Raw genomic sequence first — 72,089 nt, 5'->3', positions numbered from 1 at the left:
TAATTAAAACTTGATAGTGTATTACTTTGCTTTTGCTTTGAATGTCTTCATAAGTTTTTCTCCTTTTTCATTTAATATAAATCAAACTAATTTTAGTTTTTCAAAAAGTAACATAAAATATGACAAAAAAAAGCTATCCAATATTTCACTCCTTTAATTTTAATTTCTTTATCGTATTTTAATTTGACAGAAAATTTAGTAAAAATACTTTTTAAATTAAAAATATGTCAAATATATTAATTTCTTTTTTAACATAATGATATTAAACATATCAACATGAAAAGTTGAAATTAAAGAGTTGCAAAAAAAAATGATTGTATGGATATAAATTTATTGTTGGAATCTTTTATATTCCTTTAAATAAAAGAAGTTTTAATGCTCAAGTGACAAATATGAATTGAACACAAAAGTAAGTCAAAATCTTTTTCTTATAGTATAGATGTAGATATTTATTATAATATCAGATAGTAATATTCGATTTTGGACGTGTAAATTAACTACTTTTGATTCTTCTATAGTGGGGATGGAAATAAAATTATTAATAAGAAATAATAATATTAAATATTAATTGCATATTTATTTTTTGATCCATCTTTAAAATGATAGTCACACATTTTTTTTCACGAAATTACACTAATTTTAAAACTTGATACATTGTGTTACTTTGGATTTGATTTCATTATCTTCCTAATCATTATATTTTTTTCATTTAATGCTAAGTTTTAGTTTGTTTGTTTTTTTTTTTTAAAAAAAAAACAATATGACAACAAGTGCATCCAAAATTTTGTCCTTCTAATTTTCATTTGTTTGTCATAATTTAATTAAACGCAAATATAAAAAAAAATTAAAATTTATACATTAAATTACATCTCAAATATACCACAATGCCATCTAACATATATCAATATGAAAAATTGAAATTAAAAAGTAATAAAAAAAGATATTTTTTTCAAAGGGAAATTGAAATAGAGGGAATAATAGTAGCCACAAAGAGATATGTTATTTTAAGGGAAAAGGGTCAAAAGTACCCCTCAACTTTGGTTTATTAGTTAATTATACTCTTGTCGTCAAAATAAAGTTATTTTTAGTCTTACTATTAATAAACTTATCATATTTGCCCCTCTATAGACGGAAATTTCCAAATCAACAAAAATTGACCCGATTTCTTAAAAACTGACCCGTTACCCATTCCTGACATATCTTCTTTCTTTTTTAACAAATCTCTAATTTTAATTGTTTTTCTTTTTTAACAAATCTGTAATTTTAATTATCTTTCATATTATATGCTTAAGATCATAAAATTACTTATTTCTTTTTTTTCTTCATATATTTGACATATTTTAAATTTAATATTATAAAATTAATATTTAAAATTTTAAAATTTTATATTAAATTAAAGTAAGATAAACAAATCGAAACGGCAATTGACGTGTTTTGCAAAAGTTGGGACCAAGTGACCCACTTTTGCCCCCCCCCCACCCCCACACAAACCCATCCCCTAAGGGGCTCAGCCGTAATTTTCGTTTTTACATAGGGTATTGGGCCATATATATATATATATATATATATATTCCATTCCCATGTTCTTGACACGTATTTCACGTGCCTTTTTATTTGCAATTTTTTTTCTTAAATAACTCAACGTGTGGATTGAAAAAATAAAATAAAAAATAAATCATCCCCATACCCCACGTGTTTAATTAATTTTTCAACTACCTAGCCCATACTATATTTATCTTTCATTATTTGTTCTATAGTACCATCACTACTATACTATATACTAAAAATATAACAATAACATTTTGTTTTCTTTCAATGGATTTTGAAGATGAACAAACTTCTTCTTCATCATCTTCTTCCGATCATGATATTAAAGAAAAAAACATTGATCATTCATCGTGTTCGATGAATAATAATATACAATTCAAGAGGAGGGCAGGGAGGAAAAAGTTTAAGGAAACTCGACATCCATTATATAGAGGAGTTAGGAAGAGAAATGGAGAAAAGTGGGTGTGTGAAATACGCGAGCCAAATAAAAAAACAAGAATTTGGTTAGGTACTTTCACTACTCCTGAATTAGCAGCTAGGGCACACGATGTTGCTGCCCTAGCTCTCCGGGGAAGTAATGCTCTTCTTAACTTCCCCGGATCAGCTTGGTCTCTACCTAAAGCTAAATCTTCCTCCCCTCAAGACATTCAAATCGCGGTTCTCCAAGTTAATGAAGAATTGATTGTGTCGTCCTCACCCTCAGAAGAACCTTCATGTAAACCAAAAGATGATGAAGTGAATTCTTTAATGGAGTTTATGGATGAGGAGGCCATGTTTAATATGCCAATATTTATTGATAGCATGGCTGAGGGGATGCTTTTGACTCCACCAGCTATGAAAAGAGGCTTTAATTGGGGTGATGTTGAGGAAGATGTTGAGTTCACTTTGTGGAAAGATTGAAACTTTGATCTTATTTGTTTATACTTAATTAAGGCTTGAATCTTAATTATTTAGATTTTAGTTATTAAGTGTGCATTTGAATGTTTAGGTCTGAATATTAATCTTTTAAGATCTTAATTCGTAGTGAGTTTTTTTTTTAAAAAAAAATTCATATAAACACTTAATTGGAACCTATAACGAATTAGTTTTAATATTACTAAAACCTTGTGTTTTTAGCAATTTTGAAATGTTTGAATTCGAATAGACATAATTATTAGGATGTGAGTTAAGTTAGATTATCTAAATCTGAGTACATATTTAAATATTATTTTTAAAATCAAAACACTAAATAATTTAACAACATATAACATATCCTATGTGGTCATATAATGGAGTTTGAAGAAGGTGAATTGTATTTATGCAGACTTTATTCATATATTCGACAAGGTAGAATGGTTATTTTCTGATAAAATCCAATTTTTTAAAGCTAAACACAAGATAATGTAGATTTTATTTTCATACTATCTGAATGTATAAAATTTATTTTTATTTTTTTAAAACGATAATATTATAAATTTAAAAAAAAACACTAGTAAATCTTATACATCATTAATATTTGATAATATATATTGTGTCAATGATGATGATAATTAATGATAGTGGTTACGATGCTCACTAGAAATGATGGTTCGTGATGGTCATGGTTACAAGTAATAACTAGTGGTAATGTTGGCCGGAAATAGTAGTTAACCATTATGGTAGTTGGTGATAGCAATTGAGGTCATCACTATGATAATGATAATTAATGATGGTAGTTGGTGATAGCAATTGAGGTCATCGCTATGATAACGATAATTAATGATGGTAGTTAGTGATAGCAATTGAGGTCACTGCTATGATAACGATAATTAATGATGATATACAGTAATAGTTAAGGGTAATATAATTGTAAATAATAACGACTTAACTAGATGGTAGGTAAATGGTGATTTTGATAATGATAAATAATTAAGAAAAGTGAGGCATTAGCTAGTTGATAATGATGGACCGCGATAATAAAGATAGTTCATTCAACTATATTCAAACTCACTAGTGATAATACATAAATAATTAAATTTAGTCAGCTATGAATAATTCAAATTTAGACTTTCATTAATATTAGTTAATTCAATTAATATGGCCTACGATGTTCTTTATCCAAGAATTTCCTCAATGAAAACATTTTATTGTCACTCCATCACTATTGAATATTAGTAGTTATAATTAATATGGACTTTAAATTTTTCAAAGTTGTCAATAACTACATAAATGTAGAATCTATTGTATTCTAAAAGGAAATTGAGCTTTTCTACATCTAATAGTCTTTTGAAAGGAACCTAATGTGGATGAGACATGGCTATATATAGGAATTCAAACCCCCTTTTGCTATCAGATATTTTCTCTGTTTTAATTTACGTGATATTATTTAATCTATCATAAAATTTAAAAAATATAAAAAAATTTATCGTGTATTAATGATTTTTTAAATAAATAACTATACCACTATGAGTTTTTACACAAATAAGCACACAACACAAGTAATGTTAATAGTGAACTTAAAATATGTCATTCTTTCCGTATTGAAGATTTATATAGCCAATTTATTAATTTAGTTTGATAATATGTATTAATAATAGTTGTTTGAATGGTAAAAAGGTGAATTATCATATCGAAAAAAGAACAACAAAAAACGAATAATAATAATAATAATAATAATAATAAATAAATAAATAAAGAAGAATTAATATATCACTTCTCTTTAAACTTGTAAGTGAATTTTATTTAAATATTTAGATTTAGAATTGTTTTACTTAAGCATCGCTCAAATTTTGAAAAGACATTTGCATGTATTCTCATATATTTATTGGATAGTTAAATGAATAATTTAAAATATGTCATTTTATTTAAACACATCAATCTCAATTGAAATAGACATGAGATTCAATTGAAATAGACATGAGATGCATACAATTAAAGGAGATAATGTATTATAAATAATTAACTTATTTGCTTAATAAATACTTAAAAACACACACAAATATTTTTTCCAAAATTCAAATAAAAAAATATTTAGTATAATTAGATTCTTAATTAAAACGATTTCGTAGTTTGAATATCTATATGTGATTTATTAAGAAATGTTTAAATATTGTCAAACCTTTAAATTATTATATGGTGCACGAAATAATGTTGGTCGGTAATTTTATAAATAATCATTTGATCAATAGCTCAAAGTTCTAATTTGACCTTTGAGAACAATTTATTTATTAAATTAGCACAAATCTCACACACACTCATCTTGACATATCAATAATATTGCGTAGATTAGGGCCGTTTAAAACTGAATAAAAGTCGATAATTTGAATGAAAAAAAAAGTTATTGATTCATCAATAATAAATTATTAGTTTAGATGTTTCGATAACGGTTTTAGATTTGAAATTTTTTTTAACGTGTAATTGATACTAATTAATTATGTTTATAATATTTGGTACATAATGTTTTTGATTTAGGGTTTAATTTCATACTTGTTATTTAGAACTTTCAGTTAATTAATTAGAATGTGTCAATATTTGCTTTTGAACAAGATGCATTTTGTCAACTTATTTGCATGATACGTTTTATTTGTCACTTGTCACTATGTTTTTAAATAATTTCAATTATTTTTTTTTGTCAAATCTTATTGGTTAAACTGATAATCGAACACATAACGATCACGATAAATCGATAATTGATAAATCAACATCTTAATAATTTTATAACGATTTAACATATCTATAAAACAATAATCGATAATTAAAACTAATAAAGTGCATGTGAAAAATCGACATATACATGTATCATTAGAAGAAAGAAAAATAAAAAAACAACAATATATTTAAAAAAATTATTAGTGCCTGTGAAAAATCGACATATACATGTATCATTAGAAGAAAGAAAAATAAAAAAACAACAATATATTTAAAAAAATTCGACAGGTAAATTTTAAAATCTATAGCGCGTACACAAATTTTATACTTCTCTCGTAAAGATATAAAAATTGCTTCTGAAAAAAGTTCGATATTTTCAAAGCAATATAAAGGACACACATAACTCAAAAGTAAAGAAAATACATTAAATAATAGAGAGAAAAAAAACAGTTCATAAAATTTAAAGAGTAGAATAATAACAATAAAAAATAATTAAAGTAAATTAATAATAAGAAAAATGTATATTTTTATTAAATACCAAGTAGAAACACATGAAAGGTCTGTTACATGCAATAAAAAAGAAAAAAAAAAGAATCTTGGTTACATAGTTTGATTAATTAATATTACTTTAATTTGACTTATCTCCTTTGATAAAATAACACGACCACATTATTATACAATTCAAATAAAACTAAAACAAGTTATTCAGTCCAAACTTTTTATTATAAAAACTTATTATTTGTGTGATATGTAAACTTTTTTTATATTCCTCCTCTTAAATTAAGAATTTTTCATTGTTTGAGAGTTAATTTTCTACTTTTTCTAATGTTAAATTGTGTTAGATTTTGTTTAACATATTTTAAAATTTAAATATTTAAAAACTATATGATTAATATTTCCTTTCCTATGTCAATAAAATAAAAATATATACTTTTTAAAATATTAATAAAAGTTTATATAATTTAAATTTTGAGAAGTTAACCGTCAAGCCTTTTAGGATTATTATATGGTGCTTGAATTAGTGTTGGTCGGTGATTATTTTTAATAATAATTTGATAAAAAGCTCAAAGTTCTAATTTGGCCTTCTACTTTATCTTTGCTAGGACACATCGTTTTCATATTAATTTTTTTATAAAAAAAAAATAAAGGAGAAAAAAAAAATTTAATTAGTATCCACGTATCTCACCATTCACATAGTGACAAAAAATAAATTGCTTAAAAAACATCGAGAAACTAAAATATTTTATTGATTAATCAATATGATATAATTTTATTCCTCTATTATTTTCTCATAAGATTTATTCATTATTTAAGGATATTAATAACGTATTTTTCAAACTAGAATGATTTAAATTTAATCTCTTGAAATTACAGACTATTCGAAATGTCTATTTAAAGAAATGTAATACTCTTCATATATGTATAAGCTAGAATTTAGAATTAGAATAACCTCTAAGAATTTAGAATCGAATACAGAATCCCACTTAAAATCAAACACATCTTACAAAGTCCCATAAAATTTTCAATATCTACCCTTACCATATATACTATTAATTGATATATAAAATGTAAATTTGTAACACGTGAATTTGAGTATACTAGAGTGTATACACTTGGAAGAACATATTCTTTTAGTATATATAATATATAGAGTATGATGATTTTAATGTGTCATTTAATTTCCAACATATGTTTCATGATTAAAAAAAAAAATTGTCAAATACTAACAAGAACACATGAAAGGTACGTTGCACGTAAGGGAAATTAAAATAAAGTTGAAGAATCTTGAAGATTTTTTCTAACCTAATGTTAATAGAATTACATTGACTTGTCTCCATTGATAAAATAAGATGACGATAATATCATGTAATTCAAATAAAATTTGAACAAGCAAAACGCATGAAAGGTGGTATATTAACTTATCTTGTCATTGTTACATATGCACACTTAAGTGAAATCGAATGTCGAGATTTAATATTTATAAATTTTAAATTTTGAATTGATAACCTATACATATTAAATGATTTCTTATAACATTAATCAAAATTATTGAGTTAGATTGAATTTGTACGGAATTGCAAATATTGTTGGGCGGAAATATTTTCATCTTGTTAAGACAGTAGATATAGTTTCTTTGATTACCAAAAAAATATATAGAGATCCTTCAATTTGCAAATCAATTTTGTTTCTTTAATATGGAAATAAATTTACTCTGTGATATTAATATGTAACTATTTTATTGCCCTTCGTATATTATCATTCATTATTAGTACGTGACTAGTAGTGCATGGCAGAATTATGATTTTCATTACAGATTATTATGTGACTAGTAGCGGGTGACAGAATTATGATTTTTATTAAAGATTACTACGTGACTAGTAGCGTGTAACAATATTAGAACTTCATATACAATTATTCATCATTGTTATGTGACTAGAACTAGTAGCGCGTGATAGAATTATAATTTTCATTAAAAATTGCTACGTGACTAGTAACACATAACACCATTAGAACTTCATATACTATTAGGTCATCATTGCTATGTGACTAGCAAAAAAATATGTTTGCTACGTGAAGAGGTTTAAAATAATAATTAAAAAATATGTTGAGAGTGGGATTTGAACCCACGCCCTTTCGGACCAGAACCTTAATCTGGCGCCTTAGACCAACTCGGCCATCTCAACATTTATTTATAATTTTCAACTAAAGTAATAAACATTATTCCTCGCTTATCAATCAAAGGAGACATGTTGAGAGCAAATGGAGTTGTGGATCATAGCTAAGATCTTCATGCTTCAAACAATAAATTTTTTAGTCGTCAATTAAATTTTGATAGGAGCAAGAATTTTTAGGTTTTTAAAGTTGTATTGTTCGATGGTTTTCATGTAATGTACATTGTTTTCTTTAATTGATTAGTTAAGCTTTTGCTGTTAAGAACTTAAATTCTATAGTTTTTTTTTTAGACTTATGTCAATAAATTTAGAGTATTTGCTAAAGTCCCGTGCAACATTTGACAACTTACTAATGAATCTATCACGATCTTGTAAGCTCAAGTAAGCCTTTAAAACTAAGATCGCTAAGAGAATGAAAGGAAGACTTGGAAAATTTTGAAAAAGGGCTTATATTACTCGGAAGAAAGCTTTACAATTTGTTGGATTGCTTGTTTCAAGCTTGAATAACTTAGAATAACTTACAATTTGTTGGATTGCCTTGCAAATGAATGACACCCTTATTTATACTATCTCCTAAGGGCCTAAGTGTAAATATTATTTATATTATAAGTCCCTTCATATTTACTTTTTAGTCCCTCTCTAGAAAAGTCTACACATTCTAGAAATTTCTAAACCTTTCCAAGAAAATATCTAAGTTATTCTAGAGAATTTTAAGAAATGCTCTAGCCTTCTTGATTAATCTAGAAGGTTCTAGAGTTCTCCGCAAATCTCTCCACAACTCTAGATCCTTCCGCCCTCATTTGAATACAAAATTTAATTGTCATGTGACGGAATGTGACACTTAGCTTATTATTGATGGGGTCGTATTACCCCTAAAGATGTATCATCGCATATTTACCGTGTATACATATTGTGTGAAAGAGGCTAGGGAAATTGGGGATGATATTTGAAAAATAGAGGAAAAAACTTGGAAAAAATAAGGGTTGATATACATTTTTATTCTTAACAGTAAAACATCCACAATAATTGAAGAATGTGATGCAGTGAATGTGACTGCTTCTTCTTTAACTAAAGGTCTCAATTAAAATAGAGGAGAAAAACTTGAAAAAAATGAAGGTTGATATACTTTATTATTCTTAACGGAAAAACATCCACAATAATTGAAGAATGTGATGCAGTGAATGTGTAACGACCTGTTTAGTCGTTTTGAGCAGCAGATTTTATTTCTGGAAAAACAGGCTGAGGCGACGGACCCCACGACGGACCGTCATGGGCACGACGGACCGTCGCAGGGTCTCGTTTCAAAACACTTAGAAAAACTGAAAATTGGGTACTGAAATCGACTCTCTGAACTTCGTAACGGAATGGCAGGACGGACCGTCACAGGTGTGACGGACCGTCACAGATTCTTCAGAGAAATTGAGTCTCTGAACTCTGTGACGGGCAGCAGGACGGACCGTCGCAGGCGCGACGGGCCGTCACAGACTGCGAAATCCCAGTCTGGGTCGGATTTCTTGATACGTTTTAAGGGACGTTTTTGACTATTCTTGCCTTAATTATAAAGTTAGTGGGTTAATGTTAATAAGTCTAATTACTTGGGGGTTAAAAGAGGTAACCTTAAGTTAATTAGTGGGGCATTATTGCCATCTTTTATTCTTAATTATATGTTAATTAGGGTAAAAGGAAGAGGGTTTTGAATAAAGAAAATAGAAAGAACAAGAGAAAGAGAGAGAGAGTCGAACGAGAAAGAGGAGAAACAAAGAGAAACAAAGCTTGGAGAAAAATTTGCTTGCTTGATCACTAATCTTCGGTGGAGGTAGGTTATGGTTTCTCTTACGATATTCGTAGTAAACTCTTAATAGAGAATGATATGTATTGATAATATTGTAAACCCTGCTATGTGCTTAATTGTATGCTTGCATGAATGTAATTATATAATTGTGATTATATAAGCATGATGAAGTTATTGAATCCCAAATCTTGCAAAATCTTAATCTCTTTGTTAATAATGAGGCCTTGGTATAAAAGAAGGCGTGATGAACTAAAATAATGGGATTGATGATGCCTTGGTAAGAAAGAAGGCTTGATGAATTGATGGAAGGAGATTAGGGGATCGGGTGTCACGAACCGACACGTATAATTAGGGGATCGGGTGTCACGAACCGACACATAGTATTAGGGGATCGGGTGTCACGAACCGACACGTAGAATTAGGGGATCGGGTGTCACGAACCGACACGTAGTATTAGGGGATCGGGTGTCACGAACCGACACGTAGTATTAGGGGATCGGGTGTCACGAACCGACACGTAGTATTAGGGGATCGGGTGTCACGAACCGACACGTAGTATTAGGGGATCGGGTGTCACGAACCGACACATAGATTTAGGGGATCGGGTGTCACGAACCGACACGTAGATTGAGGGAATCGGGTGTCACGAACCGACACATAGATTTAGGGGATCGGAGTGTCACGTACCGACACAAGAGGATTAATGAATATTGAGGGAGCGGAGTGTCACGTACCGACACAAGAGAAATAAAGATAATGAATCTTGAAAGATGTTAATATACTCAATCTAATGAACATGATTCCCAAATGAGTATGGTATCGAGGCTTGAGTCCTCATGTGTGAACTTGACGGTAATTGTTAATGATATAGTATTTGTTGTTGCTACATGTTGAGTATCATAGTTGATTTTATGATATTACTCGGTATATATTGATTCCTATTTTGAGTTGGCCGATGATATCTACTCAGTACCCGTGTTTTGTACTGACCCCTACTTTTATGTTCTCTTCTTGTTTATTTGTGGAGTGCAGCAAACGTGCCATCGTCTTCAACTCAACAGTAATTCAAGCCAGTCTTACTACATCGGAAATTCAGGGTGAGCTAATGCTTCTAGCTTGGACTGGATCTTCTTCTTCAAGTCTTGATGCCTTGAACTTCCGGCATGGACTAGCTTCTTATGTATTTTTAGATTCTTAGAATTAGTAGTTTAAAGTAGATGTTCTTGTGGTGATGACTTCCAGATTTTGGGAAATAATAGTTATTGAATTGGTTTTTATTAATGAGTTTAAGTCTTCCGCATTACTTTCTGCTGATATTATATTGAAATGTTAAGGTTTAGATTGGTTGGTTCGCTCACATAGGAGGGTAAGTGTGGGTGCCAGTCGCGGCCCGGTTTGGGTCGTGACAAACTTGGTATCAGAGCATTAGGTTCGTTGGTCTCATCACACAAGAACGAGTCTAGTAGAGTCTTAAGGAACGGTAGGGGGACGCCTTTACTTTTCTTTGAAGAGGCTACAAGACTTTAGGAAAATTCCATTCGTTCATTCTTTCGTGCTATTACTTGGATCCAATTGGTATCTAGGTGATACAAATTGGTATCTGACCATCTTCACTCTATTTCACGGATGGTTAGAACTAGAGCAACGACTGCGCCAACACCAACATCGGCAAGACAAGAAGCGTCTGAGCCAGCCACTGGGGCTGTAGCTCGAGGAAGAGTAGCGGCAAGAGGCCGTGGTAGAGGTCGTGGGAGGACGTCCTCTAGAGGAAGAGGACGAGCACCTAGCCCGTTTGATACTAGGGCGGTGACTCCTCCACCGACTGAGGAAGTGGTAAGAGAGGGTGAGGAAAGGGAGAATGAACAAGTGCAAAATGAGGAATTTCCACCCCAACCTACCCCAGAGATGATCAATCAGGTTCTCGCTTATCTTAGTGGGTTGTCTGATCAGGGTCAGGCCCCTCCAGTGTTTTCTGCACCAACACCTCCGGTTTCATAGGTACAACATGCAGCCATTATGGCTCCTCGTATGGATGCCTCATTGGACATAGGCACGTTTCCACGTCTGACTACTGGGCCCATAATGACAAGTGATCAGCATGAACTTTTCAGTAAGTTCTTGAAATTGAAACCTCCAGTCTTCAAGGGTGCTGAATCTGAGGATGCTTACGATTTTCTGGTTGACTGTCATGAGCTACTACACAAGATGGGTATAGTAGAACGGTTTGGTGTTGAGTTCGTGAGTTATCAGTTTCAAGGGAATGCCAAAATGTGGTGGCGGTCACATATTGAGTGTCAACCAACGGAGGCACCACCTATGACTTGGGCCTCATTCTCTAGCTTGTTTATGGAGAAGTATATCCCCCGGACTTTGAGGGATAGGAAAATGGATGAGTTCTTGAGCCTAGAGCAAGGTAGGATGTCGGTCAATGCATATGAGGCTAAGTTTCGTGCACTATCCAGATATGCCACTCAACTTTGTTTCAGTCCACAAGAGTGGATTCGTCGTTTTGTGAAAGGGTTGAGGTCAGAGTTGCGGATTTCAGCCTTACAGGTAGCGGCTACGGCAAAATCCTTTCAAGAAATGGTTGACTTCGATGTAATTCTGGGTATGACTTGGCTTTCTCCAAATTTTGCAATCTTGGATTGTAATGCTAAAACCGTGACGTTAGCTAAGCCTGGGACAGATCTGTTAGTGTGGGAGGGTGACTACACTTCCAATCCGGTGCGTATCATCTCCTTTCTTCGTGCTAAGAAAATGGTTAGTAAAGGGTGTTTAGCTTTCTTGGCACATCTCAAGGATGACACTACCCAAGTACCCTCGATTGAGTCGGTTTCGGTGGTCCGTGAGTTTCTAGATGTGTTTCCTGCAGACCTTCCTGGCATGCCACCGGATAGAGATATTGACTTCTGCATTGATCTTGAACCGGGTACTCGCCCCATTTCTATACCCCCTTATAGAATGGCTCCCGCGGAGTTAAGAGAGTTAAAAGCACAACTTCAAGAGTTGTTGAGGAAAGGCTTCATTAGACCAAGTGCATCTCCTTGGGGTGCTCCGGTTTTGTTTGTAAAGAAGAAGGATGGGAGTTTTCGAATGTGTATAGACTACAAACAACTAAACAAGGTAACCATAAAGAACAAGTATCCTCTTCCCCGCATTGATGACTTGTTCGATCAGTTACAAGGTGCTTGTGTCTTCTCTAAGATTGACTTGAGATCCGGTTATCATCAATTGAAAATATGGGCAACGGATGTGCCAAAGACTGCTTTTCGAACGAGGTATGGGCATTACGAATTTGTAGTGATGTCTTTTGGTCTTACGAATGCCCCTACTGCGTTCATGAACTTGATGAACGGGATTTTTAAGCCATATTTGGACCTCTTCGTGATCGTATTTATTGATGATATATTGGTATACTCAAAGAGCAAGAAGGATCATGAAGAGCATTTGAGAATGGTATTGGAAATGTTGAGGGAGAAAAAGCTTTATGCCAAGTTCTCTAAGTGTGAGTTTTGGCTAGATGCGGTGTCCTTCTTGGGGCACGTGGTTTCTAAGGATGGAGTGATGGTGGATCCTTCTAAGATTGAGACAGTGAAGAATTGGGTAAGACCTACTAATGTGTCAGAAATAAGGAGCTTTGTTGGGTTAGCTAGCTACTACCGTCGATTTGTCAAGGGATTCTCTTCTATTGCTTCCCAATTGACGAACTTGACTAAGCAGAATGTTCCATTTGTATGGTCGGACGAATGTGAGGAAAGCTTTCAGAAGCTCAAGACTTTGTTGACTACCGCACCTATCCTTACCTTGCCAGTAGAGGATAAGAACTTCATTGTTTATTGTGATGCATCCTATTCGGGTTTGGATGCAGTGCTAATGCAAGAGAAGAATGTGATTGCTTATGCTTCAAGACAATTAAAAGTGCATGAACGTAACTATCCAACTCATAATTTGGAATTGGCTGCGGTAGTGTTTGCATTAAAGCAATGGAGACACTATTTATATGGGGTTAAGTGTGAGGTCTACACGGATCATCGTAGCCTTCAGTATGTCTTTACTCAGAAGGATTTGAACTTGAGGCAACGGAGATGGATGGAGCTACTAAAGGACTACGATATCACTATCTTGTATCATCCGGGAAAAGCGAATGTTGTAGCGGATGCTTTAAGTAGAAAGGCGGGAAGCATGGGAAGTCTAGCTCACTTGCAAGCTTCTAGACGCCCATTGGCTAGAGAGGTTCAGACTCTAGCTAATGACTTGATGAGATTAGAAGTAAATGAGAAGGGAGGATTGTTGGCTTCTGTGGAGGCAAGATCTTCCTTTCTTGACAAGATTAAGGGAAGACAGTCTGATGATGAGAAACTGCGCAGAATTCAAGATAAGATATTGCGAGGAGAGGCTAAGGAAGCACAAATCGATGAGGAAGGTGTTTTGAGGATCAAGGGAAGGGTATGTGTACCCCGCGTCGATGATTTGATCAACACTATTCTGACAAAGGCTCATAGTTCAAGGTATTCTATACATCCGGGTGCAACCAAGATGTATCGTGACCTAAAGCAACACTTTTGGTGGAGTAGAATGAAGCGTGATATTGTTGACTTTATTGCCAAGTGTCCAAACTGTCAACAAGTAAAGTACGAACACCAAAGGCCCGGAGGAACACTTCAGAGAATGCCCATTCCGGAATGGAAGTGGGAAAGAATTACAATGGACTTTGTGGTTGGTCTTCCAAGGACAATGGGTAAGTATGACTCTATTTGGGTGATTGTTGATAGGTTAACTAAGTCTGCTCATTTTATTCCGGTTAAGGTGACTTACAATGCCGAGAAGTTAGCCAAGATCTATATCTCAGAAATCGTTCGATTGCATGGGGTTCCACTATCCATCATATCAGATAAAGGTACGCAGTTTACTTCTAAGTTTTGGAAAACATTGCATGCGGAATTGGGTACTAGGTTGGACCTTAGTACTGCGTTCCATCCTCAGACCGATGGTCAGTCTAAGCGAACGATTCAAGTGTTGGAGGATATGCTTCGTGCGTGCGTGATAGAATTTGGTGGCCATTGGGATAGCTTCTTACCCTTAGCGGAATTTTCATACAATAATAGCTATCACTCGAGCATTGATATGGCTCCATTTGAAGCATTGTATGGTAGGAGATGTAGGTCCCCCATTGGTTGGTTTGATGCGTTCGAGGTTAGACCTTGGGGTACTGATCTTCTGAGAGATTCGATGGAGAAGGTGAAATCTATTCAAGAAAAGCTTCTAGCGGCTCAAAGTAGACAGAAGGAGTATGCAGATCGGAAGGTTAGAGACTTGGAGTTTATGGAGGGTGAACAAGTCTTGCTGAAGGTTTCGCCCATGAAAGGGGTGATGCGGTTTGGTAAAAGGGGTAAGCTAAGTCCAAGGTACATTGGTCCCTTTGAAGTACTTAAGCGAGTAGGGGAGGTGGCTTATGAGTTAGCCTTGCCTCCAGGGCTGTCCAGAGTGCATCCGGTATTCCATGTGTCGATGTTGAAAAGATACCGTTGGGATTCAGTTTTTCTTGATGAGAATTTGTCTTATGAGGAGGAACCTGTTGCCATTCTAGATAGAGAAATTCGCAAGTTGAGATCAAGGGAGATTGCATCCATCAAATTTCAATGGAAGAATCGACCCGTTGAAGAAGCCACTTGGGAGAAGGAGGCGGATATGCGAGAAAAATACCCATATCTGTTTACAGATTCAGGTACTCCTTTTCGCCCTTGTTTTCCTTCTTGTGATCGTTCGGGGACGAACGATGGGTAAATTGGTATCTATTGTAACGACCTGTTTAGTCGTTTTGAGCAGCAGATTTTATTTCTGAAAAAAACAGGCTGAGGCGACGGACCCCACGACGGACCGTCATGGGCACGACGGACCGTCGCAGGGTCTCGTTTCAAAACACTTAGAAAAACTGAAAATTGGGTACTGAAATCGACTCTCTGAACTTCGTAACGGAATGGCAGGACGGACCGTCACAGGTGTGACGGACCATCACAGATTCTTCAGAGAAATTGAGTCTCTGAACTCTGTGACGGGCAGCAGGACGGACCGTCGCAGGCGCGACGGGCTGTCACAGACTGCGAAATCCCAGTCTGGGTCGGATTTCTTGATACGTTTTAAGGGACGTTTTTGACTATTCTTGCCTTAATTATAAAGTTAGTGGGTTAATGTTAATAAGTCTAATTACTTGGGGGTTAAAAGAGGTAACCTTAAGTTAATTAGTGGGGCATTATTGCCATCTTTTATTCTTAATTATATGTTAATTAGGGTAAAAGGAAGAGGGTTTTGAATAAAGAAAATAGAAAGAACAAGAGAAAGAGAGAGAGAGTCGAACGAGAAAGAGGAGAAACGAAGAGAAACAAAGCTTGGAGAAAAATTTGCTTGCTTGATCACTAATCTTCGGTGGAGGTAGGTTATGGTTTCTCTTACGATATTCGTAGTAAACTCTTAATAGAGAATGATATGTATTGATAATATTGTAAACCCTGCTATGTGCTTAATTGTATGCTTGCATGAATGTAATTATATAATTGTGATTATATAAGCATGATGAAGTTATTGAATCCCAAATCTTGCAAAATCTTAATCTCTTTGTTAATAATGAGGCCTTGGTATAAAAGAAGGCGTGATGAACTAAAATAATGGGATTGACGATGCCTTGGTAAGAAAGAAGGCTTGATGAATTGATGGAAGGAGATTAGGGGATCGGGTGTCACGAACCGACACGTATAATTAGGGGATCGGGTGTCACGAACCGACACATAGTATTAGGGGATCGGGTGTCACGAACCGACACGTAGAATTAGGGAATCGGGTGTCACGAACCGACACGTAGTATTAGGGGATCGGGTGTCACGAACCGACACGTAGTATTAGGGGATCGGGTGTCACGAACCGACACATAGTATTAGGGGATCGGGTGTCACGAACCGACACGTAGTATTAGGGGATCGGGTGTCACGAACCGACACGTAGTATTAGGGGATCGGGTGTCACGAACCGACACATAGATTTAGGGGATCGGGTGTCACGAACCGACACGTAGATTGAGGGAATCGGGTGTCACGAACCGACACATAGATTTAGGGGATCGGAGTGTCACGTACCGACACAAGAGGATTAATGAATATTGAGGGAGCGGAGTGTCACGTACCGACACAAGAGAAATAAAGATAATGAATCTTGAAAGATGTTAATATACTCAATCTAATGAACATGATTCCCAAATGAGTATGGTATCGAGGCTTGAGTCCTCATGTGTAAACTTGACGGTAATTGTTAATGATATAGTATTTGTTGTTGCTACATGTTGAGTATCATAGTTGATTTTATGATATTAATCGATATATATTGATTCCTATTTTGAGTTGGCCGATGATATCTACTCAGTACCCGTGTTTTGTACTGACCCCTACTTTTATGTTCTCTTCTTGTTTATTTGTGGAGTGCAGCAAACGTGCTATCGTCTTCAACTCAAAAGTAATTCAAGCCAGTCTTACTATATCGGAAATTCAGGGTGAGCTAATGCTTCTAGCTTGGACTGGATCTTCTTCTTCAAGTCTTGATGCCTTGAACTTCCGGCATGGACTAGCTTCTTATGTATTTTTAGCTTCTTAGAATTAGTAGTTTAAAGTAGATGTTCTTGTGGTGATGACTTCCAGATTTTGGGAAATAATAGTTATTGAATTGATTTTATTAATGAGTTTAAGTCTTCCGCATTACTTTCTGCTGATATTATATTGAAATGTTGAGGTTTAGATTGGTTGGTTCGCTCACATAGGAGGGTAAGTGTGGGTGCCAGTCGCGGCCCGGTTTGGGTCGTGACAAAATGTGACTGTTTCTTCTTTAACTAAAGGTCTCAATTTCGGGCCCTGAATATGAAAAAATTGTTGACAGAAAGCGCTTCAATGAATGCATCCTAATAGTGCAAACCAAAACTATTCGGATTTCAACAGAAATACCAAACACCAAATAAAAAAGGGATAGTTTTAAATATACAATAAAGTAATTAATTTACATAAATAGTCATGTTTTATTTATATAAAAATGGGCAGAAAATCATAGGAAATATAGATTGACTATATAATATAGCTTTGCAATAGTTATAGAAAGTATACACTGACGATACAATATAACTTACATATACATGAGCTATACACTGAATACACATTATGATACACTCAAAAAGTTGAATATAACTTAACTATACATGAAATATACACTGAATATACATGAAGTATATACTAAATATTCAATAACAATCAACTCAAATTCACCTCTAGACAGTCCCAAATTTAAATATGAAACCCCTTCAATGTTTAGAGTCTTTTGATATATAGTCTGCTCGAAACAATTCATCTTTGAGTTACACAGATTTTTTTTTTAGAAAAAAAAAACGCATTAGGAGAGCTGAAAAAGAAACCTAAATAATGAGGGAACATGCACATATACGATAAAAGTGGGCTGGAAAAAATGAGAAAAAAACAGATAAAATTTAAGAAATATCAAATATAAATAGATATAATAAGGCTCTAAGTTATAGTTTCGATAATTGCACTCTATAACTATAGTTTCATTTGCTATAGAGGTTGGGGTTTGTATATTTCAATTGTGAATACACGAATGATAAGTATATGCAAATTCTGTATTTATACATTCAGGAATTTTTCAAAATTTCCTTTGTACATTTTGCTTACCAATATATAAACAAGGTAATTTACTACGATCTTTTTATAAATCGTAAACAAATAACTAAACACATACAAAATTTTAAATTTATACAATCAGAAACCTAACTATACAAATTCTGAATTTATACAAATCAATGAATTATATAAATTAAACAAATAGCAAAAATTTTAAAAATTATAACCACGAATTATAGGTATTATAGATTAAATATTTATTATTCCTCATAATTTTTCCAAAAAAAGTATCCAAAAAGCCCATAAAAGGCCCAGCAACAAAGGGTGCTTTAGAAAACTAAAAGTAAATCATAAACATGGAAAACCTTTATTCACCTTGCAATAGTTAGAAAAAAACAAATAATTTATTGTTTTTAGTGATTCGAATTTGTATTCTCTCTATTTCTTTTTAGTTGTTATGTTGCGTTTTCAAAATTTGATTTGACTAATTTTTAAAGTTAATTAAATTACATTCATTCGTTATTTTAAAATAAAAAATTTGATATTCAAAAACTATATAAAAAGTAGTATAAATTGTAATTTTTTCCCCTTATCAATATGTATAATGTATAAATATATCGTAAAATATTAATCAAAAATCATATCATTTAATTCTAAAATATAAATTATGACAACTAAAATGAAATCGAGGGACCCACCCAAACAATAATAATTAACCTCCATTTCATCTTTTGTATTTTCTATCTACAAAATTAGAATTATTTTGACTGAGACTTGTAAACATGCTTTGTCTCTACATGTCTCCATTTTCAAATTTCAATTTATGAAATATTTAGACACAAACACATGGAAAAACTTTTAAGCTAGTGTTAATTAATTAATATATTTTTAAGCATGTGACCTTTGATAACTAATTTGAAATTATAGATTTATGAAAATAGATTATAAAATTTGCTTCAATTCCAATTATTTATTACTTATTTAATTAAAATTACAAAATCTACTTATTCCAGTACTATAAAAAATAATAGATATCGATTTTGAGCTTTGAATATATAAAAATTTCTTGGTAGTTCAAATTTGGAGAGAGTAAGATTAGAAATCCGAACTAGTAATATCAAAAATTAAAATAATAATTCAGTAGGAGACAATCTTTGTTATTAAGACGGATAAAATAGATCATCAGTTAATCAAGTGCACCATTTAATCTTGTTAGAACTCGCATTATATTAGATCAATTTTAATAAATATATACATAAAATATTTAATTTTTTGAAAAAGACCACATATAAATTCACTTAGCACCATAATTTTGAACAGTAAATTCACATCTATATTAGAAGAAAAAAAAGGAATATTCTTTAAATGCTTATAATACATATGATCCACTTGACACATGCCAATAATGGAGGTCAGACTAAAACAAGTCAAGAAGAAAAACACCAATTTAATAATTTGGACTATTTATTATGATAAGTCACATAACAAGCAACTCATTTATTTTAGAGGACCTAAAATAAATGTCCACAAAAAAATATAAGTGGCCTACTATTTTCTTCAAATTATTGTTAATAGTCCACATACATGCACTTTTTCAAAATCATATCAAACCTTAATTCATCCTCACAAAACTCCAAGAAGAAAAATAAACTTAATGTTATGTTCATTGTGACCATACATATATTTCCAATACCTCTATCCCTAATTACTTGTCTATTTTTTTCCAGTTATCTCTAATTGCTTATTCATTTCGACAAGTCAGAAAAGGAAAATTTTTAAACCTGTTATATCCTCAATTAATTAATTTGAAAAATATAGAACTTCTTGAAAGCCTTAAATTTTTAATTCACACACTTTATAATTAATAGGATTAAAATGGTAAATTTACTATGTCTATGATTATTTTTTTAATAAATGTGTTAATTTAAAAATAGAAAAGTGATTAGAGATAGGAGAAGTAAAGCTATCAAATTAAATCAACCTATATGTAAATTAGGTAATTTTTCATACTATAGTAATTTGTAAAAATAAAACAATAACTTGTTATAAATTAATCTAATTAGATTAATATTGTAAAATTTTACTTTATTATAAATGAATATTAATTTTACTCCTAGAAAAAACAAATGAAAATGAAGAAAGGCAAGAAGTTAAAATACAAATGGCTCATGTCATTGTAATTTGCAAGTGGGTGGGGGGTGGGGGTGGGGGGGCTTTTTAAATGTATGTGAACGTTTCCTCATATCCACAAAAATAAAGATATGACTATATAACATATTTTTAAAGTTAAAAATTGTGATGCAAATGGTAAGTGTTTCTATAAAGTTGCTTCCAATAGATGGTGTTTTACTTTTTATAATGAAAGCGTATGACTATTTTGAAATAAAATTATTTATATTGTTGAAATATACTAGAAACAAAGTCTATTTGATTATATTAGACACCTGATAAACATAGAAAAAACTATAATAGTTCGTCATTTCAGTCAAATAAAAAACTACGCCAAATAATGACACATAATTTAAGTTACTATTCTTCAAAGAATTTATATTATTTGGATTAAATACGTCGTTTATGACCTCATTATTAAAAAAAAAAAGTAATTGAACATGTATAATTTTTAAAAAATGTTAATTTTTAGAGTAATTTAGAGTGAAAAAATATGAAAATAAATATTTGGAGTTTTTCGAATTTTAGAATATTTGGTATAGCAATGGTGTTGGTGGCCAAATAATTGAATGTATGGTTCATAGTATTGAGTCAAAACCTTAGCACATTACTTGGACGCATTGTAAGGATAATATACCTACACTAGTCAATACCTAAATTAACTATTCAACAAAATGCAAAATTATAAGCAGCCAAAGATGATCAATGAAATTTGTTTTAATTCTTTATAGTTGTCAGTCTCGGAGGATGATCAGTCACACTGAGATTGAGACACATGCCATTGAGTTGAAAAACATTTCACAATTGGCAAATAATGACATTATTACTGAAAATAAAAATAATTCACGGTGAAACAATGAAAGCACATTCTCACTGAAATAGTGAAATGTTTTTCCTAATTTTTCATGTGAAAATAGTTTTTTTTTTCTCACCGATTGATTGAAAATATATATGAAAATAGTTAGTAAACATTTTTAAAAGAAAAAAATAGTGATTTTAATAGTACGTTTTGAAGTAGAAGTCTCACTAATTATGCACTTATTATTTGTAATTTTTGAGAAGAAACAATGAGTAATTATTGATAATGTATTATATATTTGTAAAATTTTACCAAACCAATCAAATAGAAACTATATATATAATATAATAGTATATAGTTTTCAATTCAATAATTGGGAAATAATGGATAAACTGTAGAATCCAGTGAAAGGGGAATATTAATAAAAAAAATCAATATTAATATTGAACCTTTTTGGATAGAATCGACGTCAATTTTGAAAAAACAGTTGACAATTTTGGTATATTCTGTTCTTTTGTGCTTAAGAGGCAATTATGAACAATATATCCAATTATAGTGGAAGGTGTTTTCATAATAATAATCATAAATTTAAATAGATATTATTCTTGTATTTAGGGTCAATTTACAAAAAATTATGTCATATTTTTTATTTTTTTTATGTGTGTTTGTTCTTTAATATTGACATCTTATTACACTTGGATGGTTGTTCTGAAAAACTTTTATGAGCATATTGATATTGTGTGGGAGAGCATTACGTATACTTTCACCATTTTTAAAAGGATATTTTTACATTTAGGACCTTAAATATTTATTCATATTCGATTCTTATATCATATCAATTAAGGATAAAGGTAATACCTTCCTAGACTATGATTAAATTCCGTACGTGTGTGTGTGTGTGTGTGTGTATATATATATATATATATATATATATATATATATATATATATATATATATATACACCATTCGTTTTTTTTATTGAACATAACCCTTGAAGCAGGCAATAGTCTGTTAACGTATCTGTTTGAATAATACTTTTTCTATCCACTTTTAATTATTATGAAAAAATATATCATAAAATGTTAGTTGAAACTGCTGCTATTTTAACTCTAAAAAAAGAAGTTATGACAATTAAAAGTGGACGAAAATTGTATTATTTTTTATTAAATAATAATAGTACTACTAAAACTTTGACACATGGATATAATGGAAACTAAAGTCAGAGGCGAATTCAGAATTTAAAGATTGGGGGTGCACTACTATGAGTGACTCAAGGATAAGACTAGGAGTGACACAAGGGTACCGTTAACAACATAAGCAAAATACAACATCTTTTTTTCATATTATACTCGAACCATCTAGAAAATAAACTCTTAAACCATGTCTCTAAAACTAACCCTTGGTTGAGAAGAACTATTTTTCTTCAAAAATCTATCCATCTCAAAGCACAAGAATTAACAACAAACTATTGTAAAAAAATAGCTCATAAAGAAAAACTTACCAATAGACACAGAGATAATAGTCTTATATTTTGTTTAAAATTGTGTTAGGGAAAATTATTTGTTTTTAAATTCAATTAGAAAGGAATGAAATCAGATGACAAAAAAGGGTGGTTAAGAAATGAGGGCGCAAAAACAAGTTCTAATTTGGGATTGATTCTTTGCCACAAATTACTTTTCATATATATATATATTCTTTGGAATTACGAAGAAAGTATGAAATTTGATTGAGACGAAGAAAGAGAAAATTGGACAAGCTTTTAGACTATGGCTTAGAAGGTAAACAAGAAAGTTTTTGGATTTATTTTTTAGTGGAACTCAAGTTTAAACATAACACAAAATTTTAATGACTTTTTATTTTTAGGAAAAAGATCAACTCGATTACTTTTTATAATATATTAAGGACTATACGGTCTATGGATCATGCAAAATATATTAAAAATCAAAATAAGTTAACCTCTGTACATTAGGGACCATGTTGATAATTTTCTCAGAGAAAAAAAGACTTTAAATTTAAAATTAAAAAACATTAAGGACTATTTTGATCATTTTTTCAGAGAAAAAATCGTGTATTCAACCAATACACAATTAAATATAGGCGAAATACATAAATAAATCTCTAAATTTGTTGGGTTTTTTCCTCAGGTACTTCAACTACGTCATTTTTCAATTAAATCATTGAACCACCCATAATTTGTTTCTTTAAAACACTGTTGGTTGATTTTGATGAGCTTTTCTATTGTAAATGTCTTCTATTGTGTTCGAATTGTAATAATCTTGATTGAAGGAATGAAGACAAACCGTGCTAGTCTCATTTGTTTTCTAATGTGTTTAAATGACTTAAGTAAAAGACAATTATTCTCAAACATTTTCACTATCAATTGGGTAAATTATTTGTGGAACAACATATGTATCTTCTATCAATACCCCTCACAAATCTGGTTCCACATCAGATAACGGTGTTTGTTTAAACGGAAAAAATTATGGGAATTCAATGATTCAATAGGAAGAAATAGTTGAAGTACCTGAGGAAAAAAACCTAACAAATTTAGAAATATGTTTATGTATTTGACCTTAAATATATATTTATTTTATCAACTGTTTATACATATATATACGACTTTCACAAGCGTATATAGGTCCGCCCCTGATTGAAGTCATAATTTTGGTGAAGAGAAAACACAGCCACTAATTAGTATATCCTCTAATTATAAAATACTTCAAATTAAGTTAATTGCGTAAAAATATCTAAAGAAAAAGACAAAATAATTTGAAGGCTATTAGCTTAATTTTTTTTAAAAAAAAGGTTTGTTTAGTGGATGTGGAATTGTGGATCTACTTTAGTAGGAAGGAAAAGTCAGGTCACAATTGCATTTATATTTAATTATTATATTTTTAGTGATATTATATTGGGAATCAGCAGCTTAATTAATTTATCAAATTATTATTACATGATTGGTGAAGATATTTCTGTCATGACGAAATGCTGTGTGATTGCAGTATGACATATTATTATAATAATAATTGAAGTATGGTTTATAATAATATTATTAACGTTCCTATAAGTAATTAATAAGTTGTTTATAACGTTGTGGTAACTATCACAAGACAAAAATATATAATAGAAAGAAAAGCAAAACCATAATAACATAAAAAATTTTACCTTTACCAATAAATTACCAACTACCTACCACTAATATTATTAAACATTTTAAAACATTTTTACTATCATTAAGAAGTCATAATCCTTCGTTAACATGAAAAAATTTAAGGCATAATATATAAATATATTTTTAATTTAATTTTTAATTATTATACATTTTCTTTTTTACATTTTTCATTTTTATTAGGGCTATATGAATTCGAACCATAGACCTTTTTGATAAAACAAATCTAATTTATTATTATTTATATTTATGTCTTTAATTTTTTAATGGAAAAATATACAAGTACTCCTTTACTGCCTACGTGGCACTAGCTTGAAAAAAAAAGTCAATCAGTATTAGGCCCACAAGATAGTGTCACATAATCCGAAAAAGGGTGTAAAATTATTAATAAAATAAGTTCAGGGGTAATAGGAACTTAGTATAGTATATATATGTATCTGAGATTTCAGACATAGGTTGAGGGGATACTTGTGCATTATCCCTTTTTTAATATACATAAGTAAACACTTAAATTTATATAAAAATAAATAAATAGATACATGCATTTTAAATAATGTCATATATGACCAATTTGTGTCCTATGTGTTGTCTTAGGTGTATTATGTCACGTAAAATACATGTGTTTGTTTGTTCTATTTTATCCAAATTTAAATATTTATTTGTATATATTCATAACTGAAGAACGTAAATATAGTATAAAGCTAAATTAAAAGATGTATTTACGTTTATATATTATTTCTGTATTGACATTCTTAGCAATTAGCAACAAAAGTAAAGTGATTTCACTTATTAATTTGGGGGTGCATGAGTGTATACTTTTAGCATTTTTGTTTAATTTCTTTTTGACATTACTTATAGCCCTATTTTATTATTTTGAGCTTTTTTTTTCCCTTCAAAATATAAGCCCAAACTTCATAATAAATAATTGACATTTCTTTATTATTTGAACAAATAATAACAATAATAATATATCTATATTAAAGTTAGAGATGTCCTCATCACTTTCAATTTCTTGTCAAACTCAGTGTTTCCTATATGTAATCTTAAACTATAGAAAAGCCACCAAATGTACAAGCATGATGTATAAAACGTGCCCCAAATAACATATTCTAAAAACAAATTTCTTTTATTATTTTGCACTCGTTATCCTCTTCTCTTAGCCACTCATTACACCATAGTACCATTAGACGTGCTATTATTTATGTATTTAAATTATTGAAAACGTGATTTTAGATAGCAGGGTGTAAAGAACACGTATTAGGATAGAAGATTAGTAGGTACTGCAGGCCGTAGCGTTATCTTGCTTAGGATGGTTGGTATTTGTCATTATACTAGTTGTATTGTTATATAGTTCTTGTTGATGATATTCATCATTACTTAAAGTCCGTTTGAACTTGCTTAAAAGTTAGTCAAATCAAGTGTTTGACGAAATGAAAATAACTTAAAATAAGTTTAGAATGACTTTAAAAAGTTAGAAATAAAAAAAAACTAGGTCTTACTCTGTTTTTTTTTTATTTAAAATCGTTTAAATTTAATTTTTTATTTTTTAACTTAAATGTACTTTTTCCTAGTAAATAGACATTATATTATTGTTTTTAATAGTACTTTATACTATATATTGTTTATTGTATTTCGATTATTGCATTATTTTATTATTGTTGTTGCCTCGTTCTGGTAGATTTTGTATTGTTTCTTTGTGACTTGCTATGTTTTCTTCTTTGTATTTGAAATCATGCATCTGAATCGAGGATCCTTAGAGAATAATCTATGTGCCTCTATCTACAAGTTAATAGTAATATCTTTCACTTATAAAATTTTACTGAGTATGTTATTGTTATCATCGTCTTAATAAGTGTCGGATTTTTCGACAAAATAAAAAGAAAGAAATGACATATGTATAATTTTAGGTAGTAAGTCGTTTGGTTGGGAACAAGTTATCCCCAGCTTAATTCTTCTGGGATAATTTAGCTCATCATTTATGTGGGATAACTTATCCATTCACTAAATATAAATGGTGAGATAAGTTATTCCAAACAAGACAATAAAATTTTATTCCAAAACTATTTTTATTTCAAAATTATTTATTCTTAAACTATTTTTATTTCAAAATTATTTATTCTTATCTCTCACACCGAACGACTAATAGTTTGGTGAATTTAAAGCTCGCCACTTAGAATTAGCTAACTAATAGTGGCTGATAAATATCAATTAATTTTCTAAATAAGCAGGTTACGTATTGAAATACAAAAGTTTGATATTGATGAGATGTTAAACCTACTTATTTCATCAGACTCAATTTATTTTAATTCATTTAACTAAGTTAACTTTTTAAATTGAATTAATATAAAATTCAAAATTGAATCATGAAGTTTTTTTATTCATATTTTTTTTTTAAAAAAATACATTTTTATTTGATTTGTCATAATATAATTTTTTTTAATATTAAGTACTCAAATAAATAATAAGAAAACAAACATAAAAAGTAAAATTTAAAAAGAATGAAACAGAGTCATTCTATCTTTATCTATTATATATTTTTCAGAAAAAAGTATAATTAAATTTTGAATAATATAACATCTGGATTAGAAAGAATATTATTGTACTTGATTTAGTTAATCTAAACCAAAATCGACTATGTACATTCTCAATAAAGTAAGAACAAATTTATGTCTTCGATCCATTTTATTTATCGTGATTTATTTTACATATAAATTTATTAAGAAAGCTATTAATTAGTGGATGATTTAATTAAATTATTCTTATTTATTACTTCTCTTTTACGTACCATATTAAAAAGAATAATAATATTTATAGACATAATTAATTTAACTTGAACAAGTGAGAAGGAATTAATGAATTGCTTTCTATTAATTTGATTATGTGACAAACTCATTATATTTTGAAATTACGTATAGTGTTGAATTTGAATCTATTTTCGAACTTCATATTAGGGTTTTAGACAATGACAATTTTTAAAGCACGATCACATATATCAATTTTAAAATTTTACTTGCTATGTTAAAGTAATTTTTCTTTTACTATTCAATCAAATTTTAACAGAAGTATTCCATACTATATCTATTAGGTTGTGGAGTCTGATTAATATTTTGATGAACTGTCATATATTAATGTTCATGCGGTTTAAATTTTAGGTGTACTATTTATTCTCTGTAACCAAAAATACTCTGAATTATTAATATATATACCCACTGCCGTGAAAGTTTACTCACGGAATGTTACCACGAAATATTAATTTCTCTCTCTAGATTTCTCATCTCTTTCTCTTGAAAGTTCTTGTGTTCTTCATTCATCAAGTGTGTGTGGATTCGATCCTAACAATATCTATATAGATACATAAACAGCGAAAAATTATTTTATTTAAAAATAATTAATTAATACATGTTCTTGCTCTATTAAATTACTTAATTATGTATAGTAAGTGAATATTATAATTTAGTATAAACATTAAATGCGAATAACTATTTTATTTATTGCAATATAGATTGAATTCCAACCATTCAATGAAATTAGTCTTAATTCTATTGCTTCATTAACTTATCCGAATTATAGTATTATCTTATAATTTAAAAAATGGAAAAATGACAAGATCACATATTTTTAACATAAAATTACTATTTATTCCTTATAAATTTATATTACAGAAATTTCTCAAACTGATATAATAATATAAGAGTTGATATATTAATTTGATGCGCCAGATATATTAATCGCTAAATTCCTTGTACCTACCGATAAAAGGTTGGACTAGAGTGATAAATATATCTTTATTTTTTAATTTAAGATTTTAGAGTCTTTTTAATATGAAATTACCTTTGTTAAAAGCGTTTACTTCTCAACATGAAATTTTTTATATACATTTAAATTTAATCGAATTTCAAATACTAAACATCGTTCCTTCTACCTAATTTTTTTTAACTCTTAAGCTACGAATGTAAGTGACATAATTATGGGCTCGCTATGAAGCTCACAAGTCACTCTCGTTAGAGTTTCGTTTACAGTTCAACATAATTTAATAATTTAATTCTATATTAATATTAAATTTTTAGTTGATACGAATAAATAACTTATCAAAATAATAAATTATATTTCATATAAGTTTAAAATATTAAGTTAAATTAATATTTAAGAAATAATCAAATTTTCTCATGAAAAAACAAAACACACCAATAATAAGGTTCTTTTATTTTATTTTCATTCAATATTCAATACTGATATAATCAAATATCAACTAAATTTGAATCGCACACTATAAAATTCATTTATATTGATGATCCCAATATGATTTCCTCGTTCTCAAGATTTAAATCTAAAATTTATTATTAAAGATAGAGTAATTCGATCACGATACTGTAATCTATCTCAGTATATATCAATCATATATATATAATATATAATTATTTGATGAATATACGTATCAATACAACATATATATAAATACAATTTATAACTTTAATCGTAATTAGTGCTATTTGCAAAATCTTTCCCAAAAATAATAATTTTAGAGTTACTTATTTTTATTTCCATTTATACCCCTCCGTCATGGCTACACTAATATAAATGTGCATATACCTGGCCGCCAATTTCTTCATTTCTCCTACAACGCTAGGTTTTCACTTAACCCCTCTACTTCACTCGTAATTACCATTCTACCATTCTTCTAACAATCCCCGCCGGTCACCGGAAAACCGATTCTCGCCGCCGCTCTTGGTCTCCATCTCCGATTCAAGTAAAAAATTCGCAATCATGATGCCATCTCCGAGAACTCACCGGCGAGGTAACGACGAGAAAAATCGAAAGGATATGAGGTTATCGGAGAAATCCAAGTCGTTTCACGGCCAGAGCTCAGGGAGCAGTAAAACGGAGTTGCTACGAAGGCCGAAGACGGTACCGGATTTACTCGCCGGCGGCAGAAATTCCGCCGGCGAATCGTCGTCGGCGAATATCCGTCCGATGAAATTAACGAAGTTGCTGTTAAATGTAACGATTCAAAGGAGTGTTGGACCTGTACAGGTACTAATATCGTTGGAATCGACGGTAGCTGATCTCATCGCCGCCGCTTTACGGCAGTACACGAAGGAAGGACGACGGCCGGTACTTTCCTCCATTAACGCCGGCGATTACGATCTTCATTACTCGCAGTTCAGCTTAGAAAGTAAGAGCCAATTATTCTTTAAAAAAAATATATATTTACTTGCAAATTTAAAATTATGACATGCTTAATTATATGATTTAGTATAGTATATAATAATATTCTTATTTATTTTTAAAATTTTCAAAATATTAATATTAATCTTATATTTTTTTCGATTTCTATTTGTTGATTCTTTAATATCGGTATGTGACAGAGCCAGAATTTCCATTAAGGATGTTCAAAATATTTGCGTTTAAATGTTTAGAAATACATCAATGAAGCAGCAAAGGGCGATCGACATTTATTATATATACATAATAAATTATCTTAACGATTGGTTATTGGCGGATACGTTATTTTTGGCTATCGTATTGGTGGTCGTATTGTTGTTCTTTAACGTTTGCTACTTATCCGAAATCTATCAAAAATAACGTCTTTTTCTATCTAATCAGATATTATCACGTACATTTAGATGTAGTAAAACGAATAATTTATTTTTGGATTTGTTTATTTTAAATATAAGTGTATAAAAAATTTAATTTTCAAGAAATTATTTTTTTTTATTAATAATATTATTTTTTTTGAATTATTTGTTTAGGTTTGGAGAGGGAAGAAAATCTCAATGCATTGGGATCAAGAAATTTTTTTATGTGCCCAAAAAATGTTGCCTCGACGACGTCGTCTTTGAGTTGTGGAAAACAAGCTGATACAACTACCAAGATACCTTTGCCATGGCTAAAATTCATGGATTTTTTATTGTGAAAAAAAAGATAAAGATTAAAAAATTTATAGTCTTGCAACTTAGTAATATTTCTTATTTTTAATGATATTTCTAAGTTCCGCTCGATCGTTTCTTAAGTTAATATACTAATAATAAAAAAAGAGTAGTCTTTTAAAAGACTGGAGCTGTTAGTTATGATAAATAGTGTTATTTTTTACAAACGTTATCTTGTTATAGCTTGATACTAAATATTTGAGATTGTATTATTTTATAAGATATAGTACATGTTATAGTTGGTCCAAATTTGAAAATGATGTATATAATTATGTGATCTCAATCTCAACATGATGTAACATAATTGCAAGTGTTATATTTGAAATGTAATGTATATACCACTATTGATATTTTTACTTTTTTGTTCATGTTTTATGGAATTGTCTACTTTTTCCTTGTCTCTTATCGCTATTTATTGCACACATCATTAGAGGATTTGAATTGATATAAAGAATAATTTGCTAAAGAGTACAATAATAATTACATATTTAGTTAAATTTCATAAAATGAGATTTGAAGAGTAATAGTGTATGGCAGACGGAGGTAGATATATTGTTTTCGAGAGGTCATTGACTTAAATATATCAAACTCAAGTAGAAGGAGAAGAAAACATAGCGGTGAAAAAGAAAAGTGGTGTCCAATACCAAAATAATTAATGTGATAATCGAAAAGCAATAACTAACATAACTATAAGGGCACAACTAGTCCTATGACAAATCCTAAACCTTCACAACATTCTATAGTCTTCTATTATAATAGGCGACATCAACTTCTTCCAATCTAAAGTCAAGTCCTCGATCGGTGATACGACGCTCCACCATGTCCTATCTAATCATCCTGCCCGTTACCTTTTTGTTCAATCCCTACCCCTCTGCATTAATCCTATATCCAACATTTTGCACCTCTTTGCACATGTCCAAACTATCTCAGTCTCGCTTTTCTCATCTTGTGAACAATCGATGTCACTCCCACCTTCTCCAGGAAAGCTCATTCTTAATCTTGTTTCTCTTAATATGCTCACACATCCATCTCAACATCTTTATCTCCGTAATATGTATCTTCTGAACATGTAAGCTCTTAACTGGTCCAAAATACGATTCGGTAAAGGAGATGAATAGGAACTCTTATTACAAATTAATCAAGTGTCTTATTGTCAAAACTATATTATGACCTATAGGGAAAATATTGAAGATAGTTCTATCCAAGTATTTGAAGTTAGGCGTGGACTATTTCTACTCAAACATATCTAATCCAAACACTCCAAAATACTATTTTAGGTTACTAGGGTGGGACATAATAATTGTGAATATGTATGACTATTACATAAGTATATGTCGATAAATAAATGATTGATATTTTCAAATCTTTTATAAAAAAAATAACTATATAATTAAATCAAGTTTATAAGGATGAATGTGGTCATTATATTTCTTTTATCCCAAAGGTGTCATGTCATCTCTCGTTCATTATATCTATTATTCTTAGTCAACGTTTAGACATGTATGATTTTAAATCATTTTTAAATATGTAATTTAAAATCATAATTTTCTCAAATAGTATAATTTGGGAGTCCAAAAATTTTAAAATGTAAAATTTAATTCATAGAGTTTATATTTTGTATGTATCTAGAAAAAGATTTTGTCACTTTAAATTTTGTAAAAAGAAAAAAAGACTATGTTTGGCATAAAAACTTTATTCATACCACGTGAAAAGATTATTTAATGAGTAACTAGTTATTACTATTGTTAATTAGTGGATAAATTTATGTATATTTTTATAAATTTGTAATTATAAATATTACATACAAGAAGAACAACGAGATATACAATTATCAATCAGATATGTTAATTTATAAACTATGATCATCTCGATATTGGGCCAACAACGAGTTGGTATACTGAGCTATTAACGATCGGGGTTATCAAGTTAGGATAGTGTTCTATAAAATTTTTTACTTAAATGAGTATCTTTTGATAAATAGTTATTGAGTTTAGTGATACTTTTTATTTATTATCGTATATAACATGATATAGTAATATACTAAGCTAAATCTGACTACATATTAAAAGTGAATTATAAATGCAACATAAATGCATAATTTAGTAAGAAATTGACATAATATATTATAATTATATTGAAGTGTGTGATAACTTATTTCATATATTTTATAAATTATTTTGTTAATTAATATCTATTAAAATTGTATTATAAATATATTCTACTATCGTTATAAAAAACAAATATTTTCTTAATATATCATAACAATATAAATTTTCCTCCATGCGTTATAACATGTCCATACATCATAACACTAAACAAAAACACTTTTTATATTAATTTTTTTGCCCCAATTTTTACATTTTGAACACTTTTTCTAAAAAGTAAAATAAAATAGTCGGTCCCTTTTTTCCATTGTTGACTTCATTGATCTTCTTTTTTTGGTGACTAACCTCAATAATATAATATTTTTTTTCTTTCAAACGTCATGTTTTTATTAGCTAAAGTTTCATTGTAAGGTCCATTTCACTTCTTCTATTATGCTTTTTTGGGTGTATTTTTTCTTAGAGTTATTATATTTGTTCATAATTATGTCTATCAATCCATAAGTTGCTTGATGTTGTGAATAAACTTTATTCTTAATTGACATATGTGCTTGTCGTGAAATTTTTTAATTGAGAACATTTTAAATTAATTTAAGCTTGAATAAAAAGGAAAACGAAAAATAATTTATATCTATCGCGTGAATACATTAATTTAAAATGGATTTTATGTTAGGGTTAGGTCATGGATGGGTCAAATTCTTTTGGATTGGGTCATAATCTTTATGTGGATTAATATATAAAGGTCATGTATTTATTTAAATGTTATATAATTAAATTTGTTAATAGAAAGATAGTTTTAAACATGAAAATAAAGTTTGATTCACTAGTTGATAGATATCACTTCTTCTTTTTTTTATCCAATTGATGAAAAGAAAGACAAATTTAATTCAATAAAAAACAAGGATAATATGAAAATAATTCATTAACTATATTATTTAAATCCTTTTTCGTTTATTTAGTAGTGTGATATTAATTGATGATATATAGGGAAAAAAACATCACGTATTATTTAAAACGAAAAGAGTAAGACGTAAATTATTTTTTTTTAATTATTAGTATTTTTTATCATTATTATTATTGGTGGGGTATATGAGTCTACGTTATTATCCACTAATTAAAAAAAGACAATAAAAAGGTGCTATGAAAGTATCAAATTATGTTGTGCTTTTATCTAATCAAATGAAAAGCTTCTTTTAATTAGATTTAGACGTGTCATATTTCTTAATTAATGAAATTAATGAATCTTTTTCATTATGGTACTTTTTAAATATATTTTCAAATTATTGTAAATGATGTACGTAGATATCTCCCTTCATACTTTCGTGACATTGGTGTCATTACCGTCCAAAAACTAGCTAGAGCATATGTCTTTCACTCTAACAGAAGACTATATAGGTACACGTGACACAATCTTATCTGTCGATCTGATATTGAATAAATGTCGGGTTAGCGAATAGGATTATGATACGTGTAAGTCCGTTATTATAAAGGGTATAGATATTTGCTCTAGTTTTTGGACACCAGAAACACCAATATCCCAAGAATATAACGGAAAATAATTGCATACCATTTACGATAATTCGAGGATATATTTGTTATTTTTCTTAACTAATGATGTGTGAGTTAGACCAAGGTTACTAAATAAACTTGATTAAAGACAATACCAATATCATTGATGATTACACAAAAAAACATGATCGCTAAGAATTCATATAACCAATCCCAACTTCTCTCGAACTAAGGAGCAGTCGTTGTACAATGATGGGCCTCCCTGCAGTTACAAGCAAATTAGAATACCACTTACATGATGTTATCTTGAAACAAATTAAATACTCTTTTCGTTTTAGAAAGAATGATCTAATTTGATTTGGAACGAAATTTAGAAAAGACAAAAAACTTTTTAATCCTATGGTTATAAATTAAAGTTATGTCAAATGTACCAAAATCCCCTTAGATCTTGTGGTCCTAAAAATGTCCCGTGGAAAGTTAAAGTTAAAGTGTTGCCAAAAAAGGAAATGCGTCATTCTTTTTGAAACAGACTAAAAAGAAAATTGGGTCATTCTTTTTTAAACGGATGGAGTATCATCTTTTTGCCCATAAAAAAACACAAAAGAAGCTTTTAGGTTACTTCTTTTTGGTTTACAATTCTTCAATTAGAGGCGGAACCAAGATTAACAGTTTAGGGATTCTAAATCAGTTTTGTTTGATGATTTACAACAATACATATATTTATATAATTTTCTAATACAAAAAAGATCGTAAATTCATCTTAACCCACAAATCTCCCGCCTAGCTCCGCCTCTCAGAAAATCCACAAATGAGCATACAATTTACTAGTTTTAAGAGACATTAACATCACTAAATATCTACATAACCACAAAATAGCTCGAAATCAAAAAACAAAAAAGAACTGAAAATTGATGATTTTGATTTGTTTACTTTAAAATGTATGCGTTTAAAAATGAGGCATCCATCTCAAGCCTCCAAATTTGAGTTGCCCCATTTTTAGTAACAACAGAATTAGTATAAGTATTTTTTAAACAAAAAATAAATCACATTCGTTATTCTTTTAGTCCGTTTCGAAATATTAAAAAAAAAAAAATTCTTTTTCATCAATTTTCTAAGAAGTGTTAAGAGTTGTAACTAACTCATTTAAATATTTTATGAAAAATGAGCTAAAAGTTTCTTTTATTCTTAATCAGAAGCTTTATGTTCGAGTCTCTAGCTATAGAATCGCCTTTGTTAGGGAGTGGTTTATCTCCTTTCTCCTCAACCCTCTGATGTTGTTTTGGTATCTTTAATCCAAATTTAATCGAGTTCTAATATCGGTACCGAATATAAGTGAAAACCCAAAACAAAAATGGTGAATAATACACAATATTATCAATAATCATTTTTCTATATACATAAAAAAAAATTACTTTCCTATTGTATTATACTTCTTGTATTTGAGAGTCTCTTTGACTATATATAAATTATTCCTGCGTACTTAACTTATATGATTGTTGCAGATACACATATAACACTCTCAATCTTAATGAATAAAATTATTTTTTTATATTAACAAAATTACTTTGAATTTATAATATTTTTTTTGTTTTTCAAAATATTTGTTGCAAATACGCACATATTTATTGTTTTGCTGTGTTATCAAATAAGTAAGTCTTTTTTATATACTAAGGCTCATTCAAAAAAAGAAAAAAGAAAAAAGCTCTAGTATGGATCAATTAGTCAAAACTATTTTTATAAAACCTTATACCTTTTAGATTCTTTTATGTATTTTATGTAAATTTTAAATGTTAGTTTATCACAGTATGAAATTTCTTAGTCTTTTTTTAAAAAAATAAAAATTTGGTTGAAAATGTTTTTATAATAACAAGACCAAAAGTATTTAAACTAATTGCAAAATTTGGTTGAATTAGGCATCTTGCTGGTTTGCCCGAGTGGTTAAGGGGGAAGACTTAAGATCTTCTGCACACAAGTGCGCGTGGGTTCGAACCCCACAGCCAGCATTTTTTTTATTTTTTTCCTATCTTTCTAACCGCGCACGAGTTGGACTTAAACCACGTAAAACTCGTCACTACCTTCCTATCTTTCTAATCGCGCACGAGTCGGACTTAAACCACGTAAAACTCGTCACTACCTTCCCATCTTTCTAACCGCACACGAATGTGACTTAAACCACGTAAAACTCATCACTACCTTCGTATCTTTCTAACCACGGGTCGGACTTAAACCACATAAAACTCATCTCTACCTTCCTATCTTTCTAACCACGCAAGAGTCGGACTTAAACCATGCATCACTACCTTCCTATCTTTTCAACCGCGCACAGGTCGAACTTAAACCACATAAAACTTGTCACTACCTTCCCATCTTTTTAACTGTGTACAGATTGAACTAAACCATGTAAAGCACATTACTACCTCCTAAATATGTTGAAATGTACCATGATTTTTTTTAAAAAGGAAAAATTGTACAATCCATCTTTATATTTCATTCTCTAATATTATTGATATTTAAAGTATTGAACAATTTAATCGTACCGATAGAAATTTTTTACAGACGTGTAGACAGACATATGTGCAATAATTTTTGCTTAGACTACATTTTACACATAGTTGAAAGAATTTATTGCTACTTTTAGAAATATTGTTACATCTCTTTCATGGGGCAAGAAAATGTATTTTCTCTACTATCAATTTTTTACTTTTTATTCTAGTCTTTCTAATGGAAATAATGGAGGGAAAATTACATACATACATAATTTAAGAGTAATTTAAAAAATAGGCATAATACATAAATATGTCCCTTTAACTTGGCTTCAAATCACATTTATGTCCTTCAACTTTGGATGTGCACAAATAGACATTTAAACTTGTACAAAGTTGAACAAATAGACACAAATGTCCTATATGTTATCCTACATGTCATTTTTGAAATTGGTTTTTACCATGCCACTTTTTATGGTTGCTATAGGTTTGCAAATCTCTCTCTAATTATTATCTTTTTATACATCATGAGACAAAATTATGATGTTTGATTAAGCCTATAAGCTAATAAAATTTTTGTTTTTAAAACAAAAATTATGATCTTCGATAGATATACTGTTTGATGAATTAATAAATACTTATAAGTCAAAAGTTATAAATAGATCACCTTCAATTTATAATTTTTCAACTTATAAAGACTTTCAGTTTGTAGTATGCCTATTGGAAACGATCATTCTATATTACAAAAATAGGTAGGTATAAGGATTTACAGTACATTCTACCTTTTCCATCGCCCATTTATGGGATTAAATTAAGCATGTCGTTGTTTTAGTAAGCACTTTTAGGTTTAAAAAAAGCAATTTTAGTTTGATCGAAAATTTTTACTATTTTTTAAAACATTTTTTACAAAAACTTCCAAGTCCTCTTCATTTCTTATTCATGTTCATTATTTTTCTTACAAGAAAACCTTTGAAATTTACGAAACTCTTTTTATGGTTTTTATGTGCACGCAATTCAATAACAAATAACAAATCGAAATAATAGATTCATCTCAGACGGCAAACCATTTTGAAAGCAAGAATTTTTTTTAGTTCAATATTTGTTGGAATTGACACTTTAGATGTTATTATATAAATAAAGATATCTTGTAATAATTATAATTAAATTAAGAATTTGAATTCTAATTAGATAATATTTATTATTAATAGAATTTGAAGAATTTGAAATTCTTAGTATATATCGAAGTAGCGACGGTTTTTCTTTCCTTCGAGGCTCCGGGATAAAGATACAATTTTTACGAAAAATTGTTCAAAAAAAATTCAATTCATGTTTGCAAAAACAACGTTCCCTTCTTTTTATGATATTTTTCTATTTTTATAACGGATTAATTCAATGAATTAGAACGAATCAACTGATTGATGGTCTATATCTTTAATTTTTTATTAAAGAAGTTATTGGTGTTTTAGTCATTTTACCAAAAAGAACTAACTTATCAAATTACAACCTCAGATCAGTGGCTCCATCAGGGGCGGAGCCAGCATACCGTTAGGGGTTCATCCGAACCCCCTTCGATGGAGAATATTACTATTTATAAATGATTAAAATTATTTTTTATGTATATATAATAGATATCAAAACCCTTCAATTAGTTCGTGTGTTTAGTTCTTCAGATTTCGAACCCCTTTATTAAAAATCCTAACTCCACCACTACCTAAGATTATGACCATATTATGTCAAGTGTTCGTATTTCCAATATATTTTTTTGGTGAACACATTAATACGTGTTTATTATTAGTTTTAATTAATATTTTTATCTAACCACATAACTGCTTAAAAATGTTCGATCATCATATTATGGTAATTAGTTATTTACTGTCAACTAATCCAAATGATTCTAACAATGTATTTTGTTGTTTGATAGATATTTTGTGTTTTAAAGTCGAAGGATTTGGAGATTGCTATCATAATGGAGATCTTGGTATTACATATACATGTGATAATCTAAATATAATGAAGGATTAATGTGTGAATGTGGTCCACAAATCAAAGAAATAATTATATTTTGTATTTTAATTATGATTTTGATAAAAAGAAATCTATGAGTTCTCCTGATTGTGTACTATTTATCCTACCTCACTGCCCCCTTTTCAACAATTATTCAAATCAACTATGGTAAAAGTTAGTATTTAGAAGATAATATTCTCTAACATAAAGACATTAAAGTGAAAGGATAATTTAATCAAACAAATAAATTATTATACTAGTAATAGATTAGGAAAATATGTGTAATGATACAACATACTTCCTCACAGAAGAATGATAATATAACAGCAAAATTATATGAGCAGACTACAGCCTTGTTTTGATTTATGTGTCTGAAAACTGTTGTAGTGACATTATACCAACATATGACACACAATTTCACTGTTGTGGCCTACTTTAGGTTTCTTGCATGAAGTGGATGACAAAGAATAAATAACGAGGATGAAGTCGAACCGAGTAGATGAAGATTACAGATAGTAAAGCTCTGCTCTGAATTCATTCAGTTTGTCGTTGTCTTTGACATCGCCTGCTTGACAGCCTCCGCGTATGTCCTATGTTGGTAAGTGAGTGTGGATTCAAGCAAGTCCCATAGGGATGTCTTTGGGTTCCAACCTGGTAAATCAATCGATCCAACAGTTAAAATTATTTTCGGCTTTATGCAGTTGTCGTTTTGCAATAGAGTAAGGAGACGGATTGTTACCGAGCTGTCTGTTGATTATGGTCATGTCTGGAATCCGCTTGTCACTGTCATCATACCCCTCGCCATAAAATTCTTTAGAACTAACATCGACGGTGGGAGTTTCAAGAGGGGTTTCTCCACTCACTTTTGAGTACACCTGTGCAAGAGAAGAAGTTGAGAATGCAGAACATATGCCGTGTGAAACGTAGTACTGAAGGCCAGAGAGGTAGGAGGAAAATGAAAAAGTGGTGTCACTCAATACCTGAGTCATCATTTCAGCTAGCTGCTTGACAGTAACTTCGTTATTAGGATTGCCGACGTTAAAGATATGGCCGTTGGCCCGAGCAGGATTTTCCTGAGAGAAAAATCGGATGAATCACAGTACAACATAATACACTTTAAGAAGAATAGAGGGTTGAATAGGTCAAAACTCACAATCATCAGGGAAACAGCTTCAATAGCATCCTTGATATATATGAAGGTTCTCTGCGAGTGTCCACCGTCCACTAGTTTTAGTGGTTCATGCCTTAATAGGTTCTACAAAAGAAATAACGAGATGATGAAATTCGCACACATACTCTAGTAAACATCAGATGACTTCAAACTTAACCCCCCACCCCCACCCCCACCCCCAAAAAAAAAAAGATGCATACATTACTAAAGCAAGCCAATACTCTTGGAACACCTTCACTAGGACCATCGATCCCGGGTATAAAATCCATCCTGGGGCCAATCCAATTGAAGGGCCTAACGATGGTGAATTCTAAGCCATTCTCAGCACCCTCAGCTGCAAACAAAATAAAGTGAGAAATATATGATAAGAGATTCAACTTTAGACCATCCAGATGAAGGTACAGTTGTACACACCATAGATCAATCTCTCAATCAATTGCTTTGCACAGGCATAGGACCACCTTTGCTTCTCAATAGGTCCAAAAATGCATGGAGATGCATCTTCCGAAAGAAGAAAATAAGCAGGATCCTAGAAATAATCAGGTAAGGATCAGAACATCTCCACAAAAGTAATGGTATCAGAGAGAGCATAATATGGTCAATGATACCACACCAACAACTAAACATACAATCCACTTTGTGAGATCATGTTAAATACTCTTTCCACATTGCTAATTAAGATTCAAGTTAAACAGTAAATCCAGCAACTTCAAAGAACATAGCCTTGAAGTAATTAACTCTGTTCTTCTGGTTCTGGAAAATGGCGTCAATTCATACACACACTCGCCAATTACCAACCTATTTTATTAGGTAAATAATTTTACTAATATGGAAAATTCCCATTGCCAATTACTATCGTCTATGGTAAATAGGTTTGACTGGGATGATTCTAGGTTTATAAGCACACAAATCTCAAACTTGAAAATTCTCGAGTTCTTACCATGCAATTCAGAGGAAGGAATTGGTTGTTAGGTTAAGATAAGGTAGCAAGAAAGTCCCAGAAGTTGAAGTAGAAGATTGAACCAAAAGGATTGAGGGTATTACTTTGAACAATGACACTAAGAACAATCAACCAATGAAACTGAGTAATTTACATATTGTACCGTAAGGAACTGTACTTAGCGTAGAACCTATTGTTGTTGTACAATGATCAAATTTTGCAATAGGCATGCTGTGGGACTAGTTGTTATTGTTGTTGCTTACCATTGTACTCAATGAGACAAATATCATGAGGATGATAATCATTTGAATGTACATAGAAGGTAAACCTGGTGGGAGCTGGCAATGTTCCCCGCACAAGTACAAACCCCAGAACTTACCATAAGTGTGCCAACGATGCTTGTCCACAAATTCAGTATTCACTTATTTGACTACACAGAAACAACACTTAGCACACCTTTTGAACAATTTATTTTAACTTATGAAGTACATTCACTCGCTAGAACTGCAGAGTATGTCAGCTAGATATTAGATACTTGAGACCTCCTACTCACACAATTACCAAGTAACTTTGTCCACAAAGGCTATAATGTATGGAAAGAAATCACCTAGTGTTTTTGCTTCCAATAGGATTTGAAACTAATACCTCATGATTCCCACACCACTTGATTGACCACTACCCATTCAGAAACTATTATAGAGAAAGACGACTAGCTTTCTAAACATAGAGATGCACAAAAATGCAATACAAGCCCGAATAATACTTCCATACTAATTCATTAACGCCTCCTAATCCTACATATACTAATGTCATGCAGTCCCAGTAGACATGAAAAATACACTGAACAGGCCTTGTGTTTCATGTTTCATTGACATCCAGTACCGAGTCTCGTTACCACATAATAGGGTGCTTTGTGGGATAACATTGGCTACTAAGACGGGTGAGTTCACACATAAGATTGAGAGAAACCAAAATTGGATGGACAAGTTGAGAATACATTTGGATTTCCAGAGGTTGCCACAACTCACAATCAAAAAGACCTAACAGTCTAACACACCAGAAAAGCATTAAGATAATACGGAAAGAGAAAATTGAGAAAAAAATATAGTCTCAATTATCCTTTTGACCAAGAAACTTCCATTACAAGTCTTTTCCAATATAATATAATATCAAGAGTGTACTAGTTTAACTAACATGTCAATATCATTGACTAGGTTGGTTTGAGATTGTAGCTATTGCAGGCTTACATTTGGGTTTTAGAGACTCTGTAGCTTTGAGAATTTTAATTTGTCCTAAAAGAAAAAATTGTGAAGTATTGGAATATAACAGGCTTAAATGACACACAGTAGACAAAGAGAGAATCCAGATAATTGATCCAACTGAATTGGGATTAAGGTATATTGATTATATTACTAGCATTTTTACACGAAAATACAGCATTGTTTGAATCAATCATACCATAGTACCACTTCTTATTTTTTTTTAATTTTCTTTTTGGGGAGAGAATAGGAAATATCAACAATTAGAGGACAGTTCAGGAACTTCCATTTTATGAAACATGACACAAAGAAAATAACAGATCAATAATTTGCACAAGTTTGGCATTTAACAAGAGTAATAACATGAAGAAAGTGAACTCTTACCTGCCGCAATGGGCTGTCTTCGGGCAAAAAAGCACCTATGGTTTTCCCATAAACTTCACAAGTGGAAAAGTGAATGAGACGCTTTCCATTTTCTGAGCAGTACTTAACCTGAAAAATCAATTAACATCAACTTCACACCTCAACTACCAACAGAAAAGGTGAAATCTTTCTGCAAGTGACACCTCACAAGCACAGAAATTGTGCTTTATGAGGTAAAATAGAATTCTCTCTTTATAAGAACTATGAAAAGTTAAAATCCAACATCCATACCACTGGTAGAGCATCAATGAAGTTGCTGTAGATTGTGTCAAGCGGACGTGTATTATAATCAGCTGGAGTGCAGATTGCAGCAAGATTTACAGTCTATGAAAAAACAAAAATTTATCATTAGTCAAGGACTTCCTTCGTACTGCATTTTTAGAAAAGGCATCCAAAAGCATGAAGAAATTAATTACAACAAAGCTCAACTTAATTTCAGAAATTCTCTCCAGAATCCTGAACATCAAACAGGTTCAGATCATTATAGATCTCAAATTCACTTTGCTAGTTCCAATATTCAGAAATTTAAGTATAATTTTTACCAGATCATCAAGCTAGTCTTGTAACAAACCTAAGAAATGAAGTGCGGAAGAACTTAAAGATGCAACATAAATAGTTGAGTAACCTATGAAAAATTCTAATCAATGAAGAGACCAAACAGAGTAGTTTTGCTATCAGATCCATTAAGATTCACCTCTTTATGCTTTGAATTCTCAAAAATTTCTACAAAATAACTACAAAAGGAAATGCATCAACTAAAAACATCAACCAAAGCAACACCGCTGCTTCAAAATTCAGAAATTTCAGTAGCTCAGTTAGTTGGCCTACACGAACGAGATTTCAAAATTCCGATAAACTAGCGAAGAAACTAAAGTCACATTCAGTCCACTGTGCTCCGATTCACATGTAAGAAGAAGAAAAAATTACCAGATCTGCCATTTTGATGAGTCCTTCAAGACGAGAATCATTCTTAATGTTAATTCTGTGGAACTGTATCCGTCCATTCCAAGGTAGAGAAGTCGGTTCAAGCAGATGCTTGATTTTATCACTGTAAACATCGACGGCGAGCACCGTGTGCTGCGTTTCCGACATGAGCTTCTCACATAAGTGCGAGCCAATGAATCCACCGGCGCCGATCATGCAAATCGTCATCGGATTGATCGGATTGCCGTCTAGATCTACCCTCCCTGCCATTTTTCCACAGAAAAATTCACTCTGTATAGTTGATTTTAGAAGTAGGAAAAAAAGGAGGGAGTTGAGTCGCTTGTGACTTGACTCTGTTTTATACCTGTAATAATAATATTTAATAATAATAATAATAATAATAATAATAAGTGTTATATTATATTCCCTCCGTCTGGTATTATTTGTCATAGTTACTATTTTAGAGTTAAACTATAAAAATTTTGACTAATATTTTAAGATGTATTTTTTCATTATATTAACATGCAAAAAACTGTAATTTATAGTATTTTTCATATAGTTTTAGAATATTTAATTTTTTTTATCTAAAATATCGAATTAATGTGATTTAATTTACTTTTAAAAATTAATCAAATTAACTTTCGATAAGTGTAATATGACAAATTTTTTCAGACGGAGAGAGTATAATTTGTTTTTCTAAAAAAAAAAGATTAAGTAGATTATATTATATAGTATGTTTTCGTAATGTTTAGTTTATTATTATTTTCATGTTGACAAGTGCGAGTGAAGGTGTTAATGGCTGGATATTTCTAGTTGATGATGTTAAATATTTTTTGATTTTTGATTAATAAATAGAAGAACTCACGAAAATCAAAATTTTGAATAAAAAATGAATTGATTTTATAATATAAAAAATTAATGACGTGATCGAATTATAATTGGTCACGTGTTAAAAATGATTTTACAATATTATTGTTAAAAAATAATCGCATGAATGAGCTTCTTTTTTTTAACGGTAATGGCATAAATGAGTCAAATTTTTAACTGATAGCATAAATGGATTTTCTCTGATAATTTAATGACATATTTGAGCTTTTTCCTTAAAGTTTATTCCGTCCATTTTACTCTGGCGGCCACTTATCCCGCTAGAGCTTCGCTGCCCTAGCGACATCTGGCCCGCTCTAGCAGGCTGAGGCCCAGTTTTCCCCAACATTTTTTCTTCCTAATTAACAACTGTTCGAATCGTTACTCTAATAAATTTGTGATATTTAATTAAAGCTTTCGAAGAAAGATGATCACTTGATTACATTACATTGTGGCTTGAGTGGTGTTCCATGCTAGCATATGTTTATTACATACATTCTTACACACTTAGATTATTATTGCTTTTATGTTAGCAATTAATAAGTGTGGTTGAATATAAGTGTTAGCGATTCAATTTTTCTCCTTTTGATTGTTGAATATTTTCTGAATCCCGATTAACAAATCAATGGAATTAGGCTGAAAATAAGAGGATTATTGAGAAGATTAGGATGATTAAGCTAGTTATCGAAGGATTTATGGATATTTTTAGAGAAAGGAAAAGTTGTATATTTTATTTCTATGAATCAAACTTAGTAAAATTTAATTTTATTTTCTATTATTAAGGTGGAGAACTAAACGTCTAAACATACCATAACTATTAAAATAAAAAATTTGATCCGATGTTATGTTAGCAAGGAAAAAAAGATCAATATAGATTGTGGTGCACTGATAGGATTGCTTCGCCATTAATCAGAGATTTCGGGTTCGAATCTTATGTATGAAGAAAATTGTGTTAGGAGTGTCATCCTCGAATGTGCGTTACAGTGCGTAGTTCGAATTTAATCGAAACTCTAACGTGAACTTCGAACACTGAATAAAAAACCTAAAATCATAAAAAAAAAAAAAAAAAGGAAAATAATAAAACAATGCACATGGGGTTAAGAGAGAACATGCAAATCATGCATGAATGAATAATTGTGATATTTGTAGACAAAAGAACAACCTTGAGCAAGAAGCACCGACAAAGTCATATGCTTTATTTTTTATTTTTTTGGTTATGTACTTGTATACAGCTTAAATTTGAATTTTCGTATTACAATACTTATTTCTCGGGATAATACTTTCAAAACTATATTTTTAAGGGAAAATGCACAAGTATCTCCTTAATCTATACTCGAAATCCTAGTGACACACTTATATTATATTAAGGTCCTATTACCCTCTTGAATTTATTATATAAGTAATTTTCTACATCTTTTTGGTCTACATGGCACTATCTTGAAAAAAAAGTCAACCAGCGTTGGATCCACAAAATAGTGTCACGTAGGTCGAAAAGGGGTAGAAAATTATTAATAAAATAAGTTTATGGGGTAATAGAAACTTAGTATAGTATAAGTGTGTCTCTGAGATTTCGAGCATAGGTTGAGGGGATACGTGCATTATCCCTATTTTTAAATTACTAAACAAATTCAAATTTTTATTAAGAGAGAAAAATTTCACCATCTTATCACAATTTATCAAGATGACTTTTAAATACATTTGCTTTGACTAGTAATTATCGATTCATCGCTAATAAGTCCATTCATAGAAAAATATCATCAATATCGAATGAATCTAAAGGAGTAAAAAGAGATATTTTTAAGACATTCACTTTGAATATTTTTTTTCAGACATCAAGTTAAATAGTTTTATATATATATATATATATATATATATATATATATATATTCATCAAATTTGAAATTTGGCCCCTTATTTTTTTAATATAAAAAAAATCAAAAGTTAAAATCCATGAAATTCGAAATTTTGCCCCTATTTCAGGATGCATCTATTTTGAAGTGATATTTAATTGTGGTAATCATTAAACATTCTAAATAATAAAAGCATGGATAAAGAATATCCCTAGTATTAAAAGAAAATCGCAAGGCAAAAAAAATAAAAATGGCTAGACAAAATTCAATTTTAGAACCTTTTTTTGAGAAAGTTACAATTAAATTTATACCTTAGAATATAATACGTACGTCACGATTATCATTTTAGGGTATATTACATAAATTCTATAGTTTTAATATGAAATTACAATTTATCACTAATAAATTTCTAATTACTAATTTCTTAAAAATTAAAAAAAAACGAATACAATAATTGAAGCTCGGATATATTAAATATTATCTCAGATACATTAACATGTAGTTCGGATACATTAAAGATCAGCTTGAATACATAATATGTAACTTAGATACATTAAATACTGACACAAATATATTAAGAATAGCTAAAATACATAATATGTAGTTTGAATACATTACATACTAGCTCGAATACGTTACAGAAATAAATCTGTTTGAAGATTTTTAAAAGCGATAGGAGATAATGAAAATAATTGAAATAAAAAATGATATATAACTAGTGCCTTGGGGCTTGAGCCATAAATTGGAGTTTATATTTGAGTTATTCAGTTCCAAAACTCAACTTTAATTTTGTCTTTCTAACTCATTTTGTTTCAGCCGAAGTGCACTTTTTGGCCTATTCTAATAAAGGAAAATCATATATAATAACAAATTATTAATTCAAATTAAATGTTATAAATATAGTTTGATTTAATTATATTTTATAATAAACTATTGCTATTTTACCTTTTTCCAGATGAATCTCGCTCGCCACTTTCTTGCTTTTCTTTGTCTCTCTCGCTTTTTATGTTGTCCGTCGCTTGTTAAAAAATATAATTAAAAAATTTAAATTAATAAAAAGCAACGGATGGTATGACTTTTCTTAAATTAATAAATAATTGGTTTAATAGAAAGCGATGGACTGCATCGCTATCTATATAAAATAATTAATTATCCATTATATATATTTGGCGCAAAAATCCGTGAAAAGAAGCGATGGACTAAGTAATGTCGTCGATCACTTTTTGAATTTCTTTTTTAAAAAGTTATTTTTTAAAAAAATTGTTTTTATTAAAAAGCAACGGACATTATGATTAATTGCATCGCGTTTTGGAGCGACGTCATCCGTCGCTTTTTCTTTCATCGTTATTAGTTGTGTTTTAGTAGTCGAGATTTACCGAAAAAAATAAAATTATATAAAAAATTATTGAAATTGTTGGATATAAGGTTACTATATTTATTTGAGAATTTTTTGCGTTAATTTTATATTTCTTTTCTTCATATTTTTCTTATTATTTATTAATCAATTACTCATTTTTTAGATTTACCAAAAAAAATAAAAATTAGACAAAATTGTTAAAACGGATCAGATAGTTTATTTAAAAGGAGTTGATTAATGGGTCAGATTAGATGTTTATGGTTCTGAATCCCTTTTCATTTTCATATAAATGTCATGTGGTAATTTCAAAATGACATGACAATTGCATGTAACATTTAAAGAAATTAAAAATGAGTTGTATATGTCCAGCATACCAACTAATGCCCATAAGGGCATATTTGGGCCAAAGTTGGACGGCAAGGGCATGAGTGAGTTAAACTTTAAACAGAGAGTATATCTAGACTTTTTTCGAATAGTTTAGATACATATTTGATTCTTTTCCCTATTGACTAAAAATACAACTTAAAAAATTTAAATTACATATCCAAATATCAACTTTTAACTTTAAATCTATCTGATTTCAAATCAAATTCAAATGAGACCTTAATAGTGTTGTGGAATGTAAGAGGAGACTTGTTGAAGTCTTCTCGACTTAATTAATACATACAATTTAAGAGGAAAAAGAACTCTTTAAAATCATTAAGTCTTTGAGTCAAACAACTAATAGTGAAGCATTCAAACAAGTGATTATTAATTAGTTGATATTATATTTATTTAAAATTCAATAAGATTATCTAATTAATCTTGTTTATGAAAGAGATTATAATAACATTGTAGAAAAAAAAACATGTAAATCCATGGCCCGTGTTTCGAGACTTATACCTCACCTCATATTGTATTAAATGCTTCGCTTCACGCTCGCACCTTTAAATACACAACATTTTTTGTTTATATCTTTTTGAGAAAAGTCCTCTTTTATAACAAGACAACTCTATCAACGTGAGCATGCATGACCAAAACAGGAACAATTGATAAAGTTGTAGAGAAGACTTGTTGACTTAATTAATATATACACAAGTTCAAAGAAAAATAAATATCTATATGCATTTTCTTAATATTGACAATATGTATCTCGAAAAATATGTATTTGAACATATCTAAATGTATCTGAATGTACCAAAATCTGATAGAAATCGTAATATTACAAATTAAAATATATCCAATTAATTAATTTCTAAATTAGTGAAATTTGTGTAAGTTTTTAAAAAATTATTACATATAAAATAAAGATATAGGAAGTAATAACTAGTCAAATTACAAAAAAAAATTCCATTCTAACAAGTCAATAGTGTGTGAAAGAAATAGACTTAACGGATCCGTTTCCTTCATCCTTGGAAAATTGCACAAAACTGCAAAAAAAAATTGATTTAGCTGAGAATGAGTTTATTGGATATTGAAATTCTGACCCCCCAAATTCGCTTTAGGAACATGTTTATTCTATATGTTTCTTTGCAGAATTACAGTAATTACATTTTGTGACATGAAAGACTTGAAATCTGTTGATCTTTCAGAAAATCAACTTTATGATCAAATCCCACAAAGCTTTTCGAGTTTGAGATATATCATTAAGGATATTGCTATCATCAAAAGTTAGTTTGTATATTCTCATGTTACCAATCATGTTGTTTCATTTTGTATTCAAATGAATGTTTCTTTAAGATATTCAAACAATGTTGTTTCTTTCATATGTTTCAAATTTCTTTTTTCAATCACAGAGTTGTGAGACTCTTTATTTATAATTTTTTTAATAAGTACTGTAAGTTACAATAATTAATAATTTAAAATATTTTAAAAAAATATATAAAAAAATATATGGTCAAAGATCAATTCATTTGAATTCTGTTATATAAATTGAGACATAATGAAAAAGAGTACAACAATACTCGAATTTTCAAATGCCAAAGAGTCAATGATCCAATACAAACAAAAAAATGAAACAAAAGAAAACTTATAAATAAGCAAATAAAATTAACAAAAAAAAAAAATAGACTTTTTTCTAATGGAACCCTCCAAAAATAAATGGCTTCTCATTAACAACCCTACATGATTTCCTCACTTCACCTTGTCCATCAATTAATACTTCAACTCTACCCAATTTGACCATTGCCTCACCAAACTTAGTGTAAAAATCAGGATCACTAACAATATCATCCACAATATTCTTTGTCAATTCATCCAATGCTATTTGTTGATCAATTTGAAGAACCCCATTTCCCCTTTGAATCTCTTGAAAATATGAATTATCTACCAAAGATGGAGTCTTCACATCAAGAGGATAAGTGTTGTCAAAAAATAATGAAATTCTAGGGCATCTTTCCTTTAATTCAGCCAATAGCCATGGGCTCATGCTTGGATCAGGACCACCAGTATTATTGTAGTTGTATATTCTATCTTTGAAGAGTGAGCAACGAGCAATTCCAACGGTGTGGCCACCTAGAATCGAAAATAAACAAGCAGATGACGGTCAATGAAGTGCGATGAAAATTGTCAGATAAGTGATTTATTTCAGTCTGGCTAAGTTTTGAATGGTCAAATTAAAGTTACTCACTACCATGTTGGTTAGTGGTTACGACTTACGAGGGACCATGTACTCATAGGATAGAGTCACCAAACAGAGTTATGGATTTAATAGTACTCAATATATAATTTTGGCTCGAACTTTGTATTTGTATTTAAAAGTTTATTTAATATTTATAGTTAATTTTATCTAAATGGCACTAAGCAAAGAAGATTATGGCTTAAAACTCTAGGTGCACGCAAGCTAGTTGAAGTATCATTGTCATAAAATGAAAAATTAGAATAAGATAAAGGTTGCAAAATAAAAACATGGGAAAATGCACAAGTACCCACTCAATCTATGTCCGAAATTACAGAGACATATATTCTATACTAAGGTCCTATTACCCCCCTAAATTAATTTTATAAGTAATTTTCTACCCCTTTTTAGCGTATGTGACACTAGTTTAAAAAAAAGTCAACCATCGTTGGGCCCACAAGATAGTGCCACGTAGGTCGAAAAAGGATAAAAAATTATTAATAAAATAAGTTCAGGGGGGGTAATAGGACCTTAGTATAGTATAAGTGTGTCTCTGAGATTTCGGGCATAGGTTGAAGGGGTACTTGAACATTATCCCTAAAAACATTAAAAAGGATAGCATCCAAAGGTATGTCCTAATGGGGAATATAATGAGATGTGAACCATAAATCGACCGTTGTTCAAAATTTTACTAAAAGTAAAATAAAATTAAATGTGTTAGATAATTTCTTTGATTGTATATTCACCGTGGCAAGGAATAGTATCTAACGTGATATAATAGTCGAGGTACATATATGCTACTGGACATCGTCCCAATAAAATTAAGGAATGTAAAAATGTGAAATTACCTAGAAGATAAACCATGTCATATTGAGTAAGATTTTTGCTTGCAAAGAGTTTGATGGAATCAGAAACTGAAATTGTTGCAGCAGGAAGATTCACATTTGATGCTAAGGAAACATTTCCATCCCTTCTTCCTGTTTCTACATCATACCATTTTCCTCCACCCTATGACATTTTATAATCAAAACCAACACAAATTAGGATGCATGTATATGTCTCAAATGATATAATGTAAAGGTCTCGTCGTATTATAGTCACACAAATATTATAGCATATTTTTAAGACCACGAGTTTCAGGAATCTTTAGTATTTTCTCACCTCCAAGGCCAATCAAATAAGTGATGAAAAAAATAATTATTCTTTAGTTTGATTGGGCACAAATGTTAAAAAAACTAAGTGAGACATTTGAATCTTGTCATAGATCTTAGATTAATGATGTGTCTAGTCCATTTAAATTTTATAATATTAAACTTGTCATATAAAATATCGAAACTGAAAAACTTACTAGATATAAAAAGAAACACTCTTTTTTGAGACAGATTAAAAATGCTACATTGAAGAAACAGAGAAAATTACTAATAAATCCCGCCCATGTTTTAAATGTATTTTTTACCCGATCCATTTCAAATCTAGTCAAAGGTCTTCGAGCCTTGTTGAGAACTATATTTTCAAAAAATAAAATGACATGTATCCCTTCTCAACCTAGGTCAAAGGTCTTCTCATTTTTTTGTTGGAAACAAAATTAAGTTCGTTACGATTAGCAATTCAGCCTCACATTGTATGGTAGTAACATCAAAAATCTCAAATGATATATGAAAGTAATAATGATGAAATAAAATGTAAATTTACCAAGACAACAGCATCTCTAGTTGCCATAGAAATAATATCAGCACAAGAAACTAGGCCTTGACATTTTGCTTCTAAAGCTTCTTTAATAGCATCAATGAGTTCATATCCCCTAACACTTGAATTTGGGACTGCTGTTTTCTCACTGATGAATCCATCCAATAGAATTGATGCATCACAACCCTATGTACATATAGCAAAAATATTATTAAATGACAAATAGAAAATTGTACCACAAATATTCCATAAGGAGCATTCTTTTTTTCATAATACCAAAATTTTATGGAATTGGGTCATGAGCAAAACAAGAAAAGTCAAAAGGAAATTAACATAAAAAAAATTATTTTACCCTTTATGACATAACTTAATAGGCACAAAAAAAAAAAGATTTCATGTTCAACAGTACAAATAAAGGTAGATTCTTGATTTAATTAGCTACAATGATGTTTGCATTTAAAAAGATAGATTTAATCACGGATAAATTTTTATAGCTAAACAACAAAATTTATCGTTACTTTTGTGCAACGATCGATTTATGTTAGCTACAAGTGAATTAGTGACGAAGTTTGCAGCTAAACCCAATTTTCATAATAGAAAGCTCTTTTTCTCATCTTCTCTTATGGAGTAATTGTTTCTACTAAATATAGATAAACAAATCTAAACATTTCATACACTAAATTGTGGACAAACTAATGTTAAAAAATAGACGAAAGTTTCACAGGACTAAAAGTATATCAATATTACAAACATGAGGGACAATTAATGTTTCATATGAAAAAATAAGAATAATTTTAAGTCTTAACCAAAGGATAAACATCTATTTTGAGCCTTTTCTCCACAAAAATATTATTATATGTTTAAAACCACGTATTCCAATATTCTCTCCTTTATTAAAACTTGTATGTCAATTCAAATAGCTTCATCACATAAAATGACACGAAAAGAGTAGTGAGTATAGTGATTCGCCTGTATATTTGTGATTAAAAAATTCTGTATCCATCACTGCTATATATATATATAAGTTTCGTACCTTAACAAAACAATCATGAAATTGCATACGTAGAAGAGCAGCTGGAATATCCTTTTCCTTCTTTTCAATATGCCATGTATTTACAACATTTTGGACAACACCTTCAACATTTGTCAACCCACATTTTCCTTCATAAAATCCAACTCTAAGTTCCCCATAGCATATTTCACAAAATAACATAAAAAATAACACCACCACAAGAGCCAATGCTTTAGACATTTTAATTTGACAAAAATAGAATGTGGTTGATAGACACTTTTTTTTAAGCCAATTTATAGTATTTTGCTAAGGTTATTAATTAAGATAATAATGAAGTGTGTGACATGTAAAATGTGTATGTATGCTTTGCACGACCATTTCTTAGAGATTGTGACAATAACGTGCCATCAAGTTGTTGAAGTATATTTATATTATACTAAAGTCAAAGCATATGGCTTAAAAATGGTGTTACTTAATAGTATCAAAGATTTATAGAGGGCCAAAATTTTCTATAATTGGTATAAAATATGAAAAAGTAAAACACGATGTTCAAAGAGTTTTTGTAACATCTATCATATTACGTAAAATATAATTCTAATCATGTATACACATGTTAATTTTCTACCTAAGGGTGTTTTTGGATCGATGAACCCCCTCAACTATACTTGGAAAACAATATATAATTATTTTATACTTCTTTAATTCAATTTTTTGTCTTATTTTTCTTTTTTTTCCAACTAAAATTAGTTACTAAGATCTATTATCAATATTGCAATATAAAATAAATAATAACAATGTTAATAATAATTTAGTTATTCTTTAATTAATAGAACATTATATTCTCATATAAGAACAATCTCTTCATGCGAGCATGCATTTTCGGATGAGATGGTCGAGAAGATGAATGGTTTGTGGTAGGGGTGTATAAAATCGAATCGAAAATCGAACCAAATCGCAAGTCGAGTCAAACGAAAAAAAAACCGACTAGTGGTTTGGTTTGACTTGATTTGCTGTTGGAACCCCCCCCCCCCCCCACTATATCTGGGTTGGTTTTGTTTCAAGTAAAAAAAATCAATTCGAGACTAAACCAACTCGACATTATATATATAATTTTAAAAGTTTATTTTATACGTAAAAATACTTACTTTGATATAATATTTAAATATTTCTTAAAAAAAATTCATAGTTTTTGTCTTTTAATATGTATTTATTTCATGTTTGGAAGTTAGAATTCTTAATGATCTGATAAATATTATAGTCCATACATGTTGGTAATTATAATAAAATTGAAATAAAAATCAAATACTTATGCAAAAAGAAAATCAATTCAACACTAAAAATGACAATAATATTGAATTTTTTTTTTAGTTTTACATAGATTTAGACAATTAAAATACATAATCTAATTTTACTTTCTTTTAATATTTAATCATGTAACTAATACTTATTAACTTATTTTAGCATGATTTCAAATTATGATCAATTTCATTATATTAATTTGCAATATTTGTTTTACGCGATTATATTATTATTTTTTTGGTTGGATATTTTAGTGTCATTAATCATATCATACTTTTTTTTGTTATTTTCTTGAGAAATAACTTAGATAGTTGCATTTGATAGAACTAAAGAAATATTTGAAGTACAAGTAAATTATATGTTTAAATGAATACTTTATCGAAAAAACTCGAAATTGAAAAACTCGAGTTTTATTGTTTTGTTTGGTATATGACATCAAAGATCCATCACAAATAGTTTGATTTGATATTTGAAAAATTCAAACCAACCCGATCATGTACACTCCTACTTTGTGAAGTTGGGTAGATAAAATTATAGTTGAAGTCATAATTAATTGTCTTCTTTATATATAAAAAATTTTGAGATGAATTTAAATTTTATGATATATTTTGGCTCAAAACAACATTTGAATTGTTTTGCCAAAAGAATTTTCCATTGACAAATTTTATGATGAAATAAATTTTGCCACCCAAAAAATTACTTGCAATATCTTTAGTCAAACGGATCTTTATAGCCATTCTAGAAATTAATTTATCTTGGAATGTAGACTTTAACTTCTCATTACATATCTCTAGGTGTGTTTGGTATGGTTCATTCATTTTCATGTCCGGTTCGATAAAATGTTAAAGAAAAATATTTTTAAAACATAAAAAATTTATAAGTGATATTTCAAGCGTATTATTTCTTTTTTTACCGCCAACATACCTCCAAGACCACCCCATAACCACTCCCTACCTTACCTCCATAGATTTCTCTAAATTACATAAATGAACTTGTGACAAAAAAGAAATAATTGACCGTGCTTATCAAACACAAGAAAATAAGTTTAAAAATCACTTTTTTTTAAAAAAAATATTCATAACAAAAACACCCTTAGTATATTATCTTATTCTTGTTAGTTATTTTTACCTTTTGTTCGTCTTTTGTCCAGCCAAAAAATAAAATGAGAGGGAAGAAAAATGGCATGATGATAGAAAAGTATATTAAGAAGTAGAGAAAAATGACATTCTCCTTTTATTTCATATCATTGATCTGAAAAATAATTTTAAGAATCAATCAAATTACAACATAATACATGAAAATAAAAGAAAAAAAATTCATAAAAAACAATATACTCAAATTTCAATTGCCAAAGAATCAAGAAAGGAAGAGTCTCCTTTACTCACCCCTTCCCACACCAACTCAAGACCAAAAAAAAAAATAAATCAAAATATAATAAAATAAGTAAATAAACTATCGATAATTTATGTTGTCCAAACTCTTCAAAACAACTGCTAGACACGCATGTCGCATCCTCCAAATAATTTGCACACGGACAATATTTCTGAAGGATCTGAACAAAAGTCACTTGTGCTAATTGAACAACCCAAAAAAGAATGACTTCTTATTCACAACCCTACATGATGTCCTCACTTCTCCTTGTCCATCAATTAGTACTTCAACTCTACCCAATTTCACCATGGCTTCTCCAAAATTAGTGAAAAAATTAGGGTCTTTGACAATATCACCTACAATTTTCTTTGTCAACCCATCCAATGCTAGTTGTTGATCAATTTTAAGAACCCCATTACCCTTTTGAATTTCTCCAAAAAATGAGTTATCAACAAATGATGGAGTCTTCATATCAAGAGGAACATTGTTATCAAAGGATGAAACTCTAGGACACTTTTTTATTAACTCAGAAAATAGCCAATTGCTCATGGTTGGATCACGAACACCTGTATTATTGAAGTTGTATATCCTATCTTGGATGAGTGAGCAACGAGTGTTGCCAACAGTGTGTCCACCTAGAAATATTGAAAATGCACACACATTAATTCAATGAAAATAAAGAAGATGTAACCGTCAATAAAATGAGTTGAAAATCATCAGATATCAAAGTTTAATTTTCACTATACCTATACCTGAGTCTTGATGGTTAAAGTTATACAGTGACCATATCGGTTTATGAGGTAGCATGTACTAGTAGGATAGAGTCACCAATTTTAGAGATATAAATTTACAATTTTGGTAGAGCCAATTACTTGTTTTGGCTTGAGTCTTGAATTTGTGTTTAAATGAAAAATAATTTAATATGTATAAATAATCTATCCAAAATGTAAAAGAGATTCTTGTTAAATGAGGTGTAAACCATATAGATAATTAATGTTCAAATATATTAGTAAAAGTTTTAAGAAAATATGTTAGGTGATTTCTTTTAATCTGTTTAAAATTCATTAAATAAAGTCAATTGATATTTCCTAAAGGAAGCTTCACGGCTTTATTCGTATCGTAATAATCTGTGTATGATAAAATAATTGAGATGTTCATAAATTACTGAATATTATTGCAATAAAAAAAATAACGTATAGAATAAAAAGAGAATTCTGAACCAAAAGGGCTACTTTTTCTTATGCACAAAGGATCACTTTTTTTTTTTCATTTATCACTAGACTTTGAGCGATTTATCGTTAATTTAAACTCGAATTCAAAAAGGGAAAATTACCTAGAAGATAAACCATGTCTATTGGAGAAATTTTTTTCTTGCCAAAGACTTTGATGGAATCAGAGACTGAAATAGATGGAGAAGGAAGATCCACATTTGATGCTAAGGAAACTTTACCATCCCTTCTTCCTGTTTCTACATTGTACCATTTTCCTCCACTCTGTCACATTTTTTTTAATAATACAAATTAGGATGCATATCATAAAAAATAAAATATAATTTAAACTTTTCTTTTTACCCTCAATAACAAGTTTTTACCGTTACAAAAATGTTATGACATGTTTAACACAATTTTCGAAAGCATTATATTCATACAAATGTCAAGTTATGCTTATACAGTCTGAAATTAATCGTCACAAGAAATCTTCACTCAAGAAATTATTTTCAACTGTAATCTAGAATTACTAAATAAGTGTGACTTATAATTATTATTATATATATTAATGAACATGAAAGGAGTTAAAATGTAAAATTTACCAAGACAACAGCATCTCTAGTTGCCAGAGAAATAATGTCAGCACAAGAGACAAGGCCTTTGCATCTTGCCTCTAAAGCTTCTTTAATAGCATCAATGAGTTTATAACCCCTAACACTTGAATTTGGGCCTGCTTTTTTCTCACTATTATTTCCATCCAATAGAATTGATGCATCACAACCCTATTCATCATGTACATAATAAAATTATTAGTACATGATTCAATAGAAAATTGAAAAAAAAATGAGAAAGAAGATTATAAAGTGAAGAATCGAATCGTTACTAATAATGTAAAAATTCAGGTATCAAATAAACAAAGCAACAAGGTGGGCATTCTTTTTTTAGTTTCTTACATAGGGCAAGCATGCTTGGTTGAGCATATATATAAGATTTGTAATATATATGTCAAAATACATTGCCACAATGAAATATTTGTAGATCTACATACACAACGCTCCTATATATTATTCATCATGAAATAGTAAAATTATTAGTTCATTCAAATCCTTCTTTTATTAAGCTTTACGTGTCAAATTAAATAACTTCATATAAAAATGGAGCCAGAATTTTTAACAAGTTCTTTTATTAAGCTTCATGAGTTAAAACAAACAACTTCACACAGTAATAAAATCGAAATTTTCACTAGATGCGTTTGAAAAATCTTTCCTTCTTGTGTTAAGCTTCATGTGTCAAATCAAACGACTTTCACACAAAGTGATATGGAAAAGTAACGAATATAAGTGGTACATTATTTTATCGTGACTACGAATATAAGTGGTAAGCTATTCTATCGTGACTTAAAATCTTGTATCTGACTCTGATAATATCGTAAAGGAGGACTTATAAACAAAATATATTGAAAAAGCAAGAGTTCTATATGTAAGTTTCTTACATTAACAAAGCAATCATGAAATTGCATACGTAGAAGAGCAGCTGCAATATCTTTTTCCCTCTTTGTAAAATGCCATGTTTCAACAACTTTTTTAACAACAACTTCAACATCTGTTATACCACATTTTCCTTTGTAAAATCCAACTCTAAGTTCCCCATAACATTCACCAAAAAATCCCACAAAAAATAACACAACCACAAGTGCCAATGCTTTAGACATTTTTGATTAATTTTTTTGCTATTACTTAAATTAATGTGGATGAAATAAACACATTTTATGATCCTATTTATAGTATTTTGCTAAGTTTATTATGTAAAATAGTTTATGCTTTGCACGACTATTTTAAAGCCTATTGTTATAACGTGCCTTCAAGTTCTTAAAGTAATTAAGCAAAAATGAATAGGTATATTTATATTAATATAATTGAAGTGTGTGATCTCAAATTATTTTATCACTTTCTGAGAATTAAATTGACTAATATTTTTAGAAGTATCGAATTACACCAACTCAATATTTTAAAGTTAAAAGTTTTAGATATTTAAAAGTTATATGAAAAGTATTATAATTAAGTTGTAATTTTATCATGTCAAACGCAGATTCAGAATTTAGATTTTATATATGATACAGTCCAATCTTTAAGGTTTTCAGTAATGAACTAATTATATTGTATTTGTTGTAATTTTAATAAATTATGCTTCGTGTTGAAAGTATCTACTGGGTTTAGGTGAACAATTCACTCCTTCGTTTTGTCGATCTGAAAAAAAAATTGTGAGTCACCTGGGCTACGGATTTTTCCGTTGGTTGATTCTCAAAATTGAAAAACTTACATTTTAAAATATTTATTAAAATTTACATAATAATTTGAATTTAAAAAATAAAATGTTCACATATATAGTTGAAAAGAAGGAATATATATTATAGAAAATATTATATCATTGAAAAAAGAGATCACAATGAAGATACATATAAAGATGCACTTTCCATGTCAACTACTAGGGAAAAAAATATGTAACTTTATACTAATTTTAATTAAGATTCAATCATTTGTTTTCCAAATCTTTGATTTGATTTGTTTCATTATTCCACAAATTGAATTGTGACATAGTCTTATTCTTGAAGCATTTGATGTTTAACAAATGAAATGTGAATCTTGTATGTGTATAAATTAGTAATATAATTAATTAAAATGTGATTAACTAATGTTTAGTTATAATTGGGATTACATGTGTTTTGAGTTGAATGTTACAAAATTGGTTACTTGTGTGCATGTCCCAATCCTGGTAGGAAAATGCTAGTGATATTAAGTTGATTAAACATTTAATTTTATTGACTAAGTAAATTATGAAATTGATCATTGTGAAATGTGTATCAACTGAAAATTAAACAATATACTTGATAATTGTACAAGAGATTTTCCTTGAAATTGTAAAAGATTTTAATTAAAAAAAATTTGTGTAACTATCTTTGGTAAAAAGACCATAGGGTTGCCTAGTAATTCGAATTTAAGGCTCATTTATTGTGCTGCAAGAGTTGTAATTTGAGTTTGAGGTTCATTCATTTTTAGTAAAAATTGAAATTAAATTTTAGTGACATGTAGTGATTTTTACATATTTGAGTCAATAGTTTTTCTAATAAAAATATATGTTTTTTATATTAAGCTCTCTCTCTTCTGTGTCAGCGAAGGAAGGATAAGAGCAATCAGCCGAATGATTGTTATTTCACTTACGGTTACAGTGCCTCTATCGAAGCAGAACAAGTCTAATACTCCAGCTCCGATTTTCGAAAATTTCATTTCGATCTAAAGCCCGGGCTGAGATTACGCATTGAATTTCTGGTAGTAAATCCATAATCAAAAAAGTGTTTACTCCATAGTCTGATAGATTTTTTGAAGAACTGATTAATCGTACGACTTTTTTTGCGGCAAGAGCGGTGTTGTAGCATCAACAGGAAAGTTATTTGGCAGTTGCTTTAGCAGCTCCTTCTCTAAGACCGTCTTCAATAGCAACGCTTATTCCAACAAACTTTCAATTATCTTAGAAATGCATATAAAAATCGAGTTCGTGTAAATGAAAGTTGTTTTTTTACTGTGTTTGGAAGGATTTTATTTATTCAATATTAGGTTCATCCATAGAAAAAGGAACAAATCTAAACTATATAGTTCCATTCGCATCTCCTTCAAAAGCTTTTAGCTTAAAGAAAGGAGATGTTTCAAAAACAAACAACTTGTTCATAGGCAAATTTGAATTCATAGTCTTCCTTTCATATTCCGCTAATATGTCTCTTACTGAGTTAGCCTCCCTCATTATATGCTTTTGTTGTTCGAAATTTTGTAAGATCTAATTCATTTCCCTCCCCTCTCCTTTTGAATTATATGCACTTAAACTAATAATGATTTTAGATTAAGTATTCAATAATTAAGATAAACATCTTGAGAGATTTTTCTTAAAATTATGTGTATTATGATTTATCGAGTGTTTTGTACAAAACTTTTGCTTAGTTAGAGCATCACTCACAACTTGATAACAACAATCCTACGAATAGCATTGACCCGAGTTAAAATATCATTTTTTTTATATACTTGGTATTAAAATTTGATTATTTTATATTCGCATCGAAATGATGTAATTTAAGAAAAAACGACTTCATTCCTCAAAGCAACAAAGGCCATTTGGCAAATTTTATTAGGGGTATGAATGGTATGAGTCCGGAACCTAAAGGATACAAATTATTAACAAAAATTCCAAAAAGGTATATAAAATTTTATATTAATCAAAACAGCAAAATCGCTGGAACAACAGCGATTTACTCCATAGGAAAAAGCAAAATCGCTGCCACTGCAGTGATTTTGCAAAATGTGATTTTTTTTTTTAAAAAAAAATTTAAATCGCTGCTTAGGCAACGATTTATAAATAAAAAATATTTAAAGAAGCAATTTTATATAAAAAAATTATAATATTTTTTTGAAATTCAAATATATAGCTTATAAGAAAATATGCATCATTTAAAAAAAATTAAGAATAAGTAAGGTAACAAAAATATTTTCTTTCTAAAAAAAGATATTGTATTGAATTTAAATTTAAATGATTTTTGAGTTCAAATAGAATTAAAATTGCTGCCTAGGTAGCGATTTTCTTGAAATTTTTTTTTTAAAAAAATAAATCGCTACCTATGCAGCGATTTTCTTGATATATATATATATATATATATATATATATATTAAATTTTTTTAAGATAATCTCATGTCAACTTAAAAAAAAAGGTGATATGTCAAAATATATATATATATATATATATATATATATATATATATATATATATATATATATATATATATATATATATATATATATATATTAAATTTTTTTAAGATAATCTCATGTCAACTTAAAAAAAAAAGGTGATATGTCAAATTCTTACAAAAATATTCAAACTTATAAAAAAAATTCACATGCATTTATAAAAAATTGTGTCAATTCACATGCAAATAGTGTCAAAGTCACATATTACATTTTAATTTTGTTATAAATTGATTGAATTATAATTCACATATAAATACTGTAATTTTTATTTTGTTATAAATTGATTGAATTGTAATTCACATGCAAATAGTGTAATTTTTATTTTGTTATGAATTGATTGAATTGTCATTCACATGTAAATAGTGCAGTTTTTGTTTTATTATAAATTGATTTAATACAATTCACGTGTAAATAGTGTCAACTCAGAATGTTACACTTTTACTTTTTTATAAATTGATTGAATTGCTCATTCAAATTGTATTGTAGTTTTCAATTTTTCAACATTCTTAAAAGCCTTTCTATTTTTCTAATTTTCTAAAGTTTTTAAAGGCCTTTTCTTTATAAGGTGAGTTTGAATTTATTTAATTAATTTTATACTTTTATATGATATTGTTGATAAATTCAATCTTCGGATAATTATATTAATGTTAATATTTCTTTTTATTTTTTTCTAAAATCGTTGCCTAGCAATGATTTTTTTAAAAAAAATTGAAAATCGCTAGAAACGTTGATACACTATCAAAAATAGAGTCACAACGTTATTACGGTTATTTAAACACTAAAATCGCAAGAAATGGAGACGGATCAATTTCGCGGTCAAAACGGAAAAAGTGAAATCCGCGTTGAGGAATCCAGAATTAACCCCAAATAAAGGTCCTAAACAACTCTCGAATTTTTTTTTCCAAAATGAAACACAATTCGGGACTCAAGACAGTCCCAACATGAACGTGCAACTAAAAACTCAAATTCTACGCAAAAAATCAGCAACAATGGTAACAGCTATTTACAAGAATTTCAAAAATGAAGGTCCAACTGCCAAAACCAATCACACCACGACGATCCTCACGAAAACCCCCACAATATAAGTTCTTGAATCACTAGATTCAGACCTAAAATGGCCAAGAAATCACCTTCTAAAAGTTTCCCAAAAGTTGACAGCAGTTAAAACACAAAATTTACCTCATATCGGGTCCCCAAATCAGATTTCAAGCTCACCAATGTGTTGCCCTCGAAAAATCTCACAACTTAGCCTTTTGAATCGCCCAATTTGGAGTTCTATAGCTCAATATATCGCAATTTTAAAGTAAAACATAAAGACTGAAAGTTGGGCTTTTATAAGGACGAAGCTAGTCGCTAATAAACCCAAATACCGTTTGAAATTTTGTTAATATTTTATACCCTTTACACTCCGGACTCTGAATTATATGATATTAAAAATATTAATTAGATAATTTCAGTTTTTGTAAATAAAAAAAGTAAAATATTATGTCATCACCACACTAAATTAATCTAGCAAGACTTAATATTCGTAAGTTTGATTTCAATATTTGATAGTACAATAAACTTATAATCATTGTTTGATTTTGACTTATATATATCCATAAAATAGTTTTAATTGAGACATATCTTAATTATATCATATTATTATAAGAATTATTACTTAATTTTTTTTTTTAAAAAAATGTTTCAATTATATTATATTCACACTTTACATGCTTATAAACATTGAGTTAGAAGTTTGTATACTCTGTGAATTTTGAATAATTGACTTCATAGTCACTCAACGTTGTATTGTCTTTTAGAAATTATTCGACTTTTTCAAGTTAATTACTATTATCATTATCCTTCAAAATATAATTTTTGGTACCTATTTATTAATTAATATAGGTAAAATTCTATATCTTTTTGGTCCTTAAGATTTATTCAATGAATTTTTATTATATTTTCTTGTACTTTAATATTTCTTATATATATATATATTTATTCTTCTTTAATCGAATTTAATAAGATATAATTTTAAATATCAGTATTTCAGATATATTATGAGATAAATCAAATTCATGTTTTGTACAACTAATTATATCACCATATTTAGTACTTTCACAATTTTCCTTGTGAATCAATTACACAAAAAATATATTTTAATCGTCAAAAAGACAAAATAATCAAAGTTTCAACCCCAAACAATTAGTTTTTTTTCTTTACTATATATATATATATATATATATATATATATATAAAGAAATTATCTTCCATAATTTTTAATAAAAAAAATAATTTATAAAATTCAAGTGTCTTCTTCCGTAGGCAATCTCCCAAGTAATATACAGCAAAAACCCCAAATTGAAGGATTTCTAGGGTTTTTTTTTCCCCACAAGTTCAACAATCATCGTAAAATTAGTTGTAGATTCAGTACAAAATAATGTCTCAGAACGGGAAATTAATGCCTAATTTGGACCAAAACAGTACAAAGCTTCTTAACTTAACGGTTCTTCAGAGAATCGATCCATTTGTTGAAGAAATCTTGATTACTGCTGCTCATGTTACTCTATATGAATTCAATATCGATAATAGCCAATGGGTATTCAATTTCTTTTGATAAAAAATGAATCTTTATTTGTTATGAATTTTTTTGTGTGTGGCGAGATTTTAGCGAAGTCTTTTAGTTTTTGAAGAAGATTGTTGTATTTGAATTGAGTGAGTTGGAATGATAGATGATGACTAGTTTAGGATTTAGTGGGGTTTATTGATTGACTTGTATTTGAGTACTGATGTTGTTTTCATTTCTTTTTGTAGAGTCGAAAGGATGTAGAAGGATCCTTGTTTGTTGTCAAGAGGTAAGCAATTTTTTTTTTGATGATCATGATGTTCGGGTTAGCTTTTGTACGCCTCGACTAATTCTATGGCACCTCACTAGCAATAGGTACTAGGTAACTCTGACTGTTAAGGTTAGGATACATAGGATGGGTAGAAATCACTTTGTGTTTTTTTGTGTGTGTTGGAATTTGAACGTAAAACCTGATGGATTTCAACTCACCTTATCGACCACTAGGCCACAACCTTGGGTGTGTATGCGTTTGGGTTGATGAACTTGCTTTTCTTTTCTTTTTCTTAAGCTCAGGACTTGATTGAATTGATGATGTTTGAGGTGTATTTCTCCTTTTTTTGTGTGTGGAAAGGTTTTAGATATAATATGGTCAAAATTTATATGTCATAGTGTTAAGTTTGAATTTTGAAGAATCTGCATTATAGAGATGTACTTTGCCTTGATGGTCAAATTATTTACTAGTAAAGGAATTAAGCTGCGCACAGTAGAGAAAAATTATTATACAGGATTTATATAGCCGACCCATCTAGCTATAGATTAGGACTCAATTGATTGATTGATTGATTGGAAGTTTCTACATTTGATGCATTGTTCTTCTTCCTGAGTTGATTTGAATGGTATAGCAATATGAGATACTTATTACATCTTTGGTGGGTGTTGCAGGAGTGCTCAACCTCGGTTTCAGTTCATTGTTATGAACCGCAGAAATACAGGTTAGTTATTTGTTTTCTGTTCAAAATGTTCTGCTTGGATTGTATATTTCCAGAACTTTTGCAAGGTTCTTTAATGATGATGAATCTCAAGGGGCTGTAAGTTACCATTTTGCAGGAAATTACTGGAATGACAATTAATGACATTATATCTTTTAGATTCAATAGAACATATCACAATGGAAGCAGAGAATCTGCATTGGTGATAGCAGTCAGTCAGATTAAGACTTAACTGATGTTGCTACACTTAACTTTAGGAATGGTGTTTGCTAAGAGTCTTTTTTTATGGTTAGGAGCTTGTATATTCATGCCAGTAGAAGTGTAAGATGGAATTTTTTTCTACTTTTAGGAAGCTCCTAATAGTGGAATGAAATAAGGCCATGTTGACATGAATTCCATGTTGCTCATAAGTTGGTACAAAAAGTAAAAATATTGCTTTCTGTGCGCATGTCTTTCTAGTTCTTTCATGTTAAAGATATGACTTTATTCGTACAAGCAGATAATTTGGTGGAGGATCTTTTGGGAGATTTTGAGTTCGAGCTCCAGCTCCCATATTTATTATATCGAAATTCTTCACAAGAAGTAAATGGCATATGGTTCTACAATTCACGCGAATGTGAAGAAGTTGCAAACCTCTTTAACAGGTGACCTTTTGAATCTCTTTTTCCCTCCATAACTCATTCTTTTCCCATCTCCCACATCCCCCTTTCTCTGTGTGTGTGTTTTTAGTTCCACTCACAATTCACTGTGTTAATTCTACGAGAAAATATTAATTAGATTTGTATTGTGGAACTTTGAGGACTCAATTGCCTACGCAGTCATTCTTTTTATAGTATGTGCTTGAAATCTAATTATTCCAAGATTATATGGAAGTAAAATTTGCTAGTTCTGCTGCCTATAGGTTGGACTTCTCTAGAACCTCAGTCTATAACATCTAAATTTATTGTAATGAACAGCCCAATGATTAGCAGAATGGTATGTTTGGCTTCCTCATTGTTTTAATTAGGTGAACGGTTAGATGACGTTCAAACTTAAAGTTGCAACTTTGTTTCATTGCATTTTCCTGATCAGTAAAAAGATGAGCTGTTTTACTTTGGCTTGGGGTTGTTATCCGTTTAATTTCCATAACAGCTGAACTGTTTTACTCTGGTTCAGGGGTATTCTTCTTTTACATTCCAGAACACCTCCGACTCCTCTCTTTCTATATTACCCACTATACAAGCTGAAATGGTTTACTAGATCTTCATCTCATCTTTTCGAATAAGTTTCTCATAGAGCTATTGAGAAGTTGAGTATTGTATGACTTGAAACTTTAAGGCAAAGGCATCTATCAGAAAGGGGGGAAGGGGTAGAGATTCAAGCTTGCATCTATGCTAGACAACTTCTTCACTGCTTCACTCATATCTATTTATCACCGTGATGAGAAGGGACTGCTTCACTACTTCAATCTTCTCTTGCCTTTTCTCGTTAAGATTGTCTTAATATGCCTGATAATATGTTATGATATTTCACTTGTGATCAGGATATTGAGTGCTTATTCCAAGGTGCCTACCAAGTTCAAATTACCAACCAACCAGAGGTATTTTAGTACATATTTGTGAAGAACAGAATATTTTTATTGATCAAAATGTTAGATTCTCTTGTTTGTTAAAGCATTTTATTTCTAAATAGTTTGACTTTGATCTATTCCTTGATTTATGTCTCAGATATAGTAGTTTAACTTGGCACTTAAAAAGTTTTTGGTCTTCCCTCTGTTTGCTAGAATCTTGAATTGCAATATGACTGACAGAAAGCATAATAAATTTAAATTGATGCCATCCTAAAGAACCTGGTCAATGAGATACCGTTTGATTTTTTTCAAGGGTCGAACAGTTTAGTTGCAAATACTGTTAAAAACAATTGTAGACGCTCATAGATATGGTTAAAATTAAGTTCGCAGAATAATTTTGACAGAATAAGAAAGTTATCATAGTATCTCTGAGATGAGTGGGATAATGTTTGTATCTGCGGTGGAAGTATGCTTTTAGTGAAATGTGAGTATTGCTGAATGGGCCTTTGAATTGTTGGGTCTTGTATACTGTTTGAATAGGTTGGTCCTTGTCCTACCATGGGTGCTTCCTACCATGGGTGCTTTATAGCCAACTTGCTCATAAAAACTAGGTATATGCATGGTGAAAGTCACTAGGAAAAGCTAATGAGAGATTACTTTGTGAGAAGTGAGCTTTTAGTTGCAACTTGCAAGCAAGCTACAAGATCTTTGGCGAGGTGAATAGTTTGGGTTGGTTGGTTTAGGATTTAACCATTTGCTCAAAATAGTCTGTGACTGAAGGCAAATTGCACTCAGTTGGATTCTGAGAGGAACTTTGGTTTTATGTAATTTTGATACAGTGAATTTGAAGAGCTGGAAGCAGTTCCAAGCATGTCGGTAATGGATGGTCCCCTGGAGCCATCATCTACTACATCAAATACTGCAGATGTCCCAGATGATCGTTCCTTCGTGAATTTTTTCAGTGTATGCCTTTTCTTCCCTTCTACTTGCGCTTTTTTTTATCCATGTAATGTGGCTGTTATGCTGCGTTTATCTTGCAGAAAATAATGTCTCTTCATGTGTCAGTTCCCTTGGAAGATCTAAATACTTTTTATCATCAACCTTTGCTTGGGGATCATTAGTTCTTATAATAGACAGTCCTGCAAAATTATATGTGACACCTTTGTCTGAGATGTATACTGGATGTTAACTAATCATATGGTTATTTTTAAGAATTTTCATCTGATATTCCAAACATTAACGATCCATCTATCAAGGGAAACCAAAATGAGATTCCGTGCTATTTCTCCTAAAGAAGTAATACTGACTCATTTGATGCATTATTCCACCCTTCTATATCTGGATCATGTACTTGGTAAGTTAAGTAGAGATGCTTCTAGACTAGTACCATGTTAGAGATGAAATTTTGTTTGCATATGTTTTTGTTTCATACATTGTTAACTTGACTGAAATTTTAGCATTTCATTTTGCAGAATGCTGTGAGAATTGGTAGTGGTCCAAATGCTGCAGTTCAGGGACAGTCGTATGACTCAGCTGCAGTAGTCCTACCTTCTCCTCGTCCTCCTCCTGCTGTACCTCCCTCTTCGGCACCTGCACCGTCTCCATCTCCTCCTCTTTCTACATCTTCGACTTTGATGCCTACAGTTGATGCTCCTGAACCTGATACCAGTACTAGAAGGTCTTCAAATCTTGTGAAGCCATCATCATTCTTTGGTCCTCCTCCTTCCTCTTCTCCGCTGATACCTCCTGTCTCTTCATCTGTGCCTACTGCTCCTCCACTTCATTCCCCTGGGAATCTTCAATGCCATTACGGAGCTCCTTTGCTTCAGCCATTTCCTCCTCCGAATCTGCCTCCATCTCTCACTCCTACTTCTGCTCCTAGCCCAAGCAATGGACATGTCATTAGCAGAGACAAAGTGCGGGAGGCATTTTTGATGCTTGTTCAAGTAAGTTCCTGAATTCAGTAGTTACTTTGCTATGTGAACTTTTTTATGGCTCTAACGTTTTAGAAATCTGCAATTGCCTACATTTGCTCTAATAATGAAAATATATATTCAAAGCGAAGTGGTCTGCTGAAGTGAGGGGGTGTGTATTTTAAAAAAGAAATACTCCCAGCAGCTTCTGACACTACGCTGGAGCTGCCCACATCGGTCGATTATGGGATGGGTGGTCTCTTTATATAGCTTGGGAAATCTTCACCTCTTGAGCTAGCTTTTGGGGTCGAGCTATGGCCAAGATCCATTTCTTAACATATCAAAGTAGGACCAATCCCGATTCACGTTCATGATGTTAGGCCCCCATATTAAAATCTCCCGTACTCCAGATGTCCAACCCTAGGCATGAGGGGGTGTTGAGGAAGCCCCACATCAGTATATTGCCTCTTGAACTAGTTTTTGGAGTTGAGTTAGACCTAAGATCCATTCATTAGCAGGAGAAAATCCACATTATGAACGTTGCTAAGAGTACTCAAGTAATAAGAAAAACGATAAAAGAAAGAGAGGAGTATGCAAACAATTGCTTTGAAACTTACTGTTGGAAGTCGGAACTGGTGTTTGGTTGCTTATCTCATCCCTATGAGATCTAAAAATTATCTGTCACATAGTCTGGATGCCTTTCCATCGGAGTACATAAGGACGTTTATAGTTTTGAAATTAAGTACCTTACTTTCTCAAGGACCGGATGTTTTATTTGAAGGGCATCTCTCAAACTCCAAAATAAATTGAACTGTTCTTCCCACAAATCCTTGGATGAGATATCTAAAAGTTTCTGAACCCCTAAATCTCTTCCCGTTCATTTTCACCCGTCAATATCCGCCCATTTCCAACTCCCTTCAGCTACTCTTAATTCTTTCCAATCTGTCGTCATTTCTTCTCTTTTCCGTCTCGACCTTCCCAAACCTTAAAGAGAATTCGCCACTCGAAATTCTCTTCCTTGCATATGAACTGAGCTATTATTGAATTAGCTTGAGGCTCTACCTAAGAAACTCAAAATTTAAATTCCGAACCTGCCTTTATCGACCAAGGTCACATTGAGGGGGTGATTTACAAGAATGACGTTGGATAGTTGAGACCATAAGTTAGTAACCTAGCTCACAATGCATTGGTTTCTAGTTTCTTTGGTGTAGCTAGTTTGATTAGCTAGGGTGCTTTGAATACTCGCGTCTCGAGATTTTTCCCTTTACATCAGTTAAATCCCTTTTTTTTTCTCTATTAAGTTATGCATCTGATTTTCGTCTCTATTTCCTTAACAGGATAACCAATTCATTGACATGGTATACCGCGCTCTTGTGAACGCTCATCATACATGATAACTAGAGGAACCACCGCGCTTCACTCGATGACATAGAAAAATGTTACTAGCAGAAATATGGCTTCTAGTTTATATCTCTATATTTGGGTTCCTGGTGTTATAGTGTCTTTGAGACCCACCTTGTATATAGCATTCTATGGTCTTTAGTTTTACTAGTTTAGGTTTGATGTTTTACCTTGCAATGTTTTGTGGGTTTTACTAGTTTGGAACTTCAAATGCTTCATTTAGCCAAAGTTTGAACAAATTTCGCTACCCTTGCCAGCGAAAGCAAGGGGTTTGTCTTCTGGGTTGAGCTCGTCGCACCAGGCTTGCTTTACCTCTCCTATGTGATTTGCAAACTATTGCATAGGAGCGGAGGTTTTACCCTGTGCGCACCCAAAAGCACCCAAAAGGGTAACGGCTGCGGGATTTTCCTTGTCATAAAAAAAAAAAACAATCATGAATTAAGGTTTCGTTTCCTGTATTTTTTTGAATTTCCCTATTTGATCTAAGAGAAAAAAAGGCAGATCCCTTACTATAAACAGAAGATCAATATTGCACAGAAGGCGATATTGACCTATAAGAGATTTTAAAAAAAATAGTTTAAACATTCCTCCTAATCATTCTTTCTTAATTGCTTACGTAATAATCATAAAAAAATGGACAGGAAAATTTAGTCATACACGGATTTTATTTTCAGAGATTATTCACAAGAAATTTTTCATGGACGTCCGTTATGACCTTAAAAATGGAATCAGTCTGTTTTGCGGGTAAATGGTGCATTTTCAAGTTCAAACTGAGTTTCAAAGCAGGCAAAAAATTTTTTTATTGATTTTTTGTGTTAAAGTCCATGGATAATTTTTTGTCTGGAAATCTCAAAATAAAACCGAAATTTCTCCGCGGGGAAATAATGCATTTTCAAATTCAAACGAGCTCCAAAGAAGGCAAAAAAACAAACTTTTTTTATTTTCGTGTGCTATAATCCATGAATTTTTTAATTAGGAAATCTCGAAACAAAATGACCAAAATTTTTTATGGATGTCTGTTAAGATCTTAGAAATGAAAGCAGCTCATTCCGTGGGATAAAATAGTGCATTTTCAAGTTAAACAAGCCCAAAACAGGCAAGTGCAGATTTTATCAATTTTCGTGTGTGATAGCCCATGAAATTTTTTTGGTTCGAAAATCCTTAGAAAATGACCGAAAGTTTTCATGGACGTCCGTTAAGAGCTTAGGCTTGGAGTCAATTCGCCCCGTGGGTAAAAATGATGCATTTTCAAGTTCAAACGAGCCCCTAAGCAGGCAAAAACAAATTTTACCGATTTTCGGGTGTTATAATCCATGAATATTTTTTGGACAAAAAATATTCATAAACGGCTGTTAAGAGCTAAGACTTGAAATCAGTTCGTCTTGCGAGGAAAACTTGTGTATTTAAAACATCAAACGAGTCCCTAAGCAGGCAAAGGTAGATTTACCAGTTTTAGTGTGCTATAGCTCATTGACTTTATTTATTCAGAAATTCCAAAATGAAATGGCCAAAATTTTTCATGGACGTATGTTAAGACATTAGAAATAGAACCAGTTCGTTCCCCGGAAAAAATTGGTGAATTTTCAAATTCAAACGAGTTTCAAAGCAAGCAAAAGCGAATTCTATCAATTTTCATGTGCTAATATTTTTTAATTCAGAAATTTCGAAATAAAATGACCGAAATTTTTCATTAAGATCGATAAGACCTTAGAAATGGAACCAGTTCGTCCGCGGAAAAAAATGTTGCATTTCTAAGTTCAAACAAGTCCTAAAGCAAGTAAAAGTAGATTTTACCAATTTTTATGTTATAACCCATTAAATTTTTTTTACCTAGAAATCCATAATAAAATGACCGAAATTTTTCATTGACGTCCATTAAGACCTTCAAAATGAAACTAGTTCGTCCTATAGGGGAAAAAATATATTTTCAAGTTTAAACGAGTCTTAAAGCAGAAAAAGAAAGATTTTACCAATTTTTGAATGTTATAACCCATGAATTTTTTTGTCCGAAAATCCCGAAATAAAATGATCGAAATTTCTCATGAAACTTTAGAAATGAAACCGGTTCGTCCGTGGGGGAAAATAGTGCATTTCTAAGTTCAAACGAGACTCAAAACAGACAAAGACATTTTTTACCAAATTCATGTGTTATAACCCATAAATTTCTTTACCCATAATTTTAAAAATAAAATGACCAAATTTTTTCATGGAGATCCGTTAACACCTTAAAAATAGAACCATTTCATCACGCGGAGAAATATAGTGCATTTTCAAGTTTAAAGGAGCCAGGCAAAGACAGATTTTATCGATTTTTTTTTGTGCTATAACTCTTTTTAACCGAAAATCTCAAAATAAAATGGCCTGAAATTTTTATGAAGGCAGTTAAGACCTTAGAAATGGAACTTGTTCGTCCTGCGGTGAATAATTATACATTTTCAACTTCAAACGAGCACTAAAGCAAACAATAACGAAATTTTACTAATTTTCGCGTGCT

General features: G+C 30.4%; 6 protein-coding genes and 2 non-coding genes across 8 annotated transcripts; 4 read left to right on the top strand and 4 right to left on the bottom strand.

Annotated features, from left to right (window-relative positions):
* Window positions 1–1,677: 1,677 nt before the first annotated feature.
* Window positions 1,678–2,650, top strand: LOC101246953 (dehydration-responsive element-binding protein 1F-like). The gene has a single exon (XM_004228816.5). The coding sequence runs from the start codon at window positions 1,816–1,818 to the stop codon at window positions 2,446–2,448; it is 633 nt and encodes a 210-aa protein (XP_004228864.2). The 5' UTR covers window positions 1,678–1,815; the 3' UTR covers window positions 2,449–2,650.
* A 5,107-nt stretch (window positions 2,651–7,757) lies between these two features.
* On the bottom strand, window positions 7,758–7,838 carry TRNAL-AAG (transfer RNA leucine (anticodon AAG)). The gene has a single exon. It is a non-coding gene; the product is annotated as a tRNA-Leu (tRNA).
* A 21,045-nt stretch (window positions 7,839–28,883) lies between these two features.
* On the top strand, window positions 28,884–30,702 carry LOC101247149 (uncharacterized protein At4g22758-like). The gene is made up of 2 exons (XM_004228409.3): window positions 28,884–29,592; window positions 30,170–30,702. The coding sequence occupies exons 1-2, from the start codon at window positions 29,184–29,186 to the stop codon at window positions 30,331–30,333; spliced, it is 573 nt and encodes a 190-aa protein (XP_004228457.1). The 5' UTR covers window positions 28,884–29,183; the 3' UTR covers window positions 30,334–30,702.
* A 5,175-nt stretch (window positions 30,703–35,877) lies between these two features.
* Window positions 35,878–35,960, top strand: TRNAL-UAA (transfer RNA leucine (anticodon UAA)). The gene has a single exon. It is a non-coding gene; the product is annotated as a tRNA-Leu (tRNA).
* A 2,714-nt stretch (window positions 35,961–38,674) lies between these two features.
* LOC101247451 (UDP-D-apiose/UDP-D-xylose synthase 2) lies at window positions 38,675–43,530 on the bottom strand. Its single transcript, XM_004228410.5, has 9 exons — window positions 43,165–43,530; window positions 42,469–42,561; window positions 42,199–42,306; window positions 40,030–40,144; window positions 39,816–39,949; window positions 39,598–39,699; window positions 39,425–39,517; window positions 39,184–39,319; window positions 38,675–39,095 (listed from the first exon to the last, which is right to left on the bottom strand). The coding sequence occupies exons 1-9, from the start codon at window positions 43,429–43,431 to the stop codon at window positions 38,983–38,985; spliced, it is 1,161 nt and encodes a 386-aa protein (XP_004228458.1). The 5' UTR covers window positions 43,432–43,530; the 3' UTR covers window positions 38,675–38,982.
* A 5,575-nt stretch (window positions 43,531–49,105) lies between these two features.
* Window positions 49,106–52,815, bottom strand: LOC101247248 (peroxidase 57-like). The gene is made up of 4 exons (XM_004228817.5): window positions 52,548–52,815; window positions 51,521–51,700; window positions 50,677–50,836; window positions 49,106–49,725 (listed from the first exon to the last, which is right to left on the bottom strand). The coding sequence occupies exons 1-4, from the start codon at window positions 52,764–52,766 to the stop codon at window positions 49,289–49,291; spliced, it is 996 nt and encodes a 331-aa protein (XP_004228865.1). The 5' UTR covers window positions 52,767–52,815; the 3' UTR covers window positions 49,106–49,288.
* A 2,212-nt stretch (window positions 52,816–55,027) lies between these two features.
* On the bottom strand, window positions 55,028–58,156 carry LOC101247550 (peroxidase 60-like). Its single transcript, XM_004228818.5, has 4 exons — window positions 57,897–58,156; window positions 57,007–57,186; window positions 56,530–56,689; window positions 55,028–55,831 (listed from the first exon to the last, which is right to left on the bottom strand). Exons 1-4 carry the CDS (start codon window positions 58,113–58,115, stop codon window positions 55,398–55,400), a joined length of 993 nt encoding a protein of 330 aa, XP_004228866.1. The 5' UTR covers window positions 58,116–58,156; the 3' UTR covers window positions 55,028–55,397.
* A 5,273-nt stretch (window positions 58,157–63,429) lies between these two features.
* On the top strand, window positions 63,430–69,834 carry LOC101247742 (mRNA-decapping enzyme-like protein). The gene is made up of 8 exons (XM_004228411.4): window positions 63,430–63,776; window positions 63,992–64,032; window positions 64,686–64,735; window positions 65,232–65,376; window positions 66,255–66,311; window positions 67,121–67,244; window positions 67,754–68,227; window positions 69,532–69,834. Exons 1-8 carry the CDS (start codon window positions 63,618–63,620, stop codon window positions 69,586–69,588), a joined length of 1,107 nt encoding a protein of 368 aa, XP_004228459.1. The 5' UTR covers window positions 63,430–63,617; the 3' UTR covers window positions 69,589–69,834.
* Window positions 69,835–72,089: the final 2,255 nt, after the last annotated feature.

Source organism: Solanum lycopersicum, chromosome 1 (assembly GCF_036512215.1).
Source record: "Solanum lycopersicum chromosome 1, SLM_r2.1".
Classification (NCBI taxonomy): Eukaryota; Viridiplantae; Streptophyta; class Magnoliopsida; order Solanales; family Solanaceae; genus Solanum; species Solanum lycopersicum.
This window is presented reverse-complemented; position numbering and strand designations above follow the sequence as displayed.

What these genes read in the sequence shown, in the direction of transcription:
- LOC101247451 (XM_004228410.5), bottom strand. Translation starts at nt 43,431, where the DNA reads ATGGCAGGGAGGGTAGATCTAGACGGCAATCCGATCAATCCGATGACG. An exon ending in TCATCAAAATGGCAGATCTG is followed by an intron (nt 42,562 to 43,164) that starts GTAATTTTTTCT and finishes GTTTTTTCATAG; the next exon opens with ACTGTAAATCTTGCTGCAAT. An exon ending in AAGCTGTTTCCCTGATGATT is followed by an intron (nt 39,518 to 39,597) that starts GTGAGTTTTGAC and finishes TTTTTCTCTCAG; the next exon opens with GAAAATCCTGCTCGGGCCAA.
- LOC101246953 (XM_004228816.5), top strand. Translation starts at nt 1,816, where the DNA reads ATGGATTTTGAAGATGAACAAACTTCTTCTTCATCATCTTCTTCCGAT.
- LOC101247248 (XM_004228817.5), bottom strand. Translation starts at nt 52,766, where the DNA reads ATGTCTAAAGCATTGGCTCTTGTGGTGGTGTTATTTTTTATGTTATTT. An exon ending in TTCATGATTGTTTTGTTAAG is followed by an intron (nt 51,701 to 52,547) that starts GTACGAAACTTA and finishes ATATGTACATAG; the next exon opens with GGTTGTGATGCATCAATTCT. An exon ending in CTAGAGATGCTGTTGTCTTG is followed by an intron (nt 50,837 to 51,520) that starts GTAAATTTACAT and finishes AAAATGTCATAG; the next exon opens with GGTGGAGGAAAATGGTATGA.
- LOC101247742 (XM_004228411.4), top strand. Translation starts at nt 63,618, where the DNA reads ATGTCTCAGAACGGGAAATTAATGCCTAATTTGGACCAAAACAGTACA. An exon ending in TATGAACCGCAGAAATACAG is followed by an intron (nt 64,736 to 65,231) that starts GTTAGTTATTTG and finishes TCGTACAAGCAG; the next exon opens with ATAATTTGGTGGAGGATCTT. An exon ending in GTTGCAAACCTCTTTAACAG is followed by an intron (nt 65,377 to 66,254) that starts GTGACCTTTTGA and finishes ACTTGTGATCAG; the next exon opens with GATATTGAGTGCTTATTCCA.
- LOC101247550 (XM_004228818.5), bottom strand. Translation starts at nt 58,115, where the DNA reads ATGTCTAAAGCATTGGCACTTGTGGTTGTGTTATTTTTTGTGGGATTT. An exon ending in TTCATGATTGCTTTGTTAAT is followed by an intron (nt 57,187 to 57,896) that starts GTAAGAAACTTA and finishes CATGATGAATAG; the next exon opens with GGTTGTGATGCATCAATTCT. An exon ending in CTAGAGATGCTGTTGTCTTG is followed by an intron (nt 56,690 to 57,006) that starts GTAAATTTTACA and finishes AAAATGTGACAG; the next exon opens with AGTGGAGGAAAATGGTACAA.
- LOC101247149 (XM_004228409.3), top strand. Translation starts at nt 29,184, where the DNA reads ATGATGCCATCTCCGAGAACTCACCGGCGAGGTAACGACGAGAAAAAT. An exon ending in CTCGCAGTTCAGCTTAGAAA is followed by an intron (nt 29,593 to 30,169) that starts GTAAGAGCCAAT and finishes TTATTTGTTTAG; the next exon opens with GTTTGGAGAGGGAAGAAAAT.